Raw genomic sequence first — 72089 nt, forward strand, 5'->3', positions numbered from 1 at the left:
CAAATTGGGATCGTACAAAACTCTCTTTCCTCTCCGCCCACTCGGAATATTCCCTCTGCGCCTAGGTCCACCGCTCTTTGCTATCTGGTGTTGGTCTGGATAGAAACTCAGTGTATGCCCTCCGAACTTTCCCACTCGCCAATTGATACTGTTTATGTGTTGCCTTTTTAAGTCCCTGGTAATAGGTGTCAATTCGATCTCTCATTACCACCTTCCCTGTTTCCCAGAAAAGTGGGGAGTCAGTGGCATGTCCCCCATTCCCCCCTAGATATTCCTGCCACCATCCTTGTAATAAATTCAGGAAGTTCTCATCCTTAGTCAAAAAAGAGGGAAATCTCCATAAGATGTCCGTGCCCTTAGGGCTTACATCTGCCAAGTCTAACTGTAATGGTGAGTGATCGGATATGACCATGTCCCCTATCTGTACATTCGTTATTTTTCGGAATTAGGGGGTTGGACAGGAACATGTAGTCTAATCTTGACCATGTGTCATGTGGGTGAGAGTAGTGTGTAAACTCCCTATCTTGTGGGTGGTTAAGTCTCCAAGTATCTACCAATCCAGTCATTTGTTTAAATTGGGATAGTGGAGTCTCCCTAACTTCCGGTCTCGTCCATTGTTGTTCTGGTCGCTTCCTATCTTCCTCAACCTTAATAAAGTCGTTGAAATCCCCTCCCACCAGCTTCCAGGGTTCGCCATCTGATAAGATTTTTGAGCCTAGTCTGTCAAAAAAGGGTTTTTGCTCTGAGTTCGGGCTGTAGACATTATATATGCTTAGGATGCCATTAGGTAATAGTAATTTTACCTTTATTAGTCTTCCTTCTGTGTCTTGTTCCACGTGCTGTACCTGGCTGGCCAAAGATTTGTTAATTAGTATCATTACCCCTGCTTTCCTTTCAATAGCTGGAGAACCATATTCTGCTCCTACCCATAATTTGCACATTCTCAGGAAGTCATCTTCTGTCAGGTGTGTCTCCTGCAGTAGCGCTATATCTACCCGCAATTTTTTCAAATGTCTCAGCACCATCATTCGTTTTTGCCCCTTGACATTCCATGATATAACCCGCATTATTCTCACTAGTTACACCGCGTTTTATGATCTCTGGGTATCTCTGCAGCGAGCAGCTCAAGGGAACTTCACAATTTGAATGCACACAAAACTATACACAAAAACACACAATTCCAACAAATTATATATATGTTTAACTTCCCTTCCCTCCCCCCTTATTATCTAACCTGTAAGGTTAGTGATCCTGTTTTTAGTCTTACTCAAATCAAGCTATGTCCCGTTTTCCCTTTGAAGGACTAAAGAGAATTTATGTCTCTAGGCTCCTTTCAACGAAAGCCCCAAAGGGACGTCTGTGCATACAAGCTCGTGACCTCCTTTTTTCTGATGTTACGTGCGTCACTCACCCCCCACCTGTTAGTGTTATCAAGATTGAATAACCAAATCCCCCCCCCCTCCCATCTCCCCCTACCCCAAAGTGTTGATGTCACCCGAAGTTCCATTCAGTCCCTTGCTTATACAGTCCCCCCCCCCCAGGGTCCATCCTTCTCTTCTACTCATCCCATATTCCGCCAGCCCACCGTTATTTCTCCCTGTTCCTGACTCCCCTCCCCCTTCACGTCAGATGCAGGGCATAGGTATAAAACATATTCAACTGATAATATTAATAAACTGGTAACAGCAGTACCTTAAAGGGGTTGTCCGAGTTTAAAAAAAAATATATATGTGGCCGGGAGCGGGGTTACTAAAACAATAAAGATGTACTTACCTCACGGTGCCCTCCCGTATCCAGCGCTGCTGTCGCTCCGGTCCGGGGGCCATGTAAACAAACATGGCCGCCGGAGCAGCGCTGCATTCAGCTTCCGGCCGGATGCGACAACCTTCCGGTCCCCATACACAATGCTGTGTATAGGGATGGATAGGCGTACCCGGCCACGGCCGGCCGGAAGCTGAGTCCAGCGCTGCTCCGGCGGCCATGTTTGTTTACATGGCCCCCGGACCGGAGCGACAGCAGCGCTGGATACGGGAGGGCACCGGGAGGTAAGTACATCTTTATTGTTTTAGTAACCCCGCTCCCGGCCACATATTTTTTTTTTTTTTTAAACTCGGACAACCCCTTTAACTGAGAAAAATGTTAGTGTTATCAAGTGTCCCTTGCATTGCGCTGGTTCCGGGATCCCCGTGTCGGTTTTCCTGACCGCATCCAGGCCTCGCGGATCTCTAGATCTGCAGCGTCATGGGGAACTCGATGTTGGTCATTCTGGTCGTCCTCTTCTACATGTCTTCTGGAGATGTGTGCGCGTCTTCTTTCATGTAGCTGTAAGTTGTCGGTTGAAAGTTGCGCCACAAAAGTCTATGCTTCCAGCGGGTCGCTGAATTCATGTTGGACACCATCTTGCGTCTTAATACGTAGTACTGCCGGATAAGCTAGTTGGAAGCAGGCATTTTTTGCCGCCAATGCAGAGAACAGTGGGCTGAACAGCTTGCGTTTTTTCATCACCACCATAGAGAAATCTGCAAAAAGAAGGAGTTTTTAACCTCGTAAAAAGAGTGGGCCTCTCATATTCCGATATGCTCGCAGGAGCTCTTCTTTATCGGCATAGTTCAGGTATTTAGCAATTGCTTGCCTTGGTCGCGCTGTGGAGTCTGGCGCTGCCTCACCACCGTTGTTGCTGTTTGTCCCTGGGGGGCCTATTCGATGTGCCCTCTCCACCAGTCTCCGGGCGCCCACCCCAAGGGCCCGCGGCAGGTCTTCTTCAAACACCCTGCAAAGGGCACCCCCCGTGACACTCTGTGGGAGTCCCGCTAACCGCAGGTTACTGCGTCTAGACCTGTTTTCCAGGTCTTCAATACGGTCTGCCAGTGTGGTAGTTAGTCGTTCCAAGCGTTGTTGAGCAGATAACATGGCTGCCTCAGAGTCTTTCCCCTCTCTGAAACGCTCCTCGAGGCCTGTAAGTCGCGCCTCATGATCCTGCACCTTACCCTTCACTTCTGTGAGCGTGGCCTGTATGGCCGCCGTCAGTGTGCTGACCAGGTTCGGGGCGAGACATTTTGCCACTTCTTTCGCCAATTGCTGATAATCCACCTCACCCACCTGTGATCTTGGCGTATCTGGAAGGTAGGTTTCTGCGCTGGTTAGGTGCTGCGACTGCAGGGTCTCTTCCAGGTTCTCTGTGGTATGAGACTCCAGGGACGGCATTCCCGGGCAGGGATGACACGTGCTGTTGGTGTTCGGGCGGGGAGATGGGCACAATTTCTGGCCACTTCGGAGCAAGTACCGCTCCATAAAAGACTGTCCTCGATGTTATGTCGGAGGCTCTGTTAATACGGGCCTCCAAGCTGATTTTAAGGCTGGTCTGGAGTTATGTGCGGTGGGTTAAACGGAGCGCACTAACACGCGTCTTTCTCCATCAGTGCCGGAACCGGAAGTCAGCGGCGCATGTTTTTAAAAGGCAAGGTCACTTTCTGAAACCTCGCAACCTTGTTTGGCCGCATCAACAAAATGAAAAAAGCCTTTTCCACTTGGTGGGTGCATAGATCTCGTTTTAAGTCTATATGGGGTAGGTACCATTCTAGAGCACCTAAACTTCATGTATGGGACCACTACCTGCCACTCATAATTACGGCTTAAGAGACACCCACACCAGGACTGCACACACACACACACACACACAGAAAGACACTTCTCTAGGTCCCGTACTGGTCACCTGGACCCACACTATTTAAAGCTACTACTAGCACACAGACACTCACTGCCTATAGCTACTGCTAGCACAGACACTCACTGCCTATAGCTACTACTAGCACACAGACACACACACTGCCTATAGCTACTGCTAGCACAGACACACACTGCCTATAGCTACTACTAGCACACAGACACACACACTGCCTATAGCTACTGCTAGCACACAGACACACACTGCCTATAGCTGCTACTAGCACACAGACACACACACTGCCTATAGCTACTACTAGCACACAGATACTCACTGTCTATAGCTACTACTAGCACACAGACACTGACTGCCTATAGCTACTACTAGCACACAGACACTGACTGCCTATAGCTACTGCTAGCACACAGACACTCACCGCCTATAGCTACTGCTAGCACACAGACACACATTGCCTATAGCTACTACTAGCACACAGACACTCACTGTCTATAGATACTACTAGCACACAGGCACACACTGCATATACCTACTACTAGCACACAGACACTGACTGCCTATAGCTACTACTAGCACACAGACACTCACTGCCTATAGCTACTGCTAGCACACAGACACTCACTGCCTATAGCTACTGCTAGCACACAGACACACACTGCCTATAGCTACTACTAGCACACAGACATACACACTGCCTATAGCTACTACTAGCACACAGACACTCACTGTCTATAGCTACTGCTAGCACACAGACACACACTGCCTATAGCTACTGCTAGCACACAGACACACACTGCCTATAGCTACTACTAGCACACAGACACACACTGCCTATAGCTACTACTAGCACACAGACACACACACTGCCTATAGCCACTACTAGCACACAGACACACACACACTGCCTATAGCTACGACTAGCACACAGACACACATACTGTCTATAGCGACGACTAGCACACAGAAACACATTGCCCATAGCTACTACTAGCACACAGACACTCACTGCCTATAGCTACTACTAGCACACAGACACTCACTGTCTATACCTACTACTAGCACACAGACACTGACTGCCTATAGCTACTGCTAGCACACAGGCACACACTGCCTATACCTACTACTAGCACACAGACACTGACTGCCTATAGCTACTGCTAGCACACAGACACCGCCTAAAGCTACTACTAGCACACAGACACACATTGCCTATAGCTACTACTAGCACACAGACACTCACTGTCTATACCTACTGCTAGCACACAGACACTCACTGTCTATACCTACTACTAGCACACAGACACTGACTGCCTATAGCTACTGCTAGCACACAGGCACACACTGCCTATAGCTACTGCTAGCACATTGACACACACTGTCTATACCTACTGCTAGCACACAGACACTCACAGTCTATACCTACTACTAGCACACAGACACTGACTGCCTATAGCCACTACTAGCACACAGACACTGACTGCCTATAGCTACTACTAGCACACAGACACTCACCGCCTATAGCTACTGCTAGCACACAGACACTCACCGCCTATAGCTACTGCTAGCACACAGACACTCACCGCCTATAGCTACTGCTAGCACACAGACACACATTGCCTATAGCTACTACTAGCACACAGACACTCACTGTCTATAGATACTACTAGCACACAGGCACACACTGCCTATACCTACTACTAGCACACAGACACTGACTGCCTATAGCTACTGCTAGCACACAGACACTCACTGTCTATACCTACTACTAGCACACAGACACTGACTGCCAATAGCTACTGCTAGCACACAGGCACACACTGCCTATAGCTACTACTAGCACACAGACACTCACTGCCTATAGATACTACTAGCACACAGACACTCACTGCCTATAGATACTACTAGCACACAGGCACACACTGCCTATAGCTACTGCTAGCACACAGGCACACACTGCCTATAGCTACTACTAGCACACAGACACTCACTGCCTATAGATACTACTAGCACACAGACACACACTGCCTATAGCTGCTACTAGCACACAGACACACACACTGCCTATAGCTACTACTAGCACACAGACACTCACTGCCTATAGATACTACTAGCACACAGGCACACACAGTTTTACAAAACCTAATTGCATCTCTTTAAAATGACAAAGAACTGATGCTGGCACGTTGGTTTTGATTAACCACCTAATCCGCCCCCTTGGTCATGTGGGAGGGGCGTGGCTACATCTGAATCAAGCTGGAAAATTGGGAACATATTTCCTAATTATGTCATGTCTTCTTCCATGGGTCTCCTGAGAGGAAGATATGCCCACACATTTCCCTGCATATATTAACAAATCCAACAATACCAAACCCCATTATGAAATGTCATCCCAATGTAATAGCCATTTTCTGAGCTCCCCAAACCCAAAATCCTTGGTGCTTGACACCACAGAATAATCAGAGGATGCTGATCACAGATTTGTTGAACAAAAATTGAGATATTTGATTTCTGACCAGGTTTTCTTTAACCCCATAGCGCAATAAGACGTACCCTTACGTCTTGCTGCGCATGGGGGAGTATGAAGAGGGCTCACGGGGTGAGCCCTCTTCATACTCACCGGGCATTTGCTTCATAATGAAGCAAACGCCTGTCGCTAACACCCGCAATCGGTGCTTGCACTGAACGCCGTTGTTAACCCTTTGATCGCCGCCGGCAAAGCTGCTGGCGGCATTAAAGAGCCGGCAGCGTGTTTGCGCCGCCATCTTGGCTCCGATCGTCACTCCCCGTGATGTCACCGGGGAGCGGCGATCCGTTGTCATGACAGCCTGGGATCACACAAAGATCCGAGGCTGTCATGATCGAGGCTATCTATTACAATGTGCGATCTGCACATTATAATCGATGGTGTGCAAAATCCCCATATACTGCCATACTGTAGTATGGCAGTGTATGGTAGGATCAATCAGACAACCTAGGGTTAAAGTACCCTAGGGAGTCTGAAAAATAGTAAAAAAAATAAATAAAAAAACGTAAAAAAAAAAAATTATATTAAAAAAACATAAAAATTCAAATCACCCCCCTTTCCCTAGAACTGATATAAATGTAAATAAACAGTAAAAATCCTAAATCCTAAAAATCGCCGCGTCCGAAAATGCCCGATCTATCAAAATATAATAACCGTTTTTCACTGCGTTTTACCCCGTAGCGGAAAATAGCGCCCGAAGTCGCAAATTGCATTTTTTAGCCATTTTGAAAAATAGAAAAAATTCTATAAAAAGTGATCAAAAGGTCGCACAGTCCTAAAAATAAAAGCGTTGAAAACGTCATCAGAAGTCGCAAAAAATGACACCACCCACAGCTCTGTAAAATAAAGTCTGAAAAAGTTATTAGCGCAAGAACACTGTAAAAGGAAGAATTTTTTTTCTGTACAGGAGGTTTTCATTTTTGTAAATGTATGAAACCACTATAAAACCTATACAAATTTGGTATCCCTGTGATCGTATTGACCCAATGAATGAAGTAGATCTGTCATATGGGGCGCACAGTGAAAGCGGTAAAAACCAAGCCCACAAGAAATGGCGCAAATGTGTTTTTTCATAATTTTCCCTGCATTTAGAATTTTTTTCCCGCTTCCCAGTACACGGCATGGAATATTTAATACCATCACTACGAAGTGCAATTTGTTACGCAGAAAATAAGACATCACACAGCTCTGTACATGGAAAAATAAAAAAGTTATAGATTTTTGAAGGTGGGAAGTGAAAAATAAAAACGCAAAAACGAAAAAGGGCCTGGTCCTTAAGGGGTTGAAGTACTATTTTACCATATTCTAATGCAGCCATTGTAAGACACATGGCAAACCAAGAGGGGCCTGGAGTCACAAAGTCTGTATGGATTAACTATTTTATTCATGGAACAGGGGACACACAGGACAGTTTGTCTACGGGCCAGGTGCTAATTACGTTACCTTATAAGACAAAGGAGATTTCCTCTGGGAAAGAGGAACCAATAATTTATTTCACTTACCAGGTAAAAAGCCTGTAACCTTTCTTGTTGTGAAATATTAGTACAGGAGGTTTATTCTTAAGCTGAGTTTGTATGTAAGTCGGAACTGTATATTTTATAATTGTAGCTCCAGCCAGAATTTTGTTTGATCTCTGTGACAATTGGATTTTGGATTGTTGGATTGTCAGAAGAACCAGGATTATCAATAAACCTTCATTACGGACACCTGTGATAATTGTTATAGCTGTTTATTGTAGCCTAAGGGTGGTGACACACATGGCGTTTTTAGGCCGTTTTTGGGGCGTTTTTAGTAGTGCGTTTTCAGATCGGAAAAAAATGCATGCGTTTTTGACCAGTTTGATTTAAGATAATTGGTCAAACCTGTCAAAAAGGCATGCGGATTTTACGATCAGAAAACTAAAAACCACCTAAAAATGCGATATGTGTCACCACCCTTAGGCTAAAGTACAGTAACTTAAAGATTAGCAGAGATCTAGAAAACTGCAAGGAATTGATACAAAAAGTAGATTGGAAAGTTGTATAACTCTTAATAATACAAACAATTACATTAACCCCTTAACGCTGAAGCCACTTTTCACCTTCCTGACACGGCCCATTTTTTAAAATATGACATGTGTCTATTTAAGTGGTTATAACTTTGGAACACTTTAACATATCCAGTTGATTTTGAGATTGTTTTTTCATGACACATTGTACTTCATGTTGGTTGAGAAACTTAATCAATATGTTTAGTATTTATTTATGAAATAAATGGAAATTTGGCAAAAATTTTGAAAAAACCAATGTTTTCCAAATTCAAAATTTTCTACTTTTTGGAAAGTTGGTCATATCGCTAAAATAACTTGCTAACTAACATTTTCCATATGTCTGCTTTAACTTGCCATCATTTTTCAAAAATCTTTTCCTTTTTTTAGGATGTTAGGAAGCTTATAACTTTAGGTGCAATTTTTCAGATTTTCATGAAAATCATCAAAACCTACTTTTGGAGGGTCAATTTAGTTAGAAGTGACTTTATAAGGCCCACATGACAAGAAACCCCCACAAATGACACCATTTTAGAAACTACACCCCTCAAAATATTCAAAACAACCTTTGGGAATTTTGTTAACCCTATGAGCGTTTCATGAGGGTGGAAGATAAATGAAAGTGAAATTACAGAAATGTAATTTTATCTTACTATAGATTCATTGAACACTAAAATTTGCACCTTCACAATGGGTTAAAAAGGAAAATGCATTTTACAATGTTTAGGGCAATTCCTCCTGAGCATGCCAATACCCATTTTGTCACTGTACCCCGCTGTACGGACACAGGGGGGCACTTGGAATGGAAAGAGCGTTGTTTCGTTTTTGGAGGGCAAATATGGCTGAAAAAGTTTTCATGTGACAGAATGCATTTGGAGAGCCATAATGGTACCAAAACAGAGGAAAGCCCCAACATGAGACACCATTTTGGAAAGTACACCCCTTGGAGAGCTTAGCAACGTGTAATTTGTGTATTTCCCCCAACAGGTGTTTGATTCAATTAGGCCCCAAAAGGGGAAAAAGGTGAAAATTTTCTCAAAAAAGTCACTTTTACCCCAAATTTTTGTAAGCCACAAGGGATAAAAGATGAAACAACCCCCATAAATGTGTAAAACTATTTCTCCTAATCACAGAACTGCACCACTTTTGCATATAAAGTGTTGTATGGGTACGCAGTGAAGCTCAGAAGGGAAAGAGGGGCTTTGGCCTTTTAGAAGCCAGATTTGACAATCATCCTTTACATGTGTCAGGATGCATTTGGAAAGCCCTAGTGGTACCAAAACAGAGGGGAACCCCAACAAGTGTCACCATTTTGGAAAGTGCACCCTTTGGAGAATTTAGCAAGGTGTAATATGTGTATTTTCCCCTACAGGTGTTTGTTTCAATTAGGTCCCTAAAAGGAAAAAGATGAACATTTTCCCAAAAAAGTCACTTTTACAGCTAATTTTTGTATCCCATAAGGCATTAAAGATGAAACAACCCCCAAAAATGTGTACTAGCATTTCTCCCGAGTATAAAATTGCCCCACACATGCAAATAAAATGTTGTATGGGTACGCAGTGAAGCTCAGAAGGGAAAGAGGGGCGTTGGCCTTTTAGAAGCCAAATTTGACAAACATCCTTTACATGTGCCAGGATGCATTTAGAGAGCCGTAGTGGTACCAAGACAGAGGGGAACCCCAACAAGTGTCACCATTTTGGAAGGCACACCCCTTAGAGAATTTAGCAAGGTGTAATATGTGTATTTGTCCGTAAAGGTGTTTGATTTCATTAGGACTTAAATAGGAAAAAGGTAAAAATTTTCCTATAAAGGTCATTTTACCCCTAATTTTTGTAAGCCACAAGGGATAAAAAAATATAATAACCCCCCAAAATGTGTAAACCTATTTCTCTCGAGTGTAGAAGTACCCCACATGTGTATATAAAATGTTGTATGGGCGCACAGTAAAAGTAAAGGGGGATGTTTGCCTTTTAGAAGCCAAATTTGACAGAAATCTTTGACATGCATTTGGAGAACCCTAGTGGTATAAAACGGATAAGAATCCGAAAAAGTGTCCCTAATTTTCGAATGTACACCCCTTAGAGAATTTTGCAATGTGTTATATATGTATTTGCCCGTACAGGTAAATGATCCAATTAGGCCCTAAACATTAAAAAGGTGAACATTTTCCTATAAATGTCACTTTACCCCTAATTTATGTAAGCCACAAGGGATAATATATTAAATAACCCCAAAAAAGGTGTAAAACTATTTCTCCCGAGTGCATAAGTACCCCACATGTGTATATAAAATGCTTTATGGGCGCACAGTAGAGGAAAAGAGGGATGTTTGTCTTTTAGAGGCCAAATTTGACAGAAATCCTTCACATGTGTCAGGATACCTTTGGAGAGCCGTAGTGGTACCAAAACAGAGGAAAACCCGAAAAGTGACCCTAATTGTTGAATATACACCCCTTGGGGAATTTAGCAAGGTGTAATATGTGGTGTAGGGTAATACACTTGGTGAAATGAGCATTTTGAACATATAGGTGGTTTCCAAATATGATGTGCAATGGAGTCCAAGATGGAAAATGCAATTATTTCTGGAGAGTTCAGTGCCCGTTATGTGGCGCCCCTTATGAAATAATGGAGGGGTATAGGGAGCAATGGGACATAACAGTTGTTACAATTATTAATTTTACCGAAAATTAATTCACAACAGGTTGGGCGTGAATTATGAATGTGTTGCGTATAAGGAGGTAGAATATACCAGGTGACCAACTAAACTTTTGTCACTCTGGAGGTGTCGCAGGTCTCTTAGTAGTATGTAGTGTCCATCCTTAGTATATAGTGTCCATCCTAACTCCTCTTTTGGAACAGACTCTTTATTGAGTCCTACCATTACAAGCAGCAGAATTCACCGGGAAAATGCTGTCCTGGCAAAACACGGGAACATCTGAACCAGAGGTACTGGGGCCCTGTCCTTCTTGTCCCAGTATTAGTTTCCTAATATCTTCCTCTTGAAAACGGAGAAATCATACGGCAGGACCTGCACATTGGAACAGCTCGTAAGAGTTGTACAGCATAATCTGAACAATGTGCACGGCCAGCGCTTTTGTACCAAATCTTCGTTTTTCGTAGGGAAATTATTGCCAAGTGTTGCTCTTATTCACCCTAGCGATGCCCATTGTGACAAATACTGTTGCTTTTGGCTGGACCAAATCGACCAGCCAATAGCGGCAAACATGGACAGAGGGGGGAAACAAAACCCCTCTGGACCGCAAAGCACAATTGGTGGCTGTCAGGAACAGCCGCCACCCTGCCCCGATCACCGTGTCTACAGACATGGTGATCGGTATTACTGACGTCATAAGTAAATTCGCTGCTATTGGCTCGTCTGAATTGATGAGCCAATAGCAGCGATCATGTGGGTGGGACGTAACCCTTCTGTTCCATGGGGCAGGATGGATGGCCGTCAGGAACAGCCGCCATCTTGCCCCGATCACTGTGTCTGAACCGTGTTGGCAAGTCACTACCCGCCGCACCGTTCTATAACAACGCGCATTGGGAATAGGCTATACAATCTTTATTTTTTAAGCAATTTAGACAAATAAGGGCTTATTTTTTGCGAGACGCGATGCACTGTAAAAAAAACTTCATTTTAGTGGGTATTTAGCTTATTGAAGCAATTTTATTAACTTTTTACGTGTGGAGGAAAATAAAATCATCAATTCTTGTTTTGGATTTTTTGCATTTTTTTTGGGGGGTGTTCACTGTAGCATAACAATAATATATTATCTTTATTCTACGGATCACTACGATTACGGTGATACCTCATTTATATAGTTTTATTTTATATTTGTCCAATTTTATTGAAGGAAAACTAGAATAGAAAAAATTGCATTTGTTTTAGTATTGCCATTTTTATAGCGGCATAACTATAGTATTTTTGGGTTGACGGAGCTGGTTGTAAGCTTATTTTTTGCGAGACAAGATGTTCTTTTCATTGGTATCATTTTTGTGATTGTAACTTTTTCGGATCACTTTTTAGAACATTTTTTGTAAAGCAATTTGATAAAAAGTTTTAATTTTTGGCAAGTTTTTGGGGTTTTTTTTTTACCACGTTCACCGAGCGGGTCCAATTATGATTAGGATTTATTGTACAGATTGTTGCGGACGCAGCGATACCAAATAAGTGGGGTTTTTTTTGTGATTTAGTGTTTTTATAGTTTATTGCTTGTGTACAGGGAAATGTGGTGTTTGGGGGGACTTTCACTTTCTTTTATTATTTATTTTTATTTAAAAAAAAAGCTTTATTTATTTTTTTTACTTTTTTTACAGTTACTGACATCTAAGCTTGAACAAGTGATCTTCTGATCACTTGTTCAAGCTTTTTTACAGGTTACACAGTGCAATACAGATGTATTGCACTGTGTAATGTAAGACACTGAGCATGCTGCGCATGCCCAGTGTCTTACAGCCGGGTCCTGCCAGAAGGCACGGACCCGGCTTCCGGATCAAGATCGCGCAGCCCCGGGCACCGGCAGTCCCGGGGCTGCGATCGGAGCTGCGGACCCCCCCGGTGAGCGCCGCGGGGGGGTCCGATTGACATTTAATTGAATTTAAATGCCTCTAACACGCCGCGGGCGCGCTGACCGCGGCGTGTTAGAGGCATTTAAATTCAATTAAATGCATTTAAATGCATTTAAATTCTATTAGGGGTTAACACCCGCGATCGGAGAAATCTCCGATCGCGGGTGTTAGAGGCGGGTGTCAGCTATAATATATAGCCGACACCCGCAGCTTCTGGCGCCGGCTCCGTTTAGGAGCCGGCGCCAGAAGCTTGACGTAATAGTACTGCATTTTGCGGGAAGTCACCTCCCGCCATGCAGTACTATTACGTCAAATGTCGGGAAGGGGTTAACTTGCTGAAATGGGACAACCCCTTTAATTATATTCAGAGATCCGTTTGTAACTAGGGGTCGTCTGTAGGTCGGGTGTTCTTAAGTAGGGGACTGTCTGTATCTAGTGTTGTTTCCCATTGCTTCAGGGGATGTGAGAAGGTAGACATCATGTTATTGGTAATAGGAATGAATGGGGGTCATTTACTACAGGCCCGATTCGCGTTTTCCCGACGTGTTACCCGAATATTTCCAATTTGCGCCGATTTTCCCTATATTGCCCCGGGATTTTGGTGCACGCGAGCGGATTTTGGCGCATCGGCGCTGGCATGCACGTGACGGAAATCGGGGGGCGTGACCGAACGAAAACCAGACGGATTCAGAAAAAACGCATTTAAAAAACAAAAAGTGTCGCCGAGCTCGCATTTGCCTTCACCAGGAATAGGCCATTGAACTTGAGTGCATTTCAGCGGACTTCAGCGCAGCAGCGCCACTTGGTGGACGTCGGAGGAACTACCTTAGTGAATCGACCGCAGAGAAAGCGCCAATGGATCGCGAATGGGCCGGGTAAGTAAATCTGCCCCAATGAGTCTTTTCCATCCCTGATTAATTAGGTTACCATCCCTCTTTCTTTGTCTCCTCTGTTGCAGGTGTTAATCCTCTCACATTAACGTCTATAAAATGCAGAATAAGTCACAATGATTTGCTAAATCTTAATGGATATATTTTTTACTTTTTCTGTAGATTAGGCGTGAAGACTTTGTATTCAGAGTTGGAGGGATGAACATTTAGCAAAAAAATGGATGATAGATTTGTCTATACACTCAGGAGCTCATTTACTTGCCCGGCCCCTGGAGTTCCCCGGAAGTGCATTGTCTGTGTATAATGCCCTGTGCCGCGATTCACTAAGATCGTGCGCCCGATATCCTGCATGTGTCGCTTCCCCTCCCGCTCTGGCGGAATTCACCTTGTTCCTGGTGTATGTAAGTGCATTGTCTTGCGACACAATTTGAAAGTTAAATCCCACATTCAGTCCAAATCTGTCGGATCGTCCAACGGCCACGCCTCCTAAATTGTGTCGCATGGAAGCAGCGCAGCTGTGGCAAAAAACGATTGCGCTTGACACAATTTCAGCGCAGACACTAGTTAAATAAAATCCCAGAGAGCAGCGCAAAGTCCGACGAAAGTGAGCAGCGCGACCCTTAGATAAATAAGCCCCTGTGTGTCAGGTACCTGTCATCCAGGCTACGGAAAGCAGTAGCTACTCTTGTGATTACAGCAGAGTGACCCTGTGTCTATGACTATTCACCCAGGGCCGCATCTGCTCTCTGCATCGGACCTCTGATTGCACCAAATACAGACTTGCCAATAGCTGGTAAGTCCGTACTACTCAAAAAATCACTACCGAAAAAAACACTGCGCGGGTGCAGGGGAAAATCTAACTCTACACATCACTGCTAAAGAGCGGAGGAGGCAGCAGGAGCTGTACCCTGGTCCTTATGCTTTGGTTGCACTGGAGCTATAATTTTTAGCTGACTGGATCCAGAAGGCTGGACAATGCAGGACTCCACAAGGAGTTGCTGGACATTGCTGAAAAAACGGGACAGTCCCTCCAAATCCAGGACAGTTGCATCATAATACACAGCTGGAGCAGAGGAAGAAGAGATGAGGAGTGCTACTAGGGAATGTGAACTGCCGAATATGTGGGGTTTATTTTTTTTATTAATTTGAAACAAGGAAAAGAGGATGAGTGGAGGATCACAATATGAGGGGGAGATAAGGGGGGGGGGGGGGAGAGGGTTGAGAGACCACAAGGTGAGTGGGGGCCACAATATGAGGGGGGATGAAAGACCACAAGGTGAGTGGGGGCCACAATTTTAGGAGAAGATGAGAGGTCACAACATGAGGGGAAGATGAGAGTAATGTGTACTCTGTTCATGTGTTCTTGGAGCAGTCACACACTAGTCCTGGGGTGGGATCTTGCCGTCTTCTTCCCCGTACATGAGGAAGAGGAGCACAGGCGCTCTTACCCGTGAGACCGCGGTCTGTGATTGTAACGCATGCAGGAACTGAACCGCTGCAGGCTGACATCATTATTCGTCACCTGTGCTGCGGCTATGAAGAACATATCAGGAGGAACAGATATATATATTTTTAAAGGGAACCTGTCATCAGAAATTGACCTAATAAACCACTACCAGTATGTTGCCAGGCAGCTGAACACCTTCCAGATCATGTTTCTTTCTGAAGTCAAGCTCTCTCTTCCTCAGAAAGCCCACTTCACTGTAATTGATGCTCCTGTATCCAAAGACAACACTAACCAGATCTCCTAAAGTATGATGCACAAAACTAATCACAGAGCAGGAGGCGTCTAGAGTTCTCCACTTTAATTTCAGTGTTAGGCCCGTTCCACATTTGCGAGTGTGATATGATGAACTCGAATCACACTCGCAACGCATTCTGCCAGGATCGCACGTGTCAATTCACTCCCGCGGTGCAGCGTTCGGGCCGTGCGATCCCAGCAGCATGCGCTGCGAGTGTGATGCGAGTTCAGTGTGGAACTCTCCACCTCTTTGACTTTATACAACCAATTTACATCTCACTTCAGAGTTGATATTATAGATGATGCCACCGCACTGGGCCATGAAAGAAACGTAAACTAGAAGGTGTTACACTACCTGACAATATACTGGTAGTGGTTTACCAGTTTAGGCCAATTTCTGATGACAGGTTCCCTTTACATATTGTCTATTGGGAACAGCACTGGGGCATGAGTGCAGCACTGTGACTACTAGAGGGAAGCACTGGCTATTGGGGCCTGCATTGTGACTACTTGGGGATAGCACTGGCTACTAGGGCAAAGGGGCAGCACTTGCTACTGGGTCATGGGGGCAGGACTGTGACTACTAGACGGAAGCACTGGGGCCCTCATTGTGACTACATAGGGGCAGCATTGGCTACTGGGGGCCACATTGTGACTACTTTAGGGCAGCATTGGCTACTGGGGGCTGCACTGTGACTGCTTGGGGAAGGCATTGGCTACTAGGGCATGGGGGTAGCACTGTGACTACTAGAGGGAAGCACAGGCTACTGGGGACCTCATTGTGACTACTTGGGGGCATGATTGACTACTTGGGGGAAGCATTGGCTTCCGGGGGCAGCATTGTGACTACTTGGGGACAGCATTGGCTACCGGGGGCCGTATTGTGACTACTTGGGGGCAGCATTGGCTACTGGGAGCCACACTGAGACTCTACTGGGAAAGGGGGCAGGACTGTGACAACCTTGGGGTTGAACTGTGGCTACGGGGGACAGCACTGGTTACTGAGGCAGCATTGGCTACTGGGGGAATCACTGTGGCTTCTGGAGGCACCCTTTGAGTACTGGGGGCATCACTGTGGCTTCTGTTGGAAGTACTGTGACTACTTGGGTGAGTACCTGGCTACTGAGGGCAGGCACATTGACTATTGCCACTGTAGGGCACTGGTGGACCCTGGGCCCCATAGTCCAGCCCTGCATGTCAGATAGATAGATACAACACAAGATAGACATAAGATTATGGGTAGATCAATGATTTGTCAATAAAATTATAAAAACTGACATTCTGACGGTAGTGTGAACGTAGCCCAACTAGAGAAGTTCTAATAATTTGTTTTTGCATATATAATAGATTCAGTTTTTTCCCTCAGTCTATAATGTAGTTATTGAAAAATGCAAAATTTTTTTAAAAAGCTGCACTCAACTAAAACCTAGGAATACGGCCATACTGTGTACAGCGCCACCTATTGGGATATAGGTCTATTCAGTATGATGTTTAGATGTGCGCCCTCTATTGGTCGCCTGCAGTACATGTGTTGTTAGCCCCATGCAGCGCCCTCTATTGGTTTCTTGCAGTACATGTGTTGTTAGTCACCTGCAGCGCCATCTATGGGGATATAGGAATATACAGTATGATGTTAGATGTGCGCCCTCTATTGGTCGCCTGCAGTACATGTGTTGTCAGCCCCATGCAGCGCCCTCTATGGGGATATAGGAATATACAGTATGATGTTTGGATGTGCGCCCTCTATTGGCAGCCTGCAGTACATGTGTCGTCAGTCACCTGCAGCGCCCTCTATTGGGCTTATTTCTCCAGGCTATTTTTGTATTTTTCTGTCAATTGTTTCTGAAAGGAATAATTCTGTGTATCATTGTCGCTTTCCTCCAGGGTTCCCTGTACAATAAGCGACACAGGGCCTGGATCTGTAGCTCCATGGTCATCCAGCTGTGTCCACACCTTCTCTCTCCTCCAGTACTCTCAGGTCCAGGATGTGTTTTTGAAAATAGAACGGATCATGGAATGTCCTGGGCAGGGGCGTAACTACAGCCGTAGCAGCCGTAGCAATTGCTATGGGGCCCACCAGGAACAGGGGCCTGTATTCGGCGCGTGTCCTTGGCAACTCTTCTGCCCCTGGCTGTAGTTATGCCCCTGGATGTAATCAGCAGAGCAGCGCAGGGATACACAGGGTTAATTAAGGGGCTGGCACCTTCTCCGAGGGGAGGAGACTGTCTGCCTGCAGCCAATCCCAGCGGTGAATGTCAGCAGATTCATACAGAGGAGAGAAGCTTCAGCACCTGAAGAGATGAAGGAGTCAGCAGCTGAGTCCTCCCTCCCCCCAGTGTCTCCGCTCACTCTGCCTTAACCCCTCAGTGTCCTGTGTGCAGCTGTGAAGCTCTCCTAATGGCCCCCTAAAACACCCCCCTGCATCATCCCCACATATCTTTCCCCACCACTGCATTTCTACATTCATGTGAGGTTCTGCAGCAGCTGAGATATGTAATAGTTAGGACCAAGGATACTGGTCCAAGTCAGTAATAAATGTGGCGCAGTAACAGCCCCTTTATGTGCACATGTTGGGTTGGTGCATGTATTGGGGGGTTCTGCAATGGTTGGCACATTTATTGGGGGGGTTCTCCGGAGGCTGGCACATGTATTAGGAGGTTCTGCAGCAGCTGGTGCATGTATTGGGAGGTTCTGCAGTGGCTGGCGGGTGTATTGGGGGGTTCTGCAGCAGTTGGTGCATGTATTATTAGATTCTGTGTGGTATGATACATATATTGGGGGTTCTGCAGCGGCTGGAGCCTATATTGGGAGGTTCTGCAGCGGCTGCCGCATGTATTGGGGGTTCTGCAGCAGTTGGTGCATGTATTATTAGATTCTGCGTGGTATGATACATGTATTGGGATGTTCTGCAGCGGCTGCCGCGTGTATTGGGAGGTTCTGCAGCAGCTGGCACTTGTATTGGGGGTTCTGCCGCAGTTGGTGCATGTATTAGGAGATTCTGCGGGGTATGATATGTGTATTAGGAGGTTCTGTAGCAGCTGGTGCATGCATTGGGAGGTTCTGCAGTGGTTGGCACTTGTATTGGGGGTTCTGCAGCAGTTGGTGCATGTATTAGGAGATTCTGCGGGGTATGATATGTGTATTAGGAGGTTCTGTAGCAGCTGGTGCATGCATTGGGAGGTTCTGCAGTGGTTGGCACTTGTATTGGGGGTTCTGCAGCAGTTGGTGAATGTATTAGGAGATTCTGCGGGGTATGATACGTGTATTAGGAGGTTCTGTAGCAGTTTTCTCGTGTATTGGGGGGTCTGCAGTGGCTGGCGCATGTATAGGCGAGTTCTGCAGCAGTTGGTGCATATATTAGGAGATTCTGCGGGGTATGATATGTGTATAGGTTCTTCATCAGTTAGCACATGTATTGGGGGGGGGGTCTCCAGCAGCTGGTGGGTATATTGAGGGGTCTGCAGTGGCTGGCGCATGTATTGGGGGGTCTTTGGCGCCTGGCGTGTGTATTTGGCAGTTCTGCAGTGGCTGTCGGGTGTATTGGGAGGTTCTGCGGCTCCTGTTCCTGCTTATCAGTAGTTCATTGAAGTAAGAAGTCCACATATTTAACCCTTCCCCTGCTTTCTTGCAGCTAATGGCTCTTCAGACAAGCAGTGGAAGGGTAAAACCTCCTGACTAGTCGGTGATGAGGAGACACGGCCCATACACTGGTACTGAGCAGGAGCCACCATACTGATGGGTTCTCACCACCATCAAGGGTTTCCCTTATCTTCTTCCATTACGGAGGATAACAGAGATCAGCAGTAGATGGAAGTCTCTCCCCGACCATCATTTTCCATAGATTTAGGCACAGGACGGTAACTTCTGTCCTAATGCAGCAACCAGCATTATTATTACAGCTATTAATACAGGAGACGTAAAGTAAATAAACCTTCATCTCCTGCTGGTGTCCATTATTCTTCTCCATTATAGAAGAAGACAATGGAAACCCTTATGTAAAACTGGGCACCTGTGGTGGGAGGGGGGCTCCTCCCGAAACATTGCTATGGGGCCCACTCATTCCTAGTTACACCACTGGTCCTGGGTTTCCTTGGATTACAGGAGGAGGTGGAGGCAATGTGTCTCAGATTCCGCCAATTTCTAGCTGTAAAACACTTGTCTTTCCCTGCGCAAAATTTATGCCTGTGATGATGAATTCTGGTGCAATATAAGACTGTCGCTTCCGACTTTTAGTTGGTCTAAACTGTGCACCAGAAATTTGGGTGTGCGGTGATTTCACGCAAGCCACACCCATTTCTCGCAAAGGCCTAAGGCCACGCCCTCTTGAACGGACAAGTTGTGAAAGTGCCAAAAAAAGGTCTAAAAGCCTTGATAACTGTGGTGCAAGGCATTTTAGACAGTGTTTATGGCACAAAAGCACCAGAATTGTGGCCAGAGTGCTTTTATAAATACCCCCCATTGTGTGATTGGGTTGAGCCTTTCAATCGTGCGTGAACGTAACCTTAATTAAAGTTTATTTGGCCTTATTTAGGGGTGAGGGACGTGTGGGGGCGCCGGGCTGCCTGGATGTTGTCAGAGGTCCTGTAAACAAACGGGGGCCGCCGCTGCTGGCGCAGGATACCGGAGCAATGGAGGAGGTGATCACATGATCGCACCCAGGCCAGCAGTAATTTTTTAATAGTTGGACAACCCCTTTAATGTCGGTGCTTACCACTGCGCCCTCTATTTGAGATTTATAGTAATGACTCCTCTCCATTCTATGTGCTGCAGGGATAACAGTAAGTGTCCGCAGCGCCATCTATTGGGGGGATATAGGAATATACATTATGATGTGTGAAAGTGCGCCCTCTATTGGCTGCCTGCAGCACGTTTCGTCAGTCACCTGCAGCGCCATCTATTGGGGGGATATAGGAATATACATTATGATGTGTAAAAGTGCGCCCTCTATTGGCTGCCTGCAGCACGTTTCGTCAGTCACCTGCAGCGCCATCTATTGGGCTTGTCCTTGCTGTCAGTATATTAATGTTTACAATTGCGCCCAATACTGGAAGGTAAGAAGAGCGCAAGGGAAACTGAAAACGGAAGGTGAACCTAAAACATAGTGGGGGGAGGGGAGAGCGGGGAGACGCAGGCCGCTGCTTGCAAGAGCTTACAATCTATGAGATGAGGTCTCCTTGTAAGCAGGGGCGCAACTACAGCGGTAGCAGCTATGGCAGCTGCTATGGGGCCTTCAGTGTCAGAGGGCCCCGTCATCTGACCTGACACGCTAAAAAATGGAGGAAGTGCACCATTATATGCATATTATACTGCACATTGTACAGCATTATATGTATATAACTGTACATCCTCTACAGTACACAACATGGATCATTGGCTCAGACAAATGTCAGGGGAGAGGAAGGGGACAGCAGAACGGCAGGACCAGGGATCTCTCATCTCTACTCCCTGCCCTGTACTTCCCCATGTGCTCAGCAGCTACTAGGACAGATCTGTGTAAGTGTATAAATGCATGGAGCCGGAATGGGGCCCCGATCAGAAGTCTGCTATGGGGCCCTGCCTCCCCTGGCTACACCCCTGCTTGTAAGGCTAATTTCACACTGCTGTTTCCTACCTCCATTAAAAAAAAAGGTAAAGAACCTGAGGTTTTACGTATTAAAAATATTACTGACATCAATGTAAGTTTTATTTTATCCGTTACGTTCCATTTAGAGAGGGAGCCGTTATGCAGTGTTTTTTTTTCATGTTACCTCATGTATTGTCTTACAATCACATATGTATTGTATGTAACTAGAAACTTTACGTAAGCAACTAGCAACTAGCAAACCCTAGTACGTTGTCTTCCTGGTGTAACGTGTTGGTTAGCATTACAGCCTTGCAGCGCTGGGGTCCTGGGTTCTAGTCCCAGGGTCAACATCTGCAAAGAGTTTGTACGTTCTCTCATGTTTGCGTGGGTTTCCTCTGGGTCCTCCGGTTTCCTCCCACACTCCATAACATACTGGTAGGGTGATTAGATTGTGAGCGCCATTGGGGACAGGGACTGATTTGGTAAGCTCTGTGTAATCTGTGTGCGCTATATAAGTAAAGAATTATTATTATTTGTACTGAATGTGTATATTGTGTACAAAAGATATGGTACAATGTTGTATCATATGGTATTAAGTGATGTTAGTGACCTATAGCGCCCTCTATTGGACATGTACTTTCCTCCAATTTATTAATAATCTATATATAATGGCGCTTTATAAATAAAGATGATTGTTATAGCGCCCTCTATTGGACATGTACTTTCCTTCTGCTTATTAATAATCTAAATTGTTGCGCCCTCTATTGGAAGTTTCTGGTAATGTATTTGTTAGTGGGTGAAGGCAGTGACCTAGAGCGCCATCAGATGATTGCTTGCTCATCTCCCATTGTCGGGGAAGCAAAAAAAACAAAAAAACATTTTAAACAAAATAGTAAACTACTTAATCAATAAAAATGCCACATAAAACATATAGGAAGGGAAAACCACCACATAAACCCCACGTATGTGGCATCACCGCATCCGTAAAAAGCAGTACAATAAAACTGAAGCAGCAATGGACCCCCACAATGAACGGTGTATAAAAATATATTAAGAAACCACCAAAAATGAACATTTTTTTACTTGCTTCTAATCAGCACAATTGCGACAGTGCCCTAGAGCGCCATCTATTGGGCTTACACTTACTTACACTACTGACAATAGCGCCCTCTTTTGGCTGCGGTGACCTGTAGCGCTTGTATGTCCTGTCAGCGCAATGTATGTCGCCCTCTATTGGAAGTTAGAAGATGACGCTGAAATTCAAGTCATATGTGGGAATAACTGTGGCTCCATCTAGCGGTTTCACGGAGAATAACACATTCATTTCTACAATCGTTGTTTTTCGTTTTTATTATTAGACCTGATGCAATCCCCGGTAATAGCCGAAGATGCGCCGTACGGCATGACGTCACTTGTTCCTTAGCTGCAGTACCGCGGAATCACCAGTAGAGGGGGCGCCGGTTCTTAGTGGATTCGCTGCTGTCTCATGCGGATATTGAGTAACGCAGGAAGTGTGACCGGTGTGTTATCACCATGGAGGCGGCTGAGGAGACGGAGAGCCGAGCGCCTGGCCCGGCCATGGATGAGGAGATACTACAGGCATGGGAGAGGCGAGTGTTGCTGCTTCTAGTACACATTTTCTATCAGGCAATGCTGCGGGCAGCCTTCTCACCTGCTGCTATGGGTTGAAGGCCCCCACTATGTCACACGGCATGCTGGGATTTGTAGTTTTATAACGTACATTTGGAAATTTGTACTTTTTCTCCTCTAAGGTCACGACAACATAAAGCATGAAGGATCCAAAAACACTTGTATTGTGTTCACACTATCATCATCCTTAAAGTGACAAACACCAGTTGCACTTACACATAGATCCAGGCTGCTGGGGGTGTTACCAGACCCCCCTTTGGGCTGTAGCTTCACAGGCTGTTACACTGTCTCCCCACTCCTCTGTTCCAGCAACACTTCTCCCCTCCCTTTGCCTGATGTAATCTCACAGTAGCACAGCAAGCTTCAGCACACAGTGGGTGAGGGAAGTGTTCCTGCACAGTGTAACAGCCTGTGAATCTGCAGCATGAAATGGCTCTGTTAACGCCCCACAGAGCGCTTCAGGCTTATTAGCAGAGTTGTAAAAGTTGATTTTAGAAGGAAGGAGACCATGAATAACAAATACAAGATTAACACAGTCTCAGTGTGTACCATAGACATATGGAACAGGGAAGTGACTATCCTAGAACTAAAGAATAAACATCTAGAAATTCCATGGACCTGACATTTTCCCCAACAATCCGGGCACCCCATACTCATTACAAAGTTTGTCTAAACAAAGACTTTCACCAAAACTTTAGAGAATATGAGAAACTTTTTGAATATATTATCATAGAGAAATGCAGCTTCTTCCATTTATCAGGATCTTCCCCCCTCACCTCCTAAACTCCTTACTGTGGAATCTCTGCTGAATCTGTCTTGGGAGAGGGAGACTTAGAGGTTTCAGATGACACATATGTATATCAGGGGCGGATTATGAATGTAAGAATATTATAGCCCCTATAAGTCTGGAATCACTTCCTACATCTGGTACCAGAATCAGCTTCTTGGGGAATGTAGGTTGTTCCCTCCTGCTGCTTTCAATCTGTGGTTTCAGGACCTTCAAAGGTCCTAAAATGGCTCTTGTGAACATGTGTATTGAGAGCAGGGACAGATGTACGAGGACATCATGGGTGAAAATGTAGCAAATTTGGTAGTGGCCATGATCCCCTTAGAAGGTTTGGGCCTAGGCCCATTATTAAAATCCACTAAAGAGATGGGAGGGGTAATAGTGAGGGGTGTTAGATTCATACATTTTCTATCTTGCCGCTATATTCACACAACAATCTCTGTAATTAATAAGAATCAGTAAGAATCATGGAGCAGATTCTCCTCTCCTTTGTGGGCGCAGTGTATAGGAATCTCCCACTGCCGGCTCTGAGAACAGTCTGTAGCCTTCCTTTAGCCCCCACTAGGGGGAGCTCACAACACAGATCTTAAAAAAAAACCTACTGAAGTCATGTAAATTCAAATGTAGCAAAGGCGGGAAAAAAAATTGGTGTTTTCTACAATATTAAACCTGACATGCCCAATTTATTGCAGGGAGCAGGCCATATTGAAAGACAGACTGATCACCGACAACACGGAGACATGGCAGGACAGCCCTCAGTTCCGTGGCCTGGAGCGTGTTGGTGGCGTGGACCTATCATATTTCAAGGAAGATGATACAACCGCATGTGCCTCACTGATAGTACTGAGCTACCCCGACCTGGAGGTATCTATTCTCCACTAAATAGACGTCCGCCCCACAGATTGCTCCGCCTCTTCTTTACTTACCTACCCAAGTATCCATAGCTGCCTGGCTCATGAGAATTTCTATCATCTGTCTCATAGTCCTGTTATATCCACCATCTCACCCAATGTTGCCTTTGTTCCAATATGTCTAAATCCAGCTTTTCTAGTAATCCTCTCCTTCCGTATGGTGTTTTTAGACCTATGTGTCTCCGTGGTAACAGACTACAAACAAACCTTAGGTAGTCTGATCCTGAGGCCCCATTTTCTTCCATCTTACTTCCACTCTGGGTTGTAAGGGAAAGCAGAGTGACATCGGAATCAGACTACATCAACTTTGTTTGTTGTCTGTTACTATGGAAACAGGTAGCTAAAGAGGCGGAGTTTTATGAAAAAAACTTCGAGGAAACTTGCTTCATGTTGGGTGCAGAATATATCATATAGTGCCCCTAGTAGACTTGGTATCTTCCAGGTGATCTATGAGGATTGCCATATGGTGACCCTTGATGCCCCCTACATAGCCGGGTTCTTGGCTTTTCGGGAAGTTCCTTCACTTGTGGAAGCGGTGAAGAGGCTGCAGGAGAAGGATTCCAGTTTGATGCCTCAGGTGAGCTTCAGGTGTGTGTTGTGACCCTGTACAAATGATTGGATCCATCCATTATCACCACACTTATACACATACAACAATAGCAGAACTGTGAGTGCAGCTCTGAAGTACAATATAATACAAGAGGTAACAAAGGGACAATGTCAAGTTTGTATTTTCCAATACATTATTTTTCCCCTTGTTCCAGGTGCTTTTTGTGGATGGTAACGGAGTCCTGCATCACCGAGGTAAAGTAGGAGTAGAGTATGACCATTGGACCTATATGTGGGTTACAGGATTTTCCATTTATACAAATATGGATCTTACTGGGATGGAAACGGTTAAAAAATAAAAACAACGTTGAAAAACTTCCTTCCCCAGGTTTCGGTGTAGCCTGTCACCTCGGGATCCTCACTGGTCTACCCACCATTGGAGTGGCCAAGAACTTGCTGCAGGTGGATGGTCTAGAAAATAACGAGTCGCATAGAGGACAGGTACCTACACGTTACGCGGACCCTCGGGGATCTAAAGATCTACTAAAAAACATACACTGAATGATGGGAATCTAGGACCTGCAAGAGCAACTCATTCCAGATACTTCTCTGTGTCTGTGTAGTGACTCTGTTATTAGCATTTATAACTGGACATTGGATTTATGAGTCCAGTGTATTCATGAGGAGAACATTAAAAAATCTACCTCAAAGTGAAGCATAAACCAGAGACACCAAGGCACCAAAACTGTGGTTATTTTCTTATATGTGTTATCCATGGCCACCTTTTTTCTAAAATCAACTATTAAAATTATGTTAAACAGTCTGAAGGGCTCTTTGGGGGGTGTTACCAGTGCTTTCCTCATGAATACAGTGGACTCATCATCCATGGAACTGGTCTTAATTCAAACCCTGGTTGTCAAGTAGCCAAAAATGTACTCAAATATGATCAACTTTACACTTTCCATCTTATTTTTCCCATTGATTTCTACTAAGCGTAAGCAATAGTTCTTAAAATAGTCCTCACTTATTCTGTAATTTATATATATGATTTTGTTTTTCAGGCGAAAGAGTTGCAAATGGGAGGAGACTTCTTTTACCTGAAAGGCACCTCCGGAAATGTTCTAGGAGCAGTAAGTATGAGGCTCAGGTGCTTTCTTGTTCCATAATTCAAGCAGAAAGGAAGCCATTATTATGTATTGAGGATGTTCTCCAGGAATATGAATCGCTAACCTATGCTATGGATAGGCCAACGATGTGTATAGTCTGACGATCGTGGTGATCTTGTGGATCAGAATCCTGATATACACATTGACTGATGATGACTATATGGTTTTGTTCATATTTTCTGTTGTGGGGCCACAGTAATGTCAGATCCTGTCCCTCTCCCCTCAGGCCTTGAAGAGCAGCCAAAAAAGTGTTAAGCCCGTCTATATCTCAGTCGGCCACAAAATCAGCCTGGAGGCTGCAGTGAAGCTGGTCCACTCCTGCTGCAAGTATCGGGTACCTGAACCTACTAGACAGGTAGTTCATCAAATCTTGCCATGTCAACCCTAAATTATGGAACAGTGCAAGTACACAATAGTGGTTTAACTTGTGGAATGATTTGTCAGCTGGTAGACTTCGTTTAAAGTGTGACATGAAGATAACCTACCACTAGAGGGAGTTTGTGTTTTGTCATACCGTCATACCATAGACTAAATTCAGGTATTCAGTATGCAGTGTGCTCCTAAGCTCCCTCTAGTGGTGGATGCAGAACCTTGGCTTTCACATGTTGAGCTCTAGATACAATATTTAAAGACTAGGATAAAAGATTCTGATCTGACATCCACATGTTGATTTCCCTTTATAACGGAAGACATGATGCAGGGCTGGATTCTTTACAAAAAGGACACCAAAACATATATGAACCCCCATGTTACTGGTTCTGTGTAGGGAGGATGATGGAAGAAGTGAGCCAAAATTGCATGCAGGAAGAAAGATCACGGTATGTAACTATGGTGTCTGCCTATCCTTTGGGTTCATTTAGATGGCCAGGTGCTCGCCCGGGATCCAGGGTTGGGAGGGGTGAGCTCTCTTCATCCCTCCTCCCTCCATAGCAGGGGGGCTGGAACTGGTTGCAAAAGTTGAGGAGGTAATTGCCGACCTACTCCTTCCTCACTAACTGATCTCTTAATTTTTTTTCAAACATGGCTTAATGGAAAAAAATGAATCAAGGTATTAATAAGGTATTATAAAAAAAAAAACAATGAAAAAACTATTAAAAAGCATTGTGCTTATCCCTAAATGGCTCCTCTCCATGGCTGCAATGTTAAAAAATTACTTTAGTTCATTTTTTTCTTGCATTGTCCCGCCTCCTTGTTCATGATTGACAGGTCTCACTGCTAGGACATGCTGCTGTATGGAACTAGTACTTAAGGACTGTCTGTCAATATTCAACTACAAGCATATACAGCTCTGTTTACTTATCATAAGGGGTGTAAAATACTCATGTCAAATGTTGTTAACAAATGTTGTTGTTATATCATTGAACACTTCATGTCATGTGACCAGGGTGATGTTATCTGAGGTCCTTTACACACACAATTACCACATCTATGTATCTGATCACATGAAATCACAGCAGCATCCATGGAAGATGGGGAGGAGTAGAAGTCCATGAAGGCTGCTGTGATTCATGTGATCAGATACGTACAAGAGGTAGATGTTTATGTTACTGGGTAAAGGAGCTCAGATGACATCACCCCGGTCACATGAAATGAAGTAGTAAATAGTGAGGAGGCATAAGGCATGGGGTGGACACACTTCCTCTGATGCCAGGTAAGATAACAAAGTTGATTTTATGTGGAAGTGAGGGAAACAATTTTTAACAGAGGAAGGGTTGCATTTAGTTAATAGGGTTTTATGGGAACCTGTAACTAGCTGTATTTGTGAAAAATTTGGGGACTGGTTCCCTTTAAACTTTAAAGGAGTTTTCCCACGAAGGAAAGTTAGGCCCTTGGAGAGGGACTAACTTTCCTTTGTGGGAAAACCTCTTTAAGGTTAGTTTTCCATCTGTATGTTCATTCTGCCCATTATATGACATAGAGGAAATAAATTGGAGAATAAATCTTGAATTCTCAGAGTTGGTGGAGGGAGACTGCTATCATGTCTAAGGGTCCGCAGACCGCATTGTCGTCGGTTTCCCGATGATTTCCATTTTGCGACGCATTTAACGGGGGATTTTGGCGCATCGGCGCTGGCTTGCACGCGACACAAATCGGGGGGTGAACCGTCGGACAACCCGATGGATTCCTACTACGCGCAGGATTTAACATTTCGAATTGTGTCACAAGACACACACTAACATACACCGGGAAGAAGAAGGTGAACTCCGGCGGACCTCAGCAGGGGAAGCAGCGGATACAGGAACTCGGGCGCACGAGCTACGTGAATCGCGCCAGACTTCATCTTCGCCGGACCGTCCGAATCGGGGATCGCGACAGGACCAGGTAAGTAAATTTGCCCCATTATGGAAATACTCATGTGAAATAGCAGCTTCTGCCTGGGCCTGCTCACTTTTTACTGAGGCTTAATGTTTTTGGCGGTGTTGCAACTTAGCCTCATTCACTTCAGGGCAGCTGACTTGCAATACCATCTACAACCTGTGGCCATGTGTGGTGCTGTTTTCTTTTGGAAGGCAGCAGCCATGTGTCAAGTCTTTGCGTAATTTTTTCGATCATCTGTTCTGCACTTTGTAAGTCGTTTGTTTTCCTAGAAGACTGTCCATAAAAGACCTGCACGGGGTTATGTAACCAGGAAAGCTTGTTAGCTGTAAGCTCCTTACTGCTGCTTGCCCTCACGCCGGCCGCTCCGGGAACGTGGTCAGTCCCTCCGTAGCAGTCACCTGGATACTTCTCCTCTCTCCACAGGATAGGGAGTAACTTTCTGATCCCTCCGGATCTGTAAAGTCATTTACTCCATTTACTTCTGCGCTGAACCTGCACCCCCATTATGAGATCTGAGACCTCCAGCGATCAGATATTTAACCCCCTATCATCACTATATGATAAATGTAATTATACCAGCAGGTGGCAGCACAGGACAAGACACTCCACTCACCACCGGAGCAGCACACCTTGCAGCTTTGGTGCATGGCTCATAGCATCGATTTAATTATGACTGATAATGAGATAAGGGCTTGAATGGTGGCGGGAGTATTCATAGGAGCGTCCCCTGGTCTTATTTGGGCATAGAAAATGCACAGTCTGACTGAACCCCCCATGTATTATCCATCTGCATAGTATGGGCATCTATCTAGACATTTTAATAGATATTGTTCAATGCTATATCTTCCTAATGTGCTAAATACAGGTGCTGATTAAAGGGCTTGGCCACTTTACCTCATATTTTTTTGTAGTGTGTGTGGGGGGGGGAGGGGGGAGCAGGATATGAGGTAATTTACTAATACATCTAGTAATAGTTCTGCTCCACTTTCTTGATATGTAAAGTGAAGCCTCGTGTATTTTACCTCATCAGCCAGAGATTCATGACCATAAAATGGCCGCCGATGTAGAGTCATGTGATGTCTATCTGTCCATGAACAATCTCCCTGAAAGGTCCTTCATCTTGTCATGGACAGATAGAGATCACATGACCCTCCATCGGCGACCATTTTATGGACAGGAATGTCTGGCTGATGAGGTAAAATACAGGAGGCTTCACTTTACATATCAAGAAAGCAGAGCAGAACTATTTCTAGATGTATTAGTAAATTACCTCATATCCTGCCCCCCCTCACAATTGACGTACACTGGCCGACCCCTTTAATGTTATTCGGCTACTCCTTAAAGGGAACCTAGCAGTACGTTTGACCATACAAACTATTAAGCATATAAGTCCTAGAGAGATTTGTTGTTATAAAACCTTCTGGTATGTTGTTAGCAACAGCAGGACTGTGAAATATGGATTTATATTCCAGGATTGTAGCTTCTCCAAATGCACTGGGGGTGTGTCCTGACACTGCTGTGCTCTTAGCTCACTGCTTTGTATTGTTCTACAGCTCCTTCCCTCTGCAATTGGTAAAAGCTGTTGTTTCTGAGGTAACTATACAGTATTCAGATCGCAGCGGATAGGATGTGGAGAAGTTTAAGCAAAAAGCACAGAGCACAGCAGTGTGAGGATATATAATATGGTCCCAAACTATAATTCCATCTTTCTATGGGCGGTCATACCTGGTGAACACTTCGCTTGAAGCGAACTCATGAGGGTGCAGTCACATGTGGCGTTTTGAACCCGTTTTTGAGCAGTCTATTAGAAAACGCAACAGTTTTTTACCGGTTTTAATTAGGATGATTGGGAGAACCGGACAAAAACGGATGGGTTTTTAAAAAATGCATGCGTTTTTTAACGGACTGTTTAAAAAAAGGCTCAAAACGCCACGTGTGACCGCACCCTTAAACTGAGAATGCAGTATTAGTCCAGCCCATTCATTGGCACTACGCATAAGGGTCAGAGACTACCATTGATGGTTAGTTAGGGTAGCATTTCCTGTACTGACACACTGTACCGCCCTCCCAGCTGTGAACAGGACAAGGTTAGGACACAATTACAGTATCTGCACGGTCATAAAATCAGGAATATCATGAAAGATGTTTAATGTCGGGGAGGTATGAACCATCCTTGTCTGCTGCCGGAGACCTCTGTACAGTTAGTGCTCCTCTGTGTGTTTTCCAGATTTATTACATCTGATGCTCCGTAACAATGTGTTATGTCCATCGGCCAGGACACAGCTTTATATCTGCCATGAGGGCACTGAATCTGCAGCTTACGGACGGCAGCTAAGTGGGAATGTGATCTTTTTTTATTGCACAGTCATAGCCAAACACAAATTTATAATTGTCATCAGTTAAAGATTATGCAAGGTGGAAGGTCAGGACCGCCCACCTGTCCATTTATTACATGATTGACCATTTAGCCGAATAGTTGCCATGTTTCTCCTTCCCAGATGCTAGGAACATGGACATATTGATTATGGGCTGTAAAAGCCTTCATCCCCCTTGGACACTCTCATCTATTGAAGTTTCCAGTCATGGCACAGATCCTCAATGGGTTTTCGGTCTGGACTGTAACTTTATGAATAAGCTTTCATGTAATCTCTGTCATTGTAGTTTTGGCTGTAGGTTTAGGGTTATTGTCCTGCTGGAAGTTGAACCTACACCTAAGGCCTCATGCACTCATTCAGATGGTTGCCAGGCCGCGGCTCCTCCTCACTCCGCTCTTCATAGAAAGACAAGCGGCCGGCGCCATAATACGGCAAAATATAGGAACATGTCCCAGAGCGGTGAGATAACGTGCACTCACCACAGCATGATGGGGTTCCATAGATGTCTATGGGGACCCTGATCATAGTCCCCATTGCAGTCGTGTGCATGAGGCCTAAGTCTCAAATCTTTTGAGCAGCTGCCACCATTATGTTTCAGGGTGGGGATGGTGTGTTCAAGTTGACGTACAATTTTGGTTTTCCTCCACACATAACATTTGGCTTTAGTTTAAGTCTTATTTGTGCTGATACCCTTCATCCAAAGGTTTGCGGTGTATCCTACGTAGGACTTATTATGGCCTTCAGTAATGGCTTGTTCTTACATATATAAAGCTGAGTGTAATCAACAACGCTGGATTTAAAAAAAAAAAAAACATTTTGCACAGAAAACTCCATAGACATCTCTGATACTCTAGTCACATCTAGAACTGTAGTCTTATTCTTGCCATTATATAACCTCTGATGTTCCAGTCACATTCTGAGCAGAAATCTTATAATCATCATTGATACTCCAGTCACATTCAGAGCTGCAGTCCTCTATCTGTTATGTAATGTCTGATACTACAGTCACATTCAAAGCTACAATCATCTTTATACAGTTATATCATCTCATATTACTGCAACTCTGGATGTGACTGGAGTATCCATCTGCTGTTATATATGTTATATGTCATCTTTGATACTTCAGTCACATCCAGAACTGCAGTCTCATTGGCATGCCATTGGATCAACTCTGATGGGCAAGTCACATCCAGAGCTGCAATCATCTATATACTGTCATATCATATCAGCTCTAGATGTGACTGGAGTATCAATCTGACACCATATATCCTCTGATAGAAGCAGTCCCGGTCTTGAGGTCACCTGGACTCCAGATGCTTTACTTAAGTCCCAGGCTGCCACAATCAGCTGTGAGATGTCTGTAATGAAGTTTTATTGATCATTCTTGTTCGCAAGATAGCAAAAAATTTTGAAAATCCGAAAAAAATTGTCTGGATATACAATTATAATATATACGGTTCAGTCTTATAAATTTAACTTAAGAACAAACCTAAAGAACCTATTCTGTATATAACCCTAGGACTGCCTGTACTTCAGTCACATACAGAGCTACAATCTCATATCTGCACATACTTCTTGAATTGTCTCCCACAATCCCTTGCTCAAGGAAATGAGAAGAAGACATTGACTATTTATTCCGAGCTTGGAAATTCATGAACAGAATATCAGGACTACAGTAAGGACTGACATAGTGTAGTGGGAGAGAGGGGGCTATTAGCTCCTATGGGTGTTAGACACAAAGATGGCACCCATCGGCAAGGGGATGTGCTAAGTAACACCGCTCCCCCCGCACAGGGGAGACATTCCTGGAATAATCTGGGGGAGGGGGGCACTGACGTGTGGGCACATGGTGGAATATACATCACGCCACTACAGGGCCGCATTGTAGTTACCCCAATCGCTCTAGTGCCCCCACCAGGAGAGACGGCCCAGCTACAGGACCAGGTTTAGGCAGTGTGAACACAGATGGAGAAAACTTCTTTCTTTGTGACTTTGTGTTCCTTGGTTTCAGACCTCAGAACATCTATAGTTGTACTGAGAATAAATTACATACAGATCTTCTATATTTACTAATGTTGTGATGTAAAGAAAAAACTACCATCAAAATAAAGGATGATAAACCAGTGACACTTACTCATAGATCCAGGCACTGTGATTACGGTAATCTTCTTATATTTGTTATCCATGGCCTCCTTCCTTCGCCAATCAACTTTTAAAACTATGTTAATGAACCTGAAGGCTCTGGAGGGTGTTTCCAGAGCCCCTCAGTGCTGCAGATTCATAGGTTGTTACAATGAGCAGAACATGTCTCACCCAATCCCTTGCTCTCTTCCTCCTCCCTTTGCCTGTGTAATCTAGCAATCAAGCAGCAGGAGATGCAGGGGGAGGAGATACCTGCTCTGCTCATTGTAACAGCCTGTGAATCTGCAGCACTGAAGTATTCTGGAAACTCCCAGCAGCTCATTTGGATTAATATAAAATTTGTTCTCTGGAAAACATAGGAAGTTTGGAAAGCTTGTAAAGTGCCCTCTATAAGTAATTTTGGGAGCTGGTAGAGCGCCACCTATCTGATGTCCCAAGGATAAGCCACAATACCCTGTTTTCTGCATTAGTTGGTTGTCCGTCTTGCGGAGAACAGCTCTCAGGACCACAGTTTGAGCTTCAGGTAGCACAGCCTTGCTCTAGAGTTTCCAGAATAACAGCACTTCATGCTTATTTCCATTATTGCACACATTATCAACAATGGCAACTTTTAGACTATTCTACAAATATTGGATTCTCCACACTCGCTACATCTTGTTCTTACCACCACCACTTGTCGAATCGAAAAGTAACATCGCGCTGCCTCTTCATCCCCGCAAATTATTCACTGGCATTGTAAGAGCATATTCTTAGCAGATGGCAGATGCATGATCACTGAAGAGTAGACCATTCAGATTTACCTCCATATTTTGGAAGTTTATGTCAAGGTGACCCTTTTTTACCAAATCTATCTTAAACTCATATTTTTCAGCCCACATGTTCTGTTTAATGCATTTAAAGGGCTTCTTCACTATGTGTAGTAAACATGAAAATTATTGTCCAAAGAAGGACCCCCTCCCCCACTATGAAGTAAGTGTTTATTTTTAGTGCAGCACCCCCGCAGGTGAGATAAAGTATTACACTATTCTGAAATTGGTAATCTAATGCAGGCTCTGACAATTCCACCAGAATTGGTTAGAGATGCTCTAAAAAGAAGATCCTGACCAAGGGCTCCTCCTCCAATGCCGATCCTGTCTGGAAATAAGGTTTGGACTAATATCCAGGTTGAGTCCATGCTATGTTGGCCACACCAAACTGCTGATGACATGGACCAAGAGTCAATGAACAATCCAGTGTTTGTGGGTGCCCTTATATTGCAATACACCTACATACAGTGGGTGTGGAAAGTATTCAGACCCCTTTGAATTTTTCACTCTTTGTTTCATTGCAGCCAATTGGTAAGATCAAAAAGTTCTTTTGCTCGTTAATGTAAAATCTGCCCCCATTAAAAAAAAAACCCCAGAAATATTACAGATATTTTTGCTCATTTATTAAAGAAGAAAAAGTGAAATATCACATGGACAGTATTCAGCCCCTTTCCTGTGACACTCACATGTCCATTTCCTTCGGATCCTCCTTGAGATTGTTCCTCTACTTCATTGGAGTCCAGGTATGTTTATTTAAACTAATTGGACTTGATTAGGAAAGGCACACACATCTATATAAGACCTCACAGCTCACAGTGCATGTCAGAGTACATGAGAATCATGAGGTCTAAGGAACTGCCCAAGGAACCCAGAGACAGAATTGTGGAATTTAAAGGGGTCTGAATACTTTCTGTACCCACTGTATGTTGACTAGCTTCCCGTCGTCTAACATAGCAATGGGTCATGTCATACTGCCAGAGTTGCTGAAGACTTCCAGCTACTGTTCTAGCCTCCTAATTCCCCAAATCTTAAGCAGATTAAGCAGATTCGGGATCTCTTTGATGGGACCTGCTCACTGAACTGGATCCACCACCAAGTACAAAATTGGAGGCATTGCAGTCTCCTGGGCCGTAGATGCCTCTAGCCTTGCTCATGATCCTCCTGTCCTTGCTGCCTGAGGCAGTCAATTTGGACATTGTATGGGGACTATAATATTACTATCTGCTATGTAGTTTGACCGTTTTGAATCCTTAGAATCTAATGTAAAAGATACTTGGCATCAAACAATGTGGAAGCAATCACATTGCCATACTATAGATGGGAATGAGATCAGACTTAGTTTTGGATTTTTCCCCCTTGTATTTAGAGATATAGATCGGGATTATTGGGTGTGTGCCCACACAATGGAGGGTGTTTTAGCAGGGGAATCTGCTCCCGCTGGATGGTTTGCACCATGTTGGATGATCTATGATAAGGATCAATTGAACAAACTGATGGACGGTCTTCTTCGTGGTTACAACTATAGTAAATAATTCGGGCATCCAAATGCTGCAGCTGCACATTGCATCAGCTATACCATATAAGATCTACAATGATATAGTATTCTGGTCTGATTTATTACTTGTCCAACTCTGGGTCTAGGACACGGTGAGCAGACAATGTTCTCCTTGTGATGAGTGGAGATCACTGCTGTCATGTTGCAAAGAGAACATCAGCAGCCCACCTCAAGTTATGGTCAAATCCAAAATAGAATCAATCTCCCCGGATTACAGAAGATTATTTCAGCGCAAAGCCCCTCGTGCATAATAAGATACATGTAATCTGCCTAAAGAGATTTTCCTGCATCCTGTACCATTGTGGACGCTGCCTTAATGTGCTTGGACGTAGACGACACTGATATTGGATGTTCTTTCTGCATGAAATATGTGGTTTTTACCCAATCCCACACGTGACTGCAGAGTAGTGTTTAAACAGTATGACTTTTTACCCTACCCCCACCCAAACAATTCTAATCTGAATATTTTAACCCAGACGTTCTATCCTATAGGGCAGCGATGGCGAACCTATGGCACGCGTGCCAGAGAGGGCACGCAGAGCCCTCACTGCTGGCACGCGCCCCATCCTCCTAACCACTGCCAGGTGCGGACAACCACTGTCCACACCTGGTTGTCATGGCTGCTGGCAGTATCGGAGCTGCGCTCCGATACTGCTAACGGCCATGACAGAGCAGGGTGCTGACACTTCCTGCTCTGTCACTCCAATCACAGCAGCGCACAAGACGGTAAGCGTCCCAGCGCTGGCAGCAAAATGATGTCATTACGCTGCCAGCGCTGGGCACCTTACTCTGTGTGCGCTGTAGTGATCAGCCGGAGGAACGCCGAGTCTGAGGTGAGTTTTTTTTTTTTTAACTCAGCGCATCCACGGGGCATAGATCAGCAGGAGGCTGATTTCCTGCCCGCTCCCGCCCCTCCCCTCCACTAAGCAACCGGCCCGAAACTCACTGCGCCGCTACCACAAGCCCCCGTGCCCGAACCCCAGCCCGCTATCGCACCCCTACCCCCCCCGCCCAAACTCCGCCCACTACTGCAATTTGCCTGCCGAACTCCGGCCGCTCTCACTAAACCCCCCCCCCCCCCAACTCCGGTCACTGCCCCGCATCACCCCCTCTCCTGGAACTCATGCCTCATAACCCCATTGCGCCGAACTCCAGATGCTGCATTACCCCCCCCCAGCCCTAACTCTGGCCGCCCACCCTCTGCCCATCTACCCTACTGACCCCCCCGGAACAACAGACACCTGAACTTCTGCCCGCCAGCATGGCCGCCACCTTGGACAACCAAAGAGTAAGTAACATGTATTTCTATGTATGTATTTATGTATATGCATATTAGATTATAAATTTATATGTGCATTTGTATATTTATACCTGTGTGAGGGATTATTTTTTGCGTAACATATTTTACTTCTCATTTATTATTCCATGTCGTGTACTGGGAAGCTGTAGATTTTAATACTTTCGCTGTGCGCTCCAAATCATTTGTGTCCTTTATTCTTTGGTTCGGTCCTATCACAGTGATACCAGATTTGTAGGTTTTATTGTGTTTTAATACTTTTTCAATAATTAAAACAGTGTACGAAAAAGAAAATAGTTTCGCCATCTTGTGACGCTAATAACTTTAGTGCACGGAGCTGGGGAGGTGTGGTTTTTTTGCTTTATGAGCCGTTGTTTTCATTGCTACCATTTTGAGGACTGCGTGACCTTTTGATAACTTTTTATTACTCTTTTATATGATGTAAAATGGTGTAAAAGTGGCGTTTCAGTGTGTATAGGACTGCTGGAATCGGAGCTCAGGCAGTCCTGTGTAAATTGATTCTAAACTAAACCGTCAGTTTTATGGTTAAATTGCCGTACTGGCACTTTGCCATAAGTAATTAGGTTTTGGGTTGCAGTTTGGGCACTCGGTCTCTAAAAGGTTCGCCATCACTGCTATAGGGCATCAGTACCGACCGTAAGATAAATATTACAAAGTCGTATTCATTATATTATTGATTTATGCAAAGTTTGCTATTCATATAAGTCCTACCCCACAAGCCTGCCTATTCCTGTCCTTTTTCTGGATTATGTCATTGACTTTTAAGATAGTGGGGCACATTTACTTACCTATCCGAGGCGCGATCCCTGAGGTGCGTTCCCCGACGATCCTGCACTGTGCCGCGATCCACGTAGATCCTACGCCCGATATCCTGCATATGTCGCTTCCCCGCTCAGGTCCTCTAGAGTTCACCTTATTCTTCTTAGTCCATGTAAGTGCTTGGCTTGCGACACAAAAAACAGAGAGTGTGGGTCCCCTTAGAAATAACATGGGGGTCATGGTGGAAGGAGATGAGGAAAGGGCCAATCTACTGAATGTCGCCTTCTCAACTGTCTTTACTCAGGAAAGTCCCCTGGTGGAAGACACAATGAGGAATAATGTAAATTCTTTTTGGAATGTCAACAGTTTAACCCAGGAAGAGGTACGGCGCCGCCTCGCAACCACTAAAATAGATAAATCACCGGGGCCAGATGGCATACACCCCCGGGTTCTGCATGAACAAAAAAGGATCAAATAACGATCCTGGAAACTACAGACCTGTGAGTCTAACTGCTGTGGTGGGGAAAATATTTGAGGGGTTTGTTAGAGATGCTATCCTGGAGTATCTCACTGTGCACATCCTTATAACCCAGCGTCAGCATGGGCTTATGAGAGATCGGTCCTGTCAGACTAATCTGATTGGTTTCTACGAGGAGGTAAGTTCAAGACTGGATCTGGGGGACGCTGTGGATGTTGTATATCTGGACTTTTTAAAGGCATTTGACACCGTGCCACATAAAAGGTTGGTATATAAAATGAGACTGCTGGGGATAGGAGAAAATCTGTGTATTTCGGTAAGTAATTGGCTTAGTGATAGAAAACAGAGGGTGGTCATTAATGGCACATTCTCAGATTGGGTTAATGTTACCAGTGGAGTGCCACAGGGGTCAGTATTGGGGCCACTTCTTTTTAATATTTTTATTAATGACCTTGTAGTGGGTTTACACAGTCAAGGTTCAATATTTGCAGATGATACTAAGCTGTGTAAAGTAATAAATACTGAGGTCGATAGTTTAGCATTACAGAGGGATTTGTGGAACCTTGAGGAGTGGGCAGAGAAATGGTTGATGAGGTTTAATGTAGATAAATGTAAAGTTATACACTTGGGCCATGGAAACAAAAAGTATAATTATGTTCTAAACGGTCAATTACTTAGTAAAACTGGAGCTAAAAAGGACTTGGGGGTATTGGTGGATGGTAAACTTAATTTTAGTGACCAGAGCCAGGCGGCAAATAAAGCAATAAAATAATGGGATGTATCAAGAGATGAATAGATTCTCATGATAAAGACATAGTTTTGCCCTTATACAAATCCCTGGTCAGACCACACATGGAATATTGTGGACAGTTTTGGGCACCAGTGTATAAAAAGGATATAGTAGAGCTGGAACGGGTGCAGAGGAGAGCAACCAGGATTATTAGGGGAATGGGGGGATTAGAATACAATGACAGATTACAAAATTTGGGATTATTCAGTTTAGAAAAAAGACGACTGAGGGGAGACCTCATTACAATGTACAAATACCTGAACGGACAGTACAAGGATCTTTCCAAAGATCTTTTTATACCTCGGCCTGTGACCAGGACAAGGGGGCATCCTCTACGCCTAGAGGAGAGGCGATTTTACCATCACCATAGACAAAGGTTCTTTACTGTAAGAGCAGTGAGACTATGGAACTCTCTGCCGCAGGAGGTTGTTATGGCGGACTCTATGTACATGTTCAAGAGAGGCCTGGATGACTTTCTGGAGAGCAAAAATATCATGGGTTACGGGGATAAAACATTTATTTAATTCTTAAAGGTTGGACTTGATGGACTTGCGTCTTTTTCCGGCCTTATATACTATGATACTATGATACAAATTTGAATGTTAAATCCCACGTTTAGTCCGAATCTGTCCAACGGCCCGACCCCCGATTTCTGTCTCATGAAAGCCGCCACCAATGCGCCAAATTCTGATCGCGTGCGCCAAAAAACCCTTCTAAATGTGGTGCACATTGGAAATCGTCTGATATTCCGATGACACTGTGGTCCGCTGACCCGTAGTAAATGAGCCCCAGTGGTTTTTTTGGGTCCCCGTCCTCTTTTAGATCAGGACATGTCCAACTTTGCTTGGACTGTTTCTGAAACGTGACAACTTTTTAAAATAAGTTTGAGAAAGCTGCCATGTATAGACCACACTATGAACCAAAAATGAAGGTCATATCATCCTTTTAAGTAGTAACCACGTAATACCACATCTTCCCTGCAGTGGCCGCTGCAGAGAAAATACTCTAGAGTGCCCCAAAAATCAGCTGCGCCAGGAACGGGATCTGAGTCGATCAGGTGATAATATTATGGTGCCGAGTGGTAATAATGCAAACGTATATTTTTATAGGATGATTGAGCTCTTAGTCTTAGTGAAAGTCTCCCGGCGTTGTTCCTTGCTCCTGTTCCCGTTTCCTGCTCTGCTTGATTTCCTGTTGCTGACCCCAGACATGACTGCAGGCCCTGACTGCCCGCTGAATCTGTACTTCGACCTTGGCTCACCGCGGGCTAGTCACACCTGTGGAACGACCTGGTGGCACCCCGCCGCAGCAAGTCCATCCCACTCTGTGGTGGATTTTGGTGAAGACCGGGTGCCATTTAGATTACGGTCCCAGGTGTCGGCTACTACCGTCTCCTGCGGTGGTCCAGGGGATACACTGACCCCTAGTCCTGATTTCTGTGTCAGTGATGGAAGATACTTGTGTCAGTAGAACGTGAAAATAAGTGGCACTACTGGATGTACAACACGTGTTGCTGAAATGTCCATCAGAGGCTGGATGTTGAGACACTATAAACCATGGCACACGGAATGTTGATAGGGGCGCTGTGGTGCTCTAGATTCCTAGCGTAAGCACATCAAAACGTGGAAAATGAGAAATGGAATGGCACTCACCGCATCAGCTCCTTTAAATGACGATTTATTTTTGCATACTTACAACAAGACAAAAGAATAGTTGCACATAGAGGGAGGGGAGGACGCAGGGACTCAGCACATGGCAGAAAGGACAGCTGTTTCGCGCTCTCGGCGCTTCGTCTGGCTTGTCTGCTAACACACATGTAAAAACAAGGCAGGCCTTTTAAACCCGTTTGGCCACGCCCCCTAAACTGGAAATGGATTCCATTGGTAGTTAACCTGGGTAGGGAACTCCCAACTAGTGTCGAATGCCTTCAAATAAGTAATGAGTTACATAGCAAACCCACAAGTCAAATGCACTAACCGGTCGTTTAAGATAAAAGGGTTGGCAGAGAAAGAAGTGAGATTGTTCTGGACTATTAATTCATTAAAATCATACGCAGTGAGTGGAAGAGTACCCAGAGGCCTAAGAGTCTACAAACCACCATCCCAATTCACAGATGATATCAATTACATAAGAGCTTGGGAGGAGGCACATCACGAACACTCCAAAAACTTAATGAGAATTGTTCTGTTACGGAATGAAGAAGAATACCAACTAGTAACCACTGAATTGTGCAAAGCAAAGTCAGAATTGAGGAGAAGACATACACCACAACAAATGGAAACACTCATGAAGAGCCTGGAAAGACAGCTAGTCCCAATACAAGCCACCATAAAAGAAAAAAAGAAGGATAAATTTATGAGGGACAAGAAAGATTATGAAAACAACCAAATCTTCAACTGGCACACCAAGAAGAAACCCAGATCTACTAGACCCTATCAACCCAGACATAGGAGAAATGGCAATAGAGAGAAGAAGGATTACTGGACAACTGACTCCGAATCAAGTTACTCAGACGAGGGACCAACAACCAGCACACCAATTGACGCCTCCCAGCAAGCACAAATCCCTTTAGGAAAACCCCCAAAAAACGAAGTACCCGAAGAGGTCGACCCAAGAGACAAAAAAGAAAAAAAGAGGAACCAGAAACGCAAGCAAGTCTCCTGGAAGTGAGCCAGGAAAAGGACTTAGTCACCAATTTGTCACAGGTCGAACTTGGGACAGCACATAACTCGGTCTTGCAGAAAGGTCTTAATTTCTGTTTGACCGACACCTTTGATTTTGTTGATTTCGAAATTGATTTATTCAGGGGTACTAGGAAGATGGCACTAAAGAAAACGTTTGCACAAGTAACACACATAGAATGTAAGACAGAGCAGAAGGTAGCGGAAGTACCAGTCACGATTAGCCCGTTAGGATTTTTCGTAGAACAGAAATTGTCCGACGTAGAGAAGGAATGCCTCTTGTTTTTGGCTGATGAAGAAAACATGTCCACATCTATACCAGACACATATTTTAGAGGAGGCTTACCCTCCACATTCAATCCCCAAGTTAACCCAGGTAGCGCCATAGACATTTTCAAAAAACAGGTCACCAAAGAAATCAAGGCTTTAATATACAAACAAGATAAGTCGAACCTTACTAAAGAAGAGTGGGAGGCCCTGAAATCATTAAAAAATGACGACAGTCTCATAATAAAGCAGGCTGATAAAGGGGGGGGGGTGGTGCTCTTGACTAAAGAATACTATATACAAGAGGCCGCAAGGTTATTGGGAGATGAGCGGACGTATGAGAAGCTCAAAAAAGATCCCACTCAAAAATTCTTATCCCAGTTGAGGACATTCTTGAGGGAGAGTGTTGAAAAAGGCCTCATATCAAAGAAAACAGGAGATAAATTACTACCCCTGCACCCCAAGAAACCTAATTGGTATTTTGTCCCGAAAATACATAAAAACCTAGAGTCCCCGCCCGGCCGCCCCATTGTAGCAGCCATAGGATCAATAACAGAACCACTATCTCAGTACGTTGATTGGCTGTTGAGACCAGCCTTACGTAGTATACCTTCTTACATTAACCCCTTAATGACCGCCCTATCGGGATTCTACGTCGGTCATTAAGGGTACTTCTTCTGATGCGACGCCTTTCTACGGCGGCGCATCAGAAGAAGTTTTCGGGACACCGGGTCTCGCTGGTGCCGGTGTCGGGCTGTGATATCACAGCCCAGACCCGGCACTAACACCCGGGATCGGAAAAACTCCGATCCCGGGTGTTTAACCCCTTGCACGCCGCGGTCAAGCATGACCGCGGCGTGCAAGTGTGTCCCCCGTGGATCGGACCCCCCCGGTGTGCTTACCGGGGGATCCGATCCCTCCTGCCGCTGCCCCGGGTTCCGACGAGTGACCCGGGGCTGTCGGCTCCTCTTCTCACCGGGTCCGGACCCGGCTGTAAGTAACTGAGCATGCGCAGCATGCTCAGTTACTTTCACTATACACTGCAATACAAGTGTATTGCAGTGTAAAGGCTTGAATAAGCGATCGGATGATCGCTTATTCAAGCCAAGAAGTAGAAAATGTAAAAGAGTAAAAAAAAAAAAATTAAATCTTTTTATAATATAATTAAATAAATAAATAAAATAAAAGTCCCATAATCTCCCCAGTAACACATAAAATGCAAATAAAGTATATAAAACACAAAACACGTACATATTTGGTATCACTGCGTCCGTATTAATCTGTACAATAAATCTAAATCAATATTGAACCCGCTCGGTGAACTACGTAAAAAAAAAACTCGAAAAACTTCCCATAATATACAATTTTTCATCAAACACCATCACAAAAAATGTTCTAAAAAGTGATCAAAAAAAGTTACGGTACCTAATATGATACGACTGAAAAGAACAACTGTTTTCGCAAAAAATAAGCCCTCAACCAGATCTGACAACAGAAAAATACAGAATTTATGGCCCTGAAAAGTTGTCAATAGTAAAAACAATGCGATTTTCTCCAATATTGGTTTTGCTCAGGAAAATTGAGCAAAATAAGAAAAACTATATAAATGAGGTATCACCGCGTCCGTATTAATCTGTACAATAAATCTAAATCAATATTGAACCCGCTCGGTGAACTACGTAAAAAAAAAACTCGAAAAACTTCCCATAATATACAATTTTTCATCAAACACCATCACAAAAAATGTTCTAAAAAGTGATCAAAAAAAGTTACGGTACCTAATATGATACGACTGAAAAGAACAACTGTTTTCGCAAAAAATAAGCCCTCAACCAGATCTGACAACAGAAAAATACAGAATTTATGGCCCTGAAAAGTTGTCAATAGTAAAAACAATGCGATTTTCTCCAATATTGGTTTTGCTCAGGAAAATTGAGCAAAATAAGAAAAACTATATAAATGAGGTATCACCGCGTCCGTATTAATCTGTACAATAAATCTAAATCAATATTGAACCCGCTCGGTGAACTACGTAAAAAAAAAACTCGAAAAACTTCCCATAATATACAATTTTTCATCAAACACCATCACAAAAAATGTTCTAAAAAGTGATCAAAAAAAGTTACGGTACCTAACATGATACGACTGAAAAGAACAACTGTTTTCGCAAAAAATAAGGCCTCAACCAGATCTGACAACAGAAAAATACAGAAGTTATGGCCCTGAAAAGTTGTCAATAGTAAAAACAATACGATTTTCTCCAATATTGGTTTTGCTCAGGAAAATTGAGCAAAATAAGAAAAACTATATAAATGAGGTATCACCGCAATCGTAGTGAACCAGAGAATAAAGATAAAATATTATTTTTACGTTACGGTGAGCGTGGGGGGGGGGGAAATGCTCACAATCCAAAATAAAAATTGATGATTTTGTTTGTGTCCCCCTTGAAATAGTTAATAAAATCTCATGAATAAGCTTTAGACTCCCAAAATAAATTATTTATACATTGTATCTCATCCCATAAAAAATAAGCCCTCATATGATCGCATTACCAAAAAAAATAAAAATTTATAGGTTGTACAATGTGACAATACAAATCTGCTGTGAATGGCGCCTCCTTTCATTCTATACTCGGCCGTGCGCCCGTACAGCCGTTTACCACCACATATGGGGTATCAGTAAACTCGGGAGGAATTGGGCATCAAGTGTTGCAGTGCGTTTCATCATTTAATTTATTCTGAAAATGTCAGTTTTGGCCTAAATGAATGTATTTCCAAAAAAATTCCATAGTTTCTAAATCGCAGGTCCATATTTTTTAACCCATGTGAAACACTTAAAGGGTTAATGGACTTAATAGAAGTTGTTTTACATATGTTGAGGGGTGAACTTTCTATAGTGGGGTAATTTATGAGGTTTTACTATTATTTAGGCCTCTCAAAGTCACTTGAAAGCTGAGTTGTCCCTCAAAATGTGAGTTATGGCAATTTTCATGAAAATAAGAAAAATCGCACCTAAAGTTCTGCGCCTCATAACATCCTAGAAAAATGACCGGAAGCATAAAATATCATCCCAACATAAAGCAGATATTCTGTAAATGTTAATTATCAAACTTTTTGGGTAGTTTTACTTCCTGTCTGGAAACCAGAACATTTCAAACTTGGAAAATGAAGAATTTTTACAAACTTTTGCCAAATTTTCACTTTTTTTCAGAACGAAACGCAAAACTTATCACTTAAATTTTATAACTATCATGAAGTATAATGTGTCACGAGAAAACATTCTCAAAATCACCAGGATATGTTAAAGCGTTCCGAAGTTATAACCAATTATCGTGAGACATGTCAGATTTGAAAAATCGAGTCTGGTCATTGAGCTGAAAACTAGTGTCGGTGATAAGGGGTTAAGGATACTAACCACTTTTTGGACATAATACAAGATCTGTCATGGCAACCAGGAGACTTATTAGTATCCATAGACGTGGAGAGTTTGTACACTCGAATACCCCACGACAGGGGGATAAAAGCCATAAGAGACATTCTAACTCAGGCAGACAAAAACAAGGGCTATATAGACTTTATATGTAATGCCTTACACTTCGTGTTAACACACAATGCATTTCAACACAACAACATTTGGTATGGCCAGAGAGAGGGAACGGCGATGGGGACCCCGGTCTCCTGCACATACGCCAACCTCTTTCTGGCCATATTCGAAGACAAATATGTATTTTCGGTGAGCAACCCCTTCTTGAGATGTATACAGACATATAAACGTTATGTGGACGACGTCTTTATGGTATGGAGAGGAACAGAACAACAGTTCAAGGATATGGTCCATCATTTAAACACACATAACGACATGAACATGTTATTTACATACAACATAGGAGGTACCCGCCTGGAATTTTTGGATGTCCTGGTGATAGAAAAGAATGGAACCCTTGAAACAGAAGTGTTTAGAAAGAGTACAGCAAAAAATGCTCTCCTACATTTTCAGAGTTACCACCCTAGATATGTTAAGAAAGCAGTCCCGTATGGCCAGTTTGTACGAGTGTCCCGCATTAATAGCACAGAAGAAGGTTTCTTGATGCAATCCCAAGCGCTAAAAACTAGACTTCGAGCAAGGGACTACCCAGAGATAATCATAGAAGAAGCCTTTGAAAGAGCAAAAAAGAACAGGGAAATATTACGAAGTGGCAAAAAAGCCCGCAAGAAACAGAGAGGTAAAACGGATAATGAAAGATCTGTTTTCTCCTTTAATTTCACACCTCAAGCCGAATTGATTAAATCAGTCATCAGGTCTAACTGGCACATAATAGAGTCAGATAGAGAGCTTGCACAAGTAGCAGCGGGGGGCCCCCTTATAACATTTCGAAGGGGGAGAACTATAAAGTCGGAGTTAGTTAGAAGTGCATTCAATCCCACCACCGACAATTGGCTAGAAACAAGCATCCCAAAAGGCAACTACCCGTGTGGCAACTGCAGTTACTGCACGCAGTTTATCAAAGCGAAAGAGATAAACTGTGGAGGCCAAGTAGCTAAATTGAAACACCTCATAACATGTAAGACGGACTATGTCGTTTATGTGATTTTTTGTGACTGTGGCTACTTCTATGTAGGGAAAACTATTAGAAGTTTAAATAGACGGTTCTATGAACACACCAGATCCCTGAGGACAGGTACAGGCGCACCTAGACTAATCGAACATATGAGAACACATCATAACTCCGACCCTAAAACTTTGCGTTTTGCAGGCTTAGAACGAATACCTGTTTTGAGAGGAGGGGGCGACAGACAACGCCTCCTTTTACAGAAAGAGGGCAGGTGGATACTACGTACAGGAGCTTTAGGTCCTCTGGGACTCAATGATAAATTAGACATGAGTGTCTTTATTTGATATGATCCACAACATGCGTTTATATGATTACGAGAAACAACAGAACATGTACACTAACTATCCCCACCCCCAAAAGGGGAAAATAAGTGAAGAAATAGTGCAAATTGTAATAGTTTATTTCTTAGTCTTTTTCGCTGCGTTTATGTACACACAGCTAATTTTTGGCCCTATCGTTATACCTTACACAGGTTACAAGGGCAAAAATTAGTATTTGCGCCCATGTTTATTTGTTTATACATGAGGCATGGATTTAAATATTTGTCATGCAGGATTTCCCCTTTTTTGCCCCGTTAGTTGCCTACTCCCGCCCCCTATATATACTATAAACGTATTCTGTACTACACTCCCCTGGTTTACTAGTGCCGCCGTAATACTAGCTGTAATCACAGCGACAGAACTCACCCTTTCAAGTCGTGCGCCTAATCCGGCGCTGCCTGCTGCTTGGCCCCGCCTCCCCGTCCGGCGCCCGAGGGAGGGGCGCGTCATGTGACAGCTGGCCCGTGACGTGTACGACGCGGTGGCCTAGCACCCGTGCCGGCACCCACTCTGGCCGACTGCGCGCAGCATGCCCCGTCCGTATCGATGCCAGCGGGGTGAAAGCGGACCACGGCACATTCCAACGACCGGTTAGTGCATTTGACTTGTGGGTTTGCTATGTAACTCATTACTTATTTGAAGGCATTCGACACTAGTTGGGAGTTCCCTACCCAGGTTAACTACCAATGGAATCCATTTCCAGTTTAGGGGGCGTGGCCAAACAGGTTTAAAAGGCCTGCCTTGTTTTTACATGTGTGTTAGCAGACAAGCCAGACGAAGCGCCGAGATCGCGAAACAGCTGTCCTTTCTGCCATGTGCTGAGTCCCTGCGTCCTCCCCTCCCTCTATGTGCAACTATTCTTTTGTCTTGTTGTAAGTATGCAAAAATAAATCGTCATTTAAAGGAGCTGATGCGGTGAGTGCCATTCCATTTCTCATTTTCCACTCAGTGATGGAAGAGCAATGATGATTTTTAAGGAAATCTGACTGGGATTTCCCTTTTAAAATTGCTTTTGGAAATGTACAGGATTCTCCTTACCAAATATGATGTAATGTTGGCCTCCTGTGAGATGATATTAATACATTCTGTGCCTTATATAATATCATGAGTTAAACCTTGTGAGGGCACCTGACGGCGCGACGACTCATGCAGCCCTAAATAACCAGGGATAGTGTCCAATTGCTGCACAACATGGTCTGAATCCTGTCCTACCTTCCCTGGGAGAGTCGATGAGATCATAGCAGCAGAAGGTTGGTGTGACCAGCGCTGAGAGATTGGCCTCTCCGGCCTGGAGGGGATGTCATACAATGTAATTTATTCCATATGGCCATCGCGGAAAGCATTTTACATACAGTGAAATGTTTATCCTCATAGAAGGGAAACTTTTATTTATTTTATCTCTTGTTCTAATTTTGGCTTACTGTCTGTAGTACAGTCAGGAGCTGCAATGCTGGAGGCTTCAGAGCTGAGCACTAGACATTATAGGAAAGACGTGTACCCCTGCCCTATATTTGCTGTGTCTAACCTTTAACCACAGGTAGTGACGGGAGGTCCAGCTCTTCTTAGTGGATCATTAGTCTTCACTAACTAAAAAAAGACGGCTCTTCCGGCTACCAAATGTCAACTTATTAAATGTATAATAGGGAGCCTCAGGGTAACGGCACACGTGGCGTTTTGAACGTGTTTTTGGCCCGTTTTTAAGTAGTTCGTCAAAAAACACATGCTTTTTTGACCAGTCTGAATTAAGATAATTGGTCAAACCTGTCAAAAACGCATGAGTTTTTTTAAACGGACTGCTTAAAAACGGGCCAAAAACGCGTTCAAAACGCTACGTGCGCCATCACCCTTAGTCTAGTCAGTCTCTCTCCACAATACTTATAATCGAGTTAAGTGTGCCATCAGATAACTGCAGGTAGCCAACTACCGTCACATGCAAAAAACAGCTCTTAGAGCCGGCTCATTCGTGAACGACACATCACTAACCACAGGTATGATAGGGATATAATACAAGAACTCACCTCCTTCCTATGAAAGCACCATGTTCGACATGGCCTTAAAGGGGTTGTCCCACCAAACCACCAAATCACAATCCAAGATGATAGTAAGAGACCACTGCGGGTCTGACCTCAGGGATTAAGACAAAGAGAGACAAGTAGTCCATCTATGAATGGAGCGCCGGAGTCATGACTAGCACTCCATGATTCTCTATAAGACCCGATTCAGACTGCACCATGAAAATGAATTGAGCACCAATTATAGAAGAACTTCCAATCTCTATTTTCCAATCGGTGAAGGTCCTAATGACCAGACCCCAGCAATATCTAACTTATTTCTTGCCTGTATCATAAGTACGTTTTTTTGGGGCCAGTCCAAAAAGCCAGTTTTTTGGGCAGACTTTAGTATGATTGACTTTTTCCTGGTGAGCATCTTGAGTTACTTCTAGTTTGAGAAAATCAATGAGAAACTCGACACTCAGGTTCAATGCAATGTGATTATTTAATTTGAAGATTGTACAATCCACAGTAAATTATGAGATGTTTTGGTCAAGTTTGAGAAAATACTAAGATGAAGATGTCAGAGTAGTCCATAGGGGATGATGGCTGTCACCCCCTAGGTATCTGAGACTGCACCTTGGGTTGGCCGACAAGCTGCTACTTTGCGGAGCAGTCCCGATGCAGATTGTCTCGGATCCCTAGAGGTTGACAGCCATTAGTCTCTCCATAGAGATAAATAAACATAGTGGGGCACATTTACTAAGTGTTCGAATTCTAGAATTCACACTTTTATGTGACATCTCACCTGTTTACCTATAAAAATCCCTTCTGAAGTCAGGCAAATATGACTCTTCTCACCTCATTTTTTCACGTAACAGTCAAGTTTAGTGATTGCAGGGGTAGTGCCACTTCAGAAGCCTCTATCTTTGGTTCTATTGTACCTTGTTTCATATTAAAGATAATGGGGGTCATTTACTAAGGGCCCGATTCGCGTATTCCCGACGTGTTACCCGAATATTTCCGTTTTGCGCCGATTGTACCTGAATTGTCCCAGGATTTTGGCGCACGCGATCGGATTGTGTCGCATCGGCGCCGGCTTGCATGTGTCGGAAAACGGTGGGCGTGGCCGTCGGAAAACCCACCGGATTCGGAAAAACCGCGCTATTTTAAAAAAAAAGTGTCGGGAACAGTGATTGATTTACTCTTATGGAACATCCTACATATTGGGGTACATTCCCCCTGTAGTTCATTCCCCTTGTAGTTCACCGAAAGTGCTTTGTCCATGTATAATACACTGTGCTGGGTTTCACTAAGATGGTGTGCCCGATATCCTGCATGTGTCACTTCCCCGCCAGGTCCCACAGAGTTCATCATCTTTAAGTGCTGCATGTAAGTGATTGATCTTGCGACACAATTGGAAGTTAAAACCGCGCTCAGTCCGAATCAGTCGGATCGTCCGATGGCACGCCCCACAATTTGTGTCGCATGGAAGCCAGCGCAGCTGCACCAAAATACGATCGTGTGTGACATAATCTCAGCACAGACACCTGTTAAATACCCGTCCAAGCCTTAGTAAATGAGTCCCATTGTATGAATTTTGTTTTATATTGTACTAAATTTGTTAGATGCACTGCATGAGATTGATGGACGTTTTGTAGATAAACTTCTCTTCTTTAATGAGATGTGGTGTTCAGAAGTAATTACAGGCGGTCCCCTACTTAAGAATACCTGACTTACAGACGACCCCTATTTACAAACAGACCTCTGGATTTTGGTAATTTACTGTACATTAGTCCCAGGCTACAATAAACTGCTATAGCAGTTATCAAAGGTGTCTCTAGTTAAGATGTATTGTCAATCCTGGTTCTTATGACAACCCAACATTTTTACAATCCAATAGTCCTAGAGACCAAAAAATGTATTGCCTGGGGTTACAATTATAAAGTATACAGTTCCGACATACATAAAAATTCAACTTAAGAACAAACCTGCAGAATCTATCTTGTACGTAACCCGGGGACTGTCTGTAATTAATAATTATGAAGGTCACATATATAAACCTCAGCCTATGGTCTAATGCTGGCCATATTAGATATGACTTATCCTCTCTAACCATACAGAACACAGGGATCTATATGTGAGAGTCTTTTAGGGTAACCTTACTTGTTATCCATCTCTTTCAGAGAGAATTAAACCCTCCCAATACATGGCTCCCATATGAACACTTTATCCGAGGATTCCAGAGTGCAATAAGTAACAATATCTGTCCAGGGCTGAATAACCCAAAACATATAAGAAAATTGCAGAAATTGTAACCCTGGACAAAGAAATAATTCACTGCAAAGCAATATACAAATGGCAACACTTCAAAGAACAACTAAAGCCAATGTTGAGCTATAGCACAGAGAGAAAACCGTACATTTTGGTTGCACTGGTTGACCATCCAGTTTGGATAGTGGTATCCTGACACTGGTTTTGGGCGCATGGAATATTTGGGCATGTTACATTTTTAACATGCCAGTCCACTTCCTTATTCCATTCTCCACGAACACTTTGCCAAGACTAAGAGAACTGAACTGGTGGAGTTTTTTTGCTGTAGTGAACCACTGGTTTTCTGGTAAATGTGGTGCGATGGGTGTTTACACCCCGGCCAGCAATTCGAATGGCCCCCTTCCATGCCCGCTATCCAAGAAGAAGGCACAATGAATCTCCTCCAATGAATCTCTCCAATGTCCCCAACCAATAGGTAGAGTGGTTCTCAAGTCGGAGCGGTGGCACTATAGTCAACCCCATTGTTGCCTACGGAGTGGGGTCAGTGTTGATTCTTTCTGATGTCAGCAGGCTGGGCGTTCTTGCCCCCCTGCCTGCCATCTGCTCCGCCCACTTTCCATGGAGAAAGGATAATGAATCTCCCCCATTGAATTTCTCCAATGTTCCCAACCAATAGGTAGAGTGCCTCTCCAGTCAGTGCGGTGGCACCATAGTCAACCCCATTCTTGCCAGTGGAGTTGTTGATTCTTTCTGAGGTCAGCCATTACCTTATTTTTTTCAATTGAAGGTCCCATTTACAGCAGATAAGTCTCATTTACAGGGCTCCTATAAATTGTCTTGACTTGGGCATCATTCTGCATGCATTAAAAACTAGCCTCCCTAATCACGACTTTAGGGTGAAGACACACATGGCATTTTTGGGCCGTTTTTACTAAGTGCGTTTTCAGATCGTTAAAAAAGCATGCGTTAAAAAACGCATCCGTTTTTTGAAAACGCATGCGTTTTTGTCCGTTTTTCATTGCGCAATTTCGGAAAAACTGACAAAAACGCATGCGTTTTCAAAAAAAACAATCTGATAACGCACTTAGTAAAAACGGCCCAAAAACGGCCCAAAAACGCCATGTGTGTCTTCACCCTTAACCTTTATCTAGAACGATAACTATGGTACCTATGCATTTTTGTTTTATGGATCTAAAGTGAACAGCCCTCCACCCCAAAATAGTAACAAGTTATATCCTGGTCAAGAATTGAATACCCCTTTAAGGGCCTATATACATGACATTTCTGATAAATGGTGTATGCAGACTTCCATCTCCTCCCATATTTCACAGCGCGTTTGATTTTCATAGACCAGCTCGATAAGAGAAGTGTTGTCCGTGATGGATCATATGCATAATTATTATTTTATGATTGTACAACTTGGGATACAGAACTTTGGGTGGGACCATTACGAAAGGAGGTGGAAGAGCTAAAGACTGAATAAAGGTCTTCAAAATTCTCCATCGTTATCATCTTGCATAAAGCATTAGAACATCACTTCGTTTTTTCTTGATCTGGAACAATTGACTTGCAAGATAAATGTTGTTCTTTGTCCTTTGTCTTCGTGACTCCCCAAGAGGTTTTCCCCGTTGGAGTCTTTTCTTCTTTCACCATCTTGTCTGCTGTGTGATCTAAATTACCCATTCAGCTTCCCTTTAATGTTTATTTCACACTCCTCTCCGTCTTTATTCTGTGAATTAGATGAATGAAGATGCAACTCTCCGCTAGATAAACCCGTGTGATGCCGATGGACTCATTAGTTAATCAACATTGACAGGCGGAGAGCTTCAAAGTAGCGGCAGCTGTGCCGAGTCCTCACCGCTCCTGATACCAGCAGAGGGAGGCCTATGATTCCTTATACACCCTGCGTGACCAGCGGGGTATCCGGAGCTCAAAACTCCTTCATATACTTGTATATACTTGTGTGTGGGTATGTGTGTATATATGTGTATGTATGTATTGTATGTATGTCTAAAGGAATCTGCTCCGTCACATTTACAATTTGCCTTTCTCTGTGACTCAGGGAACGTCACAGACTCGATTTTCAGGCAAAATTTTCACCCCGCACTTTCCAAAATCTACTTATTACCCACCATATACAGGAGCAGTTGGAAGCTGAGCCGTGATTGGTTGCTGTTCTGCCACAGGTCATTAATATGAGCTCTGAGCTGTGATTGGTTACTATAAGAAATGAGTATAAGACACTTATGTGTGAGGTAAGATGGATAGGGATATAGACAGAGCCAGGAGGAGATTTATTAGAAAGTCTGAGGAAAAACTGATCCAGTTTTCCATTTCAACGAATCAAAGCTCAGCTATCATTTCCCCCCAGCAGTTTATAAAATGAAAGCTGATCTCTGATTGGTTTCCGTGGGCAACTAGAACAATTTTATCGCAGATACTTCTGATAAATATCCCACAATGAGTATAAGACAGCTTATGTGTGAGGTTATATGGATACGGATACAGAGATAGGGGGAGATTTATTTGAAAAGTCTGAGGTAAAACTGTTCCAGAGCTCAGCTGTAATTTTATAAACAGATGTTGGAAAATGAAACTGGAGCTCTTATTGGTTGCCATGGGCAACTATAACAGTTCTGCTCTCAGACACCTCTGATAAATCTTCCCATAGACAAAGGGCCAGTCAGAGACAGACAGTCGGAGAAAGAGATAGACAGAAAAAACCATAGTCAGAGACCATCAGAGACGATCAGTGACAGTCAGAGAAAACTGAAGTCAGAGAAAGACAGAAACAGTCTCAAAGAAACAGTCTGAGACAGTCAAACATAAAGAGACAGTCACAGAGAGAGAGTTAGAGAGAGAGAAATACATTTAAAATATTTTTTTGTTAACCCATTCTATTTTGTTACAGCTACGAGCAATTATTTACTATCCCAGGCAACGCAAATGTACACCATTTAAATCACCTTTTCAAAATTGTTGTGGCTCTTTGGAAAGCTTATTAAATTTCAGGTTTCTGGCCTTAAAGGGGTGTTCTCGTCTGGGTATTCACATTCAGTTTGATAAATCTGCCATATATAAACATTTCTTCAATTAGATGTTATTAAAAAAAATGTTCCTGTGTGAAGATAATTTCTCATAAGTGTAGTCATTTTATCCCTTAGAAATGAGCTTCCTCGGATACGACCACCTCTGTCTGAGAGATTGCACAAATAAACAAAAAGGTTTTGGTATATGAAAAGTCCAGCAGGTCCCACAGCCGTCCTGTGGTAATGATCACTGAATCCAGGAGGTCAGACAGGACTCAATAGCGCATGTCTCGCCACCGCTGCCAGAGTGTGACGTGGTCGTAACCGAGGAAGCTATCTCGTTTCTAAGGGACTACATGGCTATGTTTATAGGAAATTATCTTCACACAGGAACATTTTTTTTAATAACATCCAATTGAAGAAATGTTTATATATGGAAGATTATTGAAACTGAATGTGAATGCCCAGACGAGAATACCCCTTTAACTTGAGGAAGGAGATTGAAAATGTAGATTTCTTTATTCTGTGTCCCTACAAACATATTGGTGAAACTGCTAGAAAGATCACTGCCTGCACTACCACCTACACCTGTAAGTATTATAGAACCTTATCAATAATGGGTCCCTATTGTCATCTGTCCTAATGCACAATTATCAGTGAGGGGACTTTACAGAACTTTGCTACTTTTCCACCACCCTTCTTCACCATCAAGTTTAATACATCATGTTGTACTTTCTGTAAATGCTACTAGTTATATTATATAGATCACGGCCAGCTACTGTCAATGTAGTTGTAGTGTGGAAAGGGGCACCATCCACAGATTTCACCAAAGGGATATATTGCAATAATGGACTATATTGCGTGAATGGCTAGTGACATAGCATAATGTTGATGCTCTAACTTAAAGGGAACCTGTCACCAGGAGACCCATTTTTAGCACTCCCCCAGTCCCCACAGAGCATAGCACATACACTGCCAAAGTGTTTTTGTATAAAAAAATTGGTTTTACAGAAAAAAGATATGTTTTATTGTACCTTTCATTAGCATCTGCTGTGTGACTAGGCAGTTGCCAAAAGGGAGGTTCTGGAAAGGAGCAGTCCCCCCCCCCCCCACCCTTGGGAAACAGCTCCTCCATGTGACCTTTTCAAATATATGAAAACACCCATCACTTGGCTAAGCGACGCCCCCTGCTCCTCTACAGCTAATCCTGAGTGTGGGGAGTTATTCATATATTTGAAAAGGTCACATGTTTCCCAAGGGTGGGGGGGGGACTGCTCCTTTCCAGACCCTCCCTTTTGGCATATTTCATAAATAGGAAAAAAGTTGGCACTCACCACCAAATAAAACGTCTTTTCTTTATTTACTTCTTCATAAAAACATACATGTGACACAGGGAGGGACATGGAGCTTAGGGGAAAAGTATACGTGAAGGACAACTCGCTTTGCGCTACGCAGAGCACTTCATCTTGCCTCCTTGATCCAATGGGGGTCATTTACTAAGGGCCCGAATCGCTCTTTTTCGTCATCCAATGGGGGTTTACTGGTTTGTGCCGAATTGGCCCCTGGTTTTTGGTGCACGCGATCGGATTGTGGTGCATCGGCGCCGGCATGCATGCAACGGAAATCGGGGGGCGTGGCCATCGGAAAAAATGCGGTATTTGAAAAAAAAAATGTGTCGCTTGACACGCGCTTTCCTGCACCCAGCATAGGATGGTCAACTCCGGCGGCCTTCAGCGAAACCTGGTGGACATCGGGCGCACGACCTTAGTGAATCGCCGGAAGACCCGAATCCTTTATATACACGAATTTTTATATATTTGCATGTAGACATGGACATAAAGGACATATTTGAATTTTTACTTTTATAAAGGTTTTTCATAAGTTAAAGGGAACCTGTCACAAGGTTTTACCCTATTAAACCCATAGGTAGAGGAGGAAATTCCATCTTATATATCAAATCTCACCCATTAACTGATAAAAAAAATCGTCTCACCTGATTTTCATAAGAGATGAGTCAAGTTCAGTTTTGGCAGGGAAAGTGTCATTGTAGAAGCATTAGAGTCTACTGTAGCTTTGGTTCTGTAGTACCAAGAGACATGATTTTTATGTCATATTAAAGATAAGAAACTCAGGGATATGGTCCTGTGATCTACAGAACCAGAGATACCGACACCTAAAGACATTGGGGCAGATTTACTTACCCGGTCCATTCGCGATCCAGTGGCGCGTTCTCTGTGGAGGATTCGGGTCTTCCGGCGCTTCACTAAGGCAGTTCCTCCGATGTCCACCAGGTGTCGCTGCTGCGCTAAATTCCATCGGAGTGCACTGATGTTCACCAAGCCAGGCTGGGTGCAGGTAAGTGCGTGTCAAGCGACACTTTTTTTTTTTTTTTAAATGCGGCGGTTCTTCTGCATCCGTCGGGTTTTCTTAGGTCTCGACCCCCGATTTCCGTTGCGTGCACGCCGGCGCCGGTGTGCCACAATCCGATCGCATGCGCCAAAAACCCGGGGCAATTCAGGGAAAAGAGGCGCAAAACTGAAAAATTTTGGTAACCCGCCGTAAAAACGCGATTCGGTCCCTTAGTAAATGACCCCCATAGTTGGTAATGTGAGCTCCAAATAAAATACCAGTTTCTGCCTATTTTTAACTGCCTGTGTGTCCAGTTCTGTAGCTCACAGAACCGTAAACCTGATGGCTTCTGAAAGATAAGCTTATTGGGGCAGATTTACTTACGCGGTCCATTCGCGATCCAGCGGTGCGCTCTCTGCGCTGGATTCTGGTCCGGCCGGGATTTAATAAGGTAGTTCCTCCGCCGTCCACCAGGTGGCGCTGCTGCGCTGAAAAGCATCTGAACGCGCTGGACTTCACCGGCTCGGGCTGAGTGAAGGTAAGCGCTTCCCGAGTGACACATTTTCCGTTCTTAAATGCGGTGGTTTTTCGTTCGGCCACGCCCCCGATTTCCATCGCGCGCATGCCGGTGCCGATGCGCCACAATCCGATCGCGTGCGCCAAAATCCCGGGGCAATTCAGGTACAATCGGCGCAAATTGGAAATATTCGGGTAACACGTCGGGAAAAAGCGAATCGGGCCCTTAGTAAATGACCCCCATTATCTTTAATATGAAACAAGGTACAATAGAACCAAAGATAGAGGTTTCTGAAGTGGCACTACCCCTGCAATCACTAAACTTGACTGTTACGTGAAAAAATGAGGTGAGAAGAGTCATATTTGCCTGACTTCAGAAGGGATTTTTATAGGTAAACAGGTGAGATGTCACATAAAAGTGTGAATTCTAGGAAGGACTTTTCATCCCCTACCTGAGGTAGTAGTTTAGTGGGGTAAAACCTGGTGACTGGTTCCCTCAAAAGAAGTTTTTAAAAGTGGGCATGTTATTTTTCAGGAGGTTTACCGAATTCCTAATTTCGACACAATTTGCCTCCCTTGTTGATATCCTTCGATGAAAGTATACATAAAACGAAACAAAATGGAACTGGGAAGGATGGAAGGGATCGGGTGCACCAGCAGACATTGCTCCGCCCCTGTTGCACAAAGGAGCTAATTAGCATATAGATAGTAATTTATTAAATTCTTCTCTATAATGACATTTTTTAATGCTTTTTTTTATTATTTCAGGCGGATATACGATCAAGGGAATTCTGTGTTAAAACAACCAACGAGAAGCAGAAGCCGCAGGACTGACCCTCTTCTATTAAAGGTATAAGGACTGGCCACAATGGAACAGGGATTACCCAGACATCCTTGCTTCTGATGTATGTGGGTTCTGATCTACGACTGAACTTGGATCTCAGATTTGCTCTCTCTACTTTTTAAAAAATTTTCATAAAATGTATTTTTGAATGAATTTATTTCACCAATCATTGACTGGTGATGGCTACTACTATGGTGATAGGGAGCGGGTGGCAGAGTAACGTGGAATAACTCTTGCACCAATGGGTTTGACATATAATTAGTGGCTCATTGGGTGGCCGAAGAGGAGTACAAAAATTTGCGAAAGTGACCACAGCCGCTGAGGCTTCCTAGCACTATCCTCTAGAGACCTCGCCCATATGTGGGTCTATCTGTCCCATCCAGTGATCCATGAGCGGAGACCTCACCACGAACCTCATAGTCCTCTGGTGTGGACCACTTGATCCTCCACCATGAAGAAGAGATCCCAGTACTAACCATTGTGTCTTTTTGTTATATTATTTTGTCTCTTTTATATATTTGTATTAAAGCCTTAAACCTCAATAAATCTGCTCCATGTATTCTCTATAGTCCGGTTTAGTGTGTTGATGGTTTGAGGATAATAATATACATTCTCCAACAGTCCAACTATTGGTAGGTGGTGGCTGTAGAGTGTGGAGGGTAAGTGCGTGATTAAGTAGAAATCTAGTAATCAGTTCCTCACATTTTTCAATCTGGGAAAGAATATATATATATATATATATATATATATATATATATATATATATATATATCTTATAGCCTTAAAGGAAATCTTCCATGAAAATCCATCATAATAAACCAGGGACACTTACTCATAGATCCAAGTGCTATGACTTTTAATATTTGTAACCCATTGCCTCCTTCCTTCTAAAATCAACTTTTAAAGTTATGCTAATGAGCCTGAAAGGCTCTGGGGAATGTTACCAGAGTCCCTCCGTGCAGCAGATTCACATGTTGTTACACAGTCTCCCCCTGCTCTCTCAGCACTTTGTCTCTTCCCTCTGACTGTTGTAAACTTAGCAGCAGGGGAAATTTCATATCTATGCACAGGAAAGTTCTCCTGCATAGTGTAACAGCCTGTGACGCTACAAGTACGGAGGGACATTGGTAACACCCCCTTATTAGCATAATGGTAAAAGTTGATTCTAGAAGGAAGGAGGCCATGGATAACAAATATAAGATTCCCACAGTCCTTGTGTCTGGATCTATGAGTAATGTCCCTGGTTTATCAGGATGGATTTTCATAGTAGATTTCCTTTCAAATAAATTTCTATTCCAGTAAATTTCTACTTGATTCCATCATTACATATGTCCCCCTCCAATCACTCTCCTTATCAAGAGACCTGGACTGATGATGGGCTCTGTATGAGCTAGAAATGCATCTCTGCTTGGTTTGTTATATCCTTAGGGATAACCTGTAGATACGTAATACAGGTGGTCCCCTACTTAAAGACACCCGACTTACAGACGACCCCTAGTTAAAGACGGACCCCTCTGTCTGGCCACTGTGACCTCCCGTGAAGCTCTTTGGAGCAATTATCAGCTGTAAAGTGTCTGTAATGAAGCTTTATTGATAATCCTGGGTCCCATGACAGCAAAAAATTTGGAAACTCCAATTGTCACTGAGACAAAAAAATTTTTTGTCTGGAGTTACAATTATAAACTATACAGTTTCAACTTGCATACAAATTAAACTTAAGCACAAACCTTCAAAACCTATCTTGTATGTAACCCCGGGACCGCCTGTAGTAAAGATTATTTACTTTATTTTTGGAACTTTGTTGTTTTAAACAATAAAATATCTCTGTTTTTTGGATCGGTACGGCGCCACCAAGTGGATTTTTTTTCTATCTCCCGTGCAGGGAATTAACAGATTTTAATTCCCTGGACCATCTACAAGGACCCAGATTCCATAGGCAGTCTCCGAAATTGATTTAATGCTGATATTGGTGTTAGAACTACTTCACTTCGTGGACAGGTAAGTAAAATACTTACCTCATTTTATTTGTATGTTACATATGTTACGTATGTTACGTATGTTACATGTTACATTTTATGGTCTGGTTTTCACAAATAAAGGCTTTAAAAAATTATGCAAATGATTATGTGGGACTCCAGACTCCATAGGTATTAATGGAGCCTGGAGACCCTTAGGCTCATTTGCATAATTTTAAAGCTTTTTTTTCCCTTTAAAACCAGGGCATAAGAAACTTAAAGAAGAGCGGATCCTGCCAGAGGGTGCACACACCAGTATGTTAGTGTGCTTGGTTTACGATCCTTCATCCTGGTGGTAGATTTCCTTTAAATGGACTTTGTGTACTGCTTAAATTGGCCTGTAGGGGCTCTACAAGTAAATTAAAGACCGATGTCTTACTGTCACACTAAATATCCAAGCAGGAAAACATTTTGTTATGACTTTATTGTCAAGGGGCCCTTCAAACAAGTAGGAATTTTTCTAAAGTGTAGAGAAAAAAAACAAAACAAAAAGATGAATAGAAAATAATGGAAAGAACATAAAGCGCCCCAATTCTATTGAACAATCCAATGGCCCCTGTAAATAACGTTCTACATTTTCATGCAATAGTCAATAATCTTCTTTTTATCTTGTCTGGCATTAATAAAAGATGCGCTGCGCCTGTGTACCGCTATCTGATGCTGACATTACTCGTGTCGGCACAACCTGCCGAGCTTTGAGATATCGAGTTGGCAGGTGAGACAGAGAAATAAAGAGATTCCTCCTCATTGACATTCCCAACAGGTCCGCTCTCCGCTCCATACTCCAGCAGTGTTTTCCCAGCCATCACAAGCCATTAGCTCGGCAGCAGGGCTGCTTGAGATGATACTCCATAAGGGAGGGGCGAGGTCTGAACACTGGGGAGCAGCTGGAGGAGGTTGTATTTGGGGAAATTACTAGCAGTGTATTCTCCGGGGAGAACAGGCATTAGAAACTGAGTACTGAGTAAACAGATATAATCTCACAATCAACACATCTATCCCCCCCCGTTGTCTTGGGTTCTTACAAACGGAGAATGCAGAATCACTATCCTCAGTAATCTCATGTCTCCATTAGACCCTACAGCACAGTCATCACCTTACAAGAGGTTATCTCACCCTAGAGATTCTCTTTGGACAAGGTCTGGCAGTGGACCACGAGCTGCAGGGCCGGCGTCAGCACTGGGCTTTCCTGGACAAGTGTTGGGGGCCCAGAGCTGCTGGGGGGGCCGACATAAGGCTGTACATAAGGAATCAATGGGGGTGAGAGGGACTGGATGTAATTAATCCATAAGGGGTGAGAGGGGCTTTATATAAAATACCCATGAGGGGGCTGTTTGGGATGATAAACTAGGGAATATTTTAGGGAACAGGGGTCTGTGTTAGTTTCAGAATTTTTAATGCAGCCACATGAGTTCACTGCAAAGGGGCCCACTGAGGCTTTGTCGCCCAGGGGCCTACTGAAGTCTGGAGCCGGCCCTGACAAGAGGCCAAACTAGATTGCATTTATCTGCAGCACAACTTTTTGGGACTAGGAGGCCTTAATTATGATATTTAGGGAATGGTGGATGTTTTGATGGATTACAACATCACAATATTTCTGAAACCTTGTCAATTCATCAGAAACATCAGGGCAGTTTAGGACAACCTTACCAACAGACAAAGGTGGTTCGGTTGTCCTTATGGATAAAAACATGTACCAGGAACAGATTTTGTTTATCCTAAGCGATACCAATACTTATAGAAAGGTCACTGAAAACCCCCACAATACATTTAAAAAAAAAGCTTGACACAATTTTAATGGAGGGAGTGAGTTTGGGAATCTTTATAGAAACTCAAGCAGAACATATGGCAGTTGATAAACCCATAGGGGGTCATTTGTTAAGGGCCCGATTCGCATTTTCCCGACGTGTTACCCGAATATTTCCGATTTGCGCCGATTGTACCTGAATTGCCCTGGGATTTTGGCGCACGCGACCGGATTGTGGCACATCGTCGCCGGCATGCACGCGACGGAAATCGGGGGGCGTGGCCGAACGGAAACCCGACGTATTCGGAAAAACTGCTGCATTTAAAAAACGAAAAATGTGTCGCTTGGGAAGCGCTTACCTTCACCTGGTCCAGCTCGGTGTATTCTGGCGCGTTCAGATGATTTTCAGCGCAGCAGCACCACCTGGTCAACGGCGGAGGAACTACCTTCATAAATCCCGTCCGGACCCGAATCCTGTTCAGAGAACGCGCCGCTGGATCGCGAATGGGCCGGGTAAGTAAATCTGCCCCATACGCATGAGGGCATTACACCACCCCCGATGAGGCCCATTGTCTTTGGCATAGGCACACTTAATGAACACTTATGCAGTTGGTTAGATATGATTTTACAACCGCTGGTTCATAGAACTCAGGGATATCTTCAGGACTCCCGGGATGTGCTGTCATCATTAGAGGATGTTATATGGTCCAGTGACTTTCACTGGCTCACATGTGATGTGGTCTCCCTGTATCCTTCGATCCCCCACAATATTGCCCTTACCGCCTTGGGGTTCCATTTAGACAAATATACCAACCACAACAGAGAATTCAAGGAATATGTAATGGATGTTTGTTTATATTTATTGACCCACAATTTTTTCATGTTTGACAACTCCTTTCATATCCAACTGAAGGGAGTCAGCATGGGGGCTAAATTTTCCCCATCGCTGGCCAATCTCACCATGGCCTGGTGGGAGGAGAAAGTCATCTTTGGCCATGACAATCCAATCTCTCCACGATGTGCACTGGTATGGCAGGTACATCGACGATCTCCTTATCATTTGGACTGGAGATGTGCCTGCCATACCAGTGTTCATTAATTATTTAAATGACAATGAGTTCAACCTACGGTTTACATCACATACACGTGAGAATAAAATTACCTTCTTAGATCTTGCTATGGAGGGCTTTCCTAAATCTACATTTAGGAAACCCACTGCGGGCAATACGATCCTACATGCAATATCTCAACATCCACCACACACTATAAAAGCAATTCCCGTGGGGGAACTCACCAGAAGCAAAAGTAATTGTAACACGGAAAGCCTATATAACACAGAAAAACACAAAATTTGCAATAGACTCATAAAGAGGGGATACCCGTCTTGGACACTACTGAAAGTAGAGTGGACAGAAAGGAAAGAAAGCTTCTCCTGACCAAAAACAAAGAGGTCAATACGAAAGATATAACGAAAACTGGGAGATCAGTTAAAAATTTACCAACAGCAGTATTTCAATATAGTCCCCAATTTAAACAAATTTCAGAAATTATTCAAAACAACATCCCACTGCTCCAAACAGATCCCATCTTGAATAAAATATTATCAGAGGGACACAGAATTGTTTCACGCAAAGGCAAAACCCTAGGTAACATGTTGTCACCTTCCCTTTATGAGTCAAAAACACAGAACACAACCACGTGGTTAGGAACACAAGGATTTTATAAATGTGCAGCTCCAAGGTGCACCACCTGCAAATTTGCGGTGAACAAAAAGCAATTTTTTACCAATAGTGAGGGAGACCATGAATTCCCAATAAAGGGTTTTATCAACTGTAACTCACAGAATGTAATATACATCATCAGATGTTCTTGCTGTGACCTCATGTATGTATGTATGTAGATTAATCAAATTGTGTCAGCCCCCTCCCCTCATGCATATTCATGGATTGACCGGAAGTGATGTAGAGGGAGGGGATGGGGTTACGTCATCGGGAGGGAGGTTTAAATATGTGTTAAGATAGTTTGTCAGTATATGTTTGTCATGATTAAGAGCGGAGTCTCCGCTCGAAACGCGTAGACGCTAAAGATGCATTGGAACCCTTTATGATGTATTTGAAATAAAGATTTGTCAAGTTGGAGAGTCTTGGCTGGACCGTGACCTTCTTTCGCATTGGAACATTGTTACATTATACCTGAGCAGCAAGGTGGCCCGTGCCGACCCAACTATAAGCGCCTATTGCAGAGGGATAGGTGAGCTGGTATTCATCTTTTCACAAAATATTTTATGTTTTAGTTTCTGAATTTTTTATTCTGCCATGTGAGTTCACTGCAAAGGGGCCCACTGAGGCTGTGTCACCCAGGGGGCTACTGAAGGTATACTTCTGCAACAACATCTCTAGGTAGGTATAACCTTTTAGTATTTTTTTTTTTGTCAATTTGGGACACTAAGCTGCTGGTCCATATGGACTTGTGAGTGGTTTAGTGTTCCAAATGGCCATGAGAGGTTCCCTTTAAATGAATATCCTGAAGACAAGACAAGTTATCCCGTGTCTACATCAATGTGAAACAATTTTGAAAACTTATTTTAGAAAAAAAAAAAAGAAAGAATTGGGAAAAGATACAAGTTTTCCATTTCTCTCAACTTTTAGAAGTTGGATACTTTCTCACTGAAAATGTCTATATGATAAGGCCAGGTCCAGGTATACTTTCCATCATTTTCACTACCCCATATCTATAGGCTACACCTCCATCATATTTTTGTGTACAGATTTGGGAAATGGTAGCGCTATGGCAGGATTACATTATGGTCCTAGTCCTAAATCACATCTAAGACTCACAGACTGTTCCAGAAGCCATACGACCACAAGATGCTAACACTTGTCTTCCTTCTGTTAATGAGGACTGTCCCTGAGAACTATTCTTCTACGAGGGGGATACAACGACGATCTTCTTTGTTCAGATTCAGACGAGTGGGTTGAATCTTCGAGACAGCCGAGGATATAGCGAAGGTACATTAGATGGAGTGATCTCATCAATTATGTGAAATAAATGGAGCTCGGTTCAAATACATATATCAAAGTATAATAGATGGATGAGAACTTCCATGTGTCACAAACATAAGTATACTCTGACCAAGGACTCGGTAATTGAACGAAATCCACCAACAAAACCCATCATGATAAACCAGGGACACTTACTCACAGAGCCAGGCACCGTGACTCTGGTAATCTTCTTATATTTGTTATCCGAAATCAACTTTCAAAATGATGCTAATGAGCCTGAAGAGCTCCTTGCTGAAGCTTCACAGGCTGTTGCACTGTGCGGGAGCACTTCCCCCCTTCCCACTGTGTGAGATTACATAGGGAGGGGGATTAAAGGCCCACCAGAGCCCTTCAGGCTCATTAATATAATTTTAAAAGTTGATTTTAGAAGGAAGGTGGTCATGGATAACAAATATAAGAATATTATCACAGTCATGGTGCCTGGATCTATGAGTAAGTGTCCCAGGTTTATCAGGAACGCTCCATGTTGATCCACTCCCCCACCAGCGGCACCCACTTCCCCGCCGGGCGCACCCACTCCCCCGCCGGCCACTCTCACTGTCCTGTTGGCCGCACCCACTCCCCCTCCGGCCACACCCACTCCCCCGCCGACTGCACCCCTTTCCACACCCCTCCACGACCTCTGGTGTGAAGATAGGGGAAAATAATCACAAGTGCTAACAATACGCTATCATTTGCATTTATTTCAGGGCTTCTACGCCACTTTTGTATATGATAATATATATAATATGATACATATATCTGGAGGATCAGCATTGTACATATAATAGTCCAGACCCAGTGTTCTGCTGAGCTCAGCATTATGTTACATAACTTGTTTTCCTGAAATGTTCTGCTTTTCTGAGAACTCTCGGAATATAAAGCACACTTACTATAAAGGTCCCTGAAGGCCGAACACCTGGAAACATTTCCTGGAAATCTGCATTCAGTGCCAGCAAAACAATGGACCATCAAAGTTTCTTTAGAAGATCTCTCGGCTTTGGAGTAGAATTTTCCATTTGGCACCTGATCTGGACCAAAAAACAGACCAAGAAGAGGACAACGTCATCTCAAGTCTCTTTTGATGCTGATGATGTCATTGATAATGGAAGAGCCTATTGGGACTATTTTTAAAACCTGTGAAGCATAGTGGATTGTACTGGGTAGCAGGAACTTATATGACTGTGGGCCACATTAACTAATATTAAGACAATGGGGCAGATTTACTTACCTGGTCCATTCTCTATCCAGCGGCGCATTCTCTGCGGTGGATTCGGGTCTTCCGGCGATTCACTAAGGCAGTTCCTCCGATGTCCACCAGGTGTCGCTGCTGCGCTGAAGTCTGCCAAAGCCCGCCATAGTTCACAATCCTATTTTTGATGAAGGTAAGCGCGTGTCCAGCGACACTTTTTTTTAATGCGGCGGTTTCTCCGAATCCGTCGGTTTTTCATTCGGCCACGCCCCCCGATTGCCGTCGCGTGCATACCGGCGCCGATGCGCCACAATCCGATCGCGTGCGCCAAAAACCCGGGGCAATTCAGGAAAAATCGGCGCAATTTGGAAATATTCGGGTAACACGTTGGAAAAACCCTTAGTAAATGACCCCCAATGTGCACCACTACGTGTAAGATTGTGCAGGGTGCACCAGATTCATTAAGACCGTGGAAGCCTCCATGGAGAATTCAAGAAGCAGCCTTCACAGAGAATGGGGAGAAGTAAGAATCCATGGAGGCTGCTGTGATTTCATGGGATCTGATACATACATAAGGTAAACATTCACATGTAACTGGGTGAAAGGACCATCGCGTCCTAGTGTATGTGCCCGGGCAGGAAGAGGAAAAGACTTGTTTTTTAAGACTTATGGCGGATCTTCATATAGGGCCCAGGTCCAAGGCGCCCGCCCATACCGCCTATATGAAAATCCACCATTGCCTATTCATTATAAAGGGCAATATGCCCATCCCATTCCACATTGTAAGCAAGATGTTAAAAAATCTGCATGTCCTATTTTCTACAGTATTTACGTTCTGTGCAGTATCCAGGGATACCATAATCAGTGGGAGGTGCATTCTGTTTACCAGCCAGTCATCAGCCAGTTATCATTTACCAGCCTTCTGTATTTTATACGGATACGGTGCCATAGGTGTTCATACGGGTAAAAAACGTCTTGTATTTATGACCAAAATACAGATGTATATACACAACAGGAAAAATCATATGGTTGTGCCCTTGAGGCCATAGGGCTCGCCCAGACCGGATCTTGAGCCGGCACAGTGCCGGGAGGAGGATGTGGGAGTGGTGAGCGCTCTTCACCCCTCCTCCCTCCATAAGCAGAAGAGCGGCCACCCAACTCGGTCACAGTGTGGGGAAGCACGTCTGCTCACCGTGCCGTGATCGGCAGCCATAGATGTCTATGGGGTGACCAGACCACCACCTCCAGTACAGCCATGTGAATAAGTCCTTAGTCTGTTCTGGTTTTATTCTTGTTCATAGCATCCAGGACTACTGCTAAAGGCAGCAGCAGGTAGTCACTTTCAGGACATATGGCACCTTCCTGCAGGGAAGATGCCTAATATCACCAGGGATCTAGATAATAGGGGTTGGCAAGCTCATAGTCTTCTAGCTCAGAGTGATCTGGTGTATAATGTTCTCTGACCTCCATCAATTCATCTAAAACATATCATCACAAGGAGGTTATGTTACAGTAGTAAAGGATCGATTCGGATGAAGAGGGCACATCACATTCCCCGGCAGAGGAGCGTCTGCCTATCCAGGACTAAAACTTCTATAGAGCATACGATGGCTGCTCTGTGGGCACCTCTCAAGTCCCATAAAATGAGGACCTGGGGACTTTTATTAAATCTAAGTTTATTTCTGTTGTAAAATAAGTTTCGATCCCTGGCACATTGCAGCTAATTGAGAGGGATTTCCTTTGGGTGCTGTGCCGTTTATGGAGCATTTCAGTTCAAGAATCAAAAAAAATTAACCTTCTGGCAGCATCTTCCAATTTTGTTCTGCAAAAAATCTCTTTTCCTTTTAATATATATCATCCTAGAACAGTCATAGAACAAGGAATGTACTGGTGATCATACGGGTACATTGTGATCGTGCTCAATATTCTGCTGCACTCACTATTCTGCTGCTGGTGCAGTCACTTTGTACATGACATTACTTATCCTGTACTGATCCTGAGTTACATCCTGTATTATACCCCAGAGCTGCACTCACTATTCTGCTGCTGGTGCAGTCACTGGGTACATACATGACATTACTTATCCTGTACTGATCCTGAGTTACATCCTGTATTATACCCCAGAGCTGCACTCACTATTCTGCTGCTGGTGCAGTCACTGGGTACATACATGACATTACTTATCCTGTACTGATCCTGAGTTACATCCTATATTATACTCCAGAGCTGCACTCACTATTCTGCTGCTGGTGCAGTCACTGTGTACATACATGACATTACTTATCCTGTACTGATCCTGAGTTACATCCTGTATTATACTCCAGAGCTACACTCACTATTCTGCTGCTGGTGCAGTCACTGTGTACATACATGACATTACTTATCCTGTACTGATCCTGAGTTACATACTGTATTATACTCCAGAGCTGCACTCACTATTCTGCTGCTGGAGCAGTCACTGTGTACATACATGACATTACTTATCCTGTACTGATCCTGAGTTACATCCTGTATTATACTCCAGAGCTGCACTCACTATTCTGCTGCTGGTGCAGTCACTGTGTACATACATGACATTACTTATCCTGTACTGATCCTGAGTTACATCCTGTATTATACCCCAGAGCTGCACTCACTATTCTGCTGCTGGAGCAGTCACTGTGCACATACATGACATTACTTATCCTGTACTGATCCTGAGTTACATCCTGTATTATTCTCCAGAGCTACACTCACTATTCTGCTGCTGGTGGAGTCACTGGGTACATACATGACATTACTTATCCTGTACTGATCCTGAATTACATCCTGTATTATACCCCAGAGCTGCATTCACTATTCTGCTGCTGGTGCAGTCACTGTGTACATACATGACATTACTTATCCTGTACTGATCCTGAGTTACATCCTGTATTATATTCCAGAGCTGCACTCACTATTCTGCTGCTGGTGCAGTCACTATGTACATACATGACATTACTTATCCTGTACTGATCCTGAGTTACATCCTGTATTATACCCCAGAGCTGCACTCACTATTCTGCTGCTGGTGCAGTCACTGTGTACATACATGACATTACTTATCCTGTACTGATCCTGAGTTGCATCCTGTATTATACCCCAGAGCTGCACTCACTATTCTGCTGCTGGAGCAGTCACTGTGCACATACATGACATTACTTATCCTGTACTGATCCTGAGTTACATCCTGTATTATACTCCAGAGCTGCACTCACTATTCTGCTGCTGGTGCAGTCACTGTGTACATACATGACATTACTTATCCTGTACTGATCCTGAGTTACATCCTGTATTATACCCCAGAGCTGCACTCACTATTCTGCTGCTGGTGCAGTCACTGTGTACATACATGACATTACTTATCCTGTACTGATCGTGAGTTACATCCTGTATTATACTCCAGAGCTACACTAACTATTCTGCTGCTGGTGCAGTCACTGTGTAGATACATGACATTACTTATCCTGTACTGATCCTGAGGTACATCTTGTATTATACTCCAGAGCTGCAATCACTATTCTGCTGCTGGTGCAGTCCCTGTATACATACATGACATTACTTATCCTGTACTGATCCTGAGTTACATCCTGTGTTATACCCCAGAGCTGCACTCACTATTCTGCTGCTGGTGCAGTCACTGTGTACATACATGACATTACTTATCCTGTACTGATCCTGAGTTACATCCTGTATTATACTCCAGAGCTGCACTCACTATTCTGCTGCTGGGGCAGTCACTGTGTATATACATGACATTACTTATTCTGTACTGATCCTGAGTTACATCCTGTATTATACCCCAGAGCTGCACTCACTATTCTGCTGCTGGTGCAGTCACTGTGTACATACATGACATTACTTATCCTGTACTGATCCTGAGTTACATCCTGTATTATACTCCAGAGCTACACTCACTATTCTGCTGCTGGAGCAGTCACTGTGTACATACATGACATTACTTATCCTGTACTGATCCTGAGGTACATCCTGTATTATACTCCAGAGCTGCAATCACTATTCTGCTGCTGGTGCAGTCACTGTGTACATACATGACATTACTTATCCTGTACTGATCCTGAGTTACATCCTGTATTATACCCCAGAGATGCACTCACTATTCTGCTGCTGGTGCAGTCCCTGTATACATACATGACATTACTTATCCTGTACTGATCCTGAGTTACATCCTGTATTATACTCCAGAGCTGCACTCACTATTCTGCTGCTGGTGCAGTCACTGTGTACATACATGACATTACTTATCCTGTACTGATCCTGAGGTACATCCTGTATTATACTCCAGAGCTGCAATCACTATTCTGCTGCTGGTGCAGTCACTGTGTACATACATGACAATACTTATCCTGTACTGATCCTGAGTTACATCCTGTATTATACCCCAGAGCTGCACTCACTATTCTGCTGCTGGTGCAGTCACTGTGTACATACATGACATTACTTATCCTGTACTGATCCTGAGTTACATCCTGTATTATACTCCAGAGCTGAAATCACTATTCTGCTGCTGGTGCAGTCCCTGTATACATACATGACAATGCATGCACTGATCCTAGGTACATCTCACGTACTCTACAACCATCTTCTTCCTCATTACATGTTTACACTGATCCTTTATTGCTCACAATATGGGTCACCTTTCACTCGCCTGGGAAGCTGCTGCAGATCCTGCCCTGATTTTTCATCTATTGCTGAATATTTATGAGCTGCGGATTTCTTTCCTGGAGGAGAGGACTGTCAGCCTGAACATCTTGTGGTCAGAGAACAAACACTTGGGACATCATGTTCAGGACATCATCGGGTTATGATGGCAATAACATCAGGGCCAGTGTAACTAAGTGGTGCTAAGAGCACAGGTACATTAATCATAGATCAGTTTTCATCTTATACCGTTAATATTCCTCATTAAGACTTGATTGAGGAATATAAAGGGTCTCTTTGCCGTGCTCCATGTCCTCTAGGACTGGTAAAGTCACCTATTAACATATCTCTCAGCTAAAAAAAACTTTATTAACACATCTTAAGCAATTCAATGACTATATGTAGATATCTTCTTACTGCACCTATTCTGTTTTAGTGAAGAGAATGGATGCTGATGAAGATTTGTACTGTATGGCGGCATTATTTATGTACTGTATGAGTCCTGCTGGGTCATCTGGTGCACCTTATGGCACTTATAGGACTCCAACATCCTATAGTTCTAGCATATGCTGGTGCACCTCTTCTCCAGCTAATAATCAGCAGCCCCAGGCTTCTTAAAGGAAACCTACCATATGATGCATTATGAAGCAAACATACATTGAGACTGCTGTAGCTACACTGATGCAGGATCATATCTTGGTTATTCACTTAGCTGAGTGGTTTTGCTGATAAAACAGATATAACATTATGATAATGAAGCTCTGTTCCTTATATGGCTCCTTCAGCGCTTGGTTCAGCGCTTCTCCTAGCACGTGAGTTTTTCTCTGCAGGAGAGGATGATGCAATCACTGTTCTTCCTGCCAGACAGAATAATCAATTGCTGCACCATCCCCCAGCTGCTGTGTATGAATGATCCAGCTCTAGTTGATTAGTCATGTTTGACTAACCTCCATTTGTAATTACTAGCTCAGCGTCTAATGTGTTGATCGAGGCAGCCATGCTGACCCAGATTTCCTAAGTACCTGAATGTTATAATTGTTTTTTCAGCAAAACCACTCAGCTCAGGGATTAACCACGATATGATCCTGTATCAGTGTATCTACAGCATTCTCAAGGTGTGTTTGCTTCATAATGGATGAAATCAAATGATAGGTTTGCTTTAAAGGGGATTTTTCATCACCTTCACAAATACCCATCCTTTGCTTTCTTTTGATAGTTGTTGCGAAACTGATTCTGACACCACTGGAATTTTTCTCTAGACCTCACCATTCCCAAGCAACCAACGCCATAAGTTCGGCTTTTCTACTCTTCGTGGGTGGGTCTGGACTTCAGAAGCCCCGCCCCACTAACTCCACTGATCGCTCGGGAATGGTGGGGTCTATAGAAAAAAATCTAACTGCGTCAGAATCTGTGAACCAGGCCCTATTTAAATACTCAAAGAGTTGGAGTCTGTAGAGATGGTGAAAAGTCGCCTTGAAGGAATTATTTTGGTATTGCAAAGTGCACAAATGCTAAATAACTTATCTACATGTCTGCTAATCACATGTTGTGTCCATGTTGACTGGACTTTGCCCCAGCATCTGTATACTGGGGCTTATTTACTAAGGGTCTCACCACTGACTTTCATCGGACTGTTCGCCGTTTTTGGGATTTGCGCAGCTTTGACAGGTATTTAACAGGTGTCGGTGCTGGGATTATGTCGCACGCAATCGGATTGTGGCAAAGCTGCGCTGGCTTCCATGCGACACAAATCAGGGGGACGATCTGACTGATTCAGACTGAGCGCGGGATTTAACTTTCAAATTGTGTCGCAAGACAATGCACTTACATGCACCAGGAAGAAGAAGGTGAACTCCGGGGGAGCTGAGCGGGGAAGCGACACATGCAGGATATCGGGCGCACGATCTTAGTGAATCGCGGCACAGTCCA

General features: G+C 43.8%; 1 protein-coding gene across 1 annotated transcript; it reads left to right on the plus strand.

Annotated features, from left to right (window-relative positions):
- The first annotated feature begins 3311 nt into the window (after positions 1–3311).
- Positions 3312–58036, plus strand: ENDOV (endonuclease V). Its single transcript, XM_072113561.1, has 9 exons — positions 3312–3376; positions 22506–22607; positions 24127–24298; positions 24788–24922; positions 25110–25149; positions 25283–25395; positions 25956–26024; positions 26287–26415; positions 57410–58036. The coding sequence occupies exons 1-9, from the start codon at positions 3312–3314 to the stop codon at positions 57473–57475; spliced, it is 891 nt and encodes a 296-aa protein (XP_071969662.1). The 3' UTR covers positions 57476–58036.
- Positions 58037–72089: the final 14053 nt, after the last annotated feature.

This window comes from Engystomops pustulosus, chromosome 6 (genome assembly GCF_040894005.1).
Source record: "Engystomops pustulosus chromosome 6, aEngPut4.maternal, whole genome shotgun sequence".
In the NCBI taxonomy this organism is placed as follows: domain Eukaryota; kingdom Metazoa; phylum Chordata; class Amphibia; order Anura; family Leptodactylidae; genus Engystomops; species Engystomops pustulosus.

Bases quoted from the DNA above. Each gene is read 5' to 3' on its own strand.
- ENDOV (XM_072113561.1), top strand. From the start codon at position 3,312: ATGTCGGAGGCTCTGTTAATACGGGCCTCCAAGCTGATTTTAAGGCTG. The intron at 24,299-24,787 runs GTATCTATTCTC...GGTATCTTCCAG, and splicing joins TGAGCTACCCCGACCTGGAG to GTGATCTATGAGGATTGCCA. The intron at 25,150-25,282 runs GTAAAGTAGGAG...TTCCTTCCCCAG, and splicing joins CGGAGTCCTGCATCACCGAG to GTTTCGGTGTAGCCTGTCAC.